The 72,089-nt window shown below is 40.1% G+C and overlaps 1 long non-coding RNA gene across 1 annotated transcript; it reads right to left on the bottom strand.

The window, feature by feature from the left end:
- Positions 1–30,207: 30,207 nt before the first annotated feature.
- LOC128833687 (uncharacterized) lies at positions 30,208–61,488 on the bottom strand. Its single transcript, XR_008444315.1, has 3 exons — positions 61,446–61,488; positions 30,473–30,607; positions 30,208–30,306 (listed from the first exon to the last, which is right to left on the bottom strand). It is a non-coding gene; the product is annotated as an uncharacterized LOC128833687 (long non-coding RNA).
- Between the last annotated feature and the right edge of the window lie 10,601 nt (positions 61,489–72,089).

The following is a 72,089-nucleotide window of genomic DNA, read 5'->3' as shown; positions in this document are numbered from 1 at the left end:
GAGATATTCTGTTCCCAGGTCTGAGTAAATCATTGCAAGACATCAAGAGTGAGAGGGTGAAGTTGCAAGGCCAAGCCATGCTACAAGGAAGCATGTTCAAGGGTATCATCCTGTAAGAAACAGGAAGAGGAGATGAAGCAATTAGGTTAAGTGTCTGGACCAAATTCTGTCCAGTCAAATCAGTACAACCCTAGCTAACTCAATGGGTTGCAAGGATAAGACTGTGGGCAGAATTCACCTTCCTGTTTTTACCTATTCATGAATTGCAGCACAAATCTCCTATCACCTTTTAGTAGTATAGTATTTTCATGAAAGGATTGTTCTGTTTTTATTATTGTTCCAGTGTTATTCTTGCCATGAGTGTGACAGGTTTGGTCACAGAGACCCCCTTGGGACTGTCATCTGATGTGCTGGAATTACCTCTGAGCTCATCTTCCCTGCCAGCTTGGGACTCCAGAACCCTGCCTTATTGAGCTAGACACATTAGCCTGCTGCAACACAGACCCAGTCTGGTCCATGCCCCTAAAGCTTCAGATTCTAACCAAAAACTGCTCAGTAGGTCACCTCTCTCCAGCACCCAGACACCCAGCTCCCAATGGGATCCAAGCCCCAAATAAATCAGTTTTACTCTGTATAAAGCTTATACAGGGTAAACTCATAAATTGTCCACCCTCTATAACACTGATAGAGAGAGATGCACAGCTCTTTGCCCCACTAGGTATTAATCACTTACTCTGGGTTTACTAATAAACAGAAATGTTTATTAAGTATAAAAAGTAAGATTTAAGTGGTTTCAAATAATAACAGACAGAACAAAGTAAGTCACCAAGCAAAATAAAACAAAAACATGCAAGTCTAAACCCATTATGAAACTGTTTACAGGTAAAATCTCACCCTCAGAGATGTTCCAATAAGCTTCTTTCACAGACTAGGCTTCTTCATAGTCTGGGCCCAATCCTTTCCCCTGGTACAGTCCTTGTTAGTTCCAGCTCAGGTGGTAACTAGAGGGTTTCTCATGACTGGCAGCCCTTTGTTCTGTTCCACCGCCTTTTATAGCTTTGACACAAGGTGGGAAACTTTTCTTTCTGGGTTCCCATCCCTCCTTCTGAATGGAAAAGCACCAGTTGAAGAGCACCAGTCTAGTATCAGGTGACATGGTCACATGTCCCATGAGACCTCATTCTTCTTTTTTCCATGGCTGGCCCACAGGTACCCAGGGAGGTTTGCAAGTAAACAGAGCCATTTACAACCAATTGTCCTAGTCAGTCTTCCAAACCACCATTAATGGCCCACACTTTGCATGATTCCAATAGGACTTCAGAGTTATACTTCATATTTCTAGCTTCAGATACATGAATACATACATACAAATAGGATGAACATGCACAGTAGATTATAAGCTTTGTAATGATACCCCACAAGAGACCTTTTGCATAAAGCATATTTCAGTTACATTATATTCACATTCATAAGCATATTTCCATAAAACATATGGAGTGCAATGTCACAATGTGTTCTCTGATCTTCTAAGGCAGAAGTCAAGGTCCACTATGTAGATCAGTTGGATTAATATACATATCAGTTTTTTATCTCGCATACAAACAGTGTCATATTCTCACTGTTCATACTTTGTGCATCACTGTTTGTCACACACTTAATCTTCACAAATTCATTTCCATTCTGATAAGCACCCAAAAGTTTAGAAACTTCTTCAACAGTTACATAACCGTTCGTCACAAAATGAGGTTGGTCTCATAAGAACCAGTGTCCTTTGAGATGTCAATACTTCCTAATTGTGGTCAGGTAAAAATACTATAATAGGTATTTTGATGATGCCTTTTGTGCTCAAGAATTGGATTATGTAAAAGTGGAAAACAAGGAGATTGAAACTATCAAAAAATTAAGGTGTTCAGTTTGAGTTTATGGCAAAGGTTTAGATTGTCCATGCCAGTTGCCATGTCTTGCATCGGTCCAAAAATTTTAAATTTCAGTTTTAATTTTCAAGATACTTTTCCACACATCAATGAATGACAGTAAAAAATCTAGATTCTTCATATTTTTTAATAACAAAAGGATAATTATGATGATTTATTCAGGATCCATGTATAACACAAGTGATACATTTTTAAATCTAGTAATTCTGGAACTTGCCTGTTAACTTGTGGCTGAACTAGAGTTTTTTTAAAAAATGGATCCAATCTTGTTTTAAAGACAAGTGAGGGATAATGGATCATATCTCTTAGTAACTTTTTATCAGCTAGTGTAAATAAGGGATTACATTGATCCTGGAATCACTTTTGTATATGAGATTAGTAATGCCTTAGACTTCAGTGAAAAAGTAGTGTCAGGGCCGGTGCAAGGAAATTTCGCGTCCTAGGCGAAACTTCCACTTTGCGCCCCCGCCCAGCCCTGCGGCAGCTCCAAGTCCCCTCCTCCACCCTGAGGCACCCCCCCCCCGGCCTGGGGAGCTGTGCGGCACCTCCCCACCCTAGCTCACCTCTGCTACGCCCTCCCCGAGCACGCCATTGCTGTTCCACTTCTCCCACCTCCCAGGCTTGCAGCCCCAATCAGCTGTTTGGTGTCGCAAGCCTGGGAGGGCAGAAGAATTAGCGCGGGGGCAGTGAGCTTGGGGAGGAGGCGGCGCAGAGGTGAGCTGGGGTGGGGAGCTGCCGCACGGCTCCCCAGGATGGGGGGGTGGGGAGCTGCCGTGGGGGGGAAATTGTGGGCACTGCTTTTTGATGCCCCCAAATCTTGGCACCCTAGGCAACTTCCTAGTTCGCCTTAATGGTAGCACCAGCCCTGAGTAGTGTACATAGAAGTACTTACATGCTTGTTCGCAAGACTGGGACTATAGTTAGTATTTAACAACCTAGGTTACTCTTTGTATTAATGTTGATTGGTCTATATTTTGGTCATTTGTTTAAAACTATTAAGTTAATGGGTGAAATATTTAACATTCTTTTCCCTGTAGTTTCAAAAGAGGGTATGTCTACACTGCAAATCCTTTTGGTGGCTTGTACAGCATGTACTCAAATAGCTCCCCCTAATTCTTCCCCACTATTAGAGCCTTTCCCTCCCCCAGGCTATTGCCATTGATAGGATGAAGCATGTTGGAGATTTAAAGGTCTGTTCACATACAGTCTGCACACAGGGTCATATGCTACTTAAGAAGATACTCGTGATTCCATGACAACTACGTCCAACAAGCAGAATAAACACCAGCTGGATGACATTCAAGTCCAAATTAAGAAAGCAAGTTCAGGGTCAAGAGAGATTAGAATGAGTTGTGGATGACTAAAAAGATACTTGCTATAGAATGGGTGAAGCTCACTTTCAGATACTGTATAGATAAAAACATAAATAATAGAAGAAATAATTGATAATACAAACATGTGAAGGAGATAAGGTTCAGATAAGCATCAAGGCTTATACAGAATAAATCTCCAAACCTTAGGAAATTCTCCTGCCACACGTCTGTCTACAATCCTTTTCTTCACAGCACCCAGAATTAAGCTGTGAAAAAAGCTGGCTAGCAATTGGTTCTCTGACCAGAATTCTAGGGGATGAACAGCTCAATCAGACTCTCCCTTAAGATAGTGAGGTGGAAGGTACTCTACAAACACAGGGTAGACAAATAGTCCCTGCCTCAGACAGCTCACTATCTAGGTTACAAATAATCAACCAAAACAATAATAGACCAAACAACCTTATTTTATCCCTAGGCTCACCACATGTCCTCCCTCTAGTTACCACAAGGCCTAGCTTCTACAGCCCTAAAGGAGAAAAAGAAAAAGGTATTCTCCCTCTGTCTGAGCAACTCTGGTATAAGCCTCCTTCTTTCCCTATTATTTCTTGTTCTCATACTGTTAGAGTTGGAAGACTCACTTTCCAGGATTGACAGCTTAGCCCATAGTCTATTTCTTTAGGCTCATGGCAGTCCATTAACCATTTCCTTCATTGCAAGCTGTTGGTTTTGTACAATCATGAGAAGAATGCTGTAGCTTTTACAAAAAATTACTAATTGTCTGATACTGTGATTTTACTCCTGGATACAGTAGTGTTTCCCAAATGAGACAGTGTGGAAAGTGACACTCTTGTACAGAAAAGCGTTGTCAGGTTAACATCTTTTGGTGGATGGTGTATATGAAGCTGGAAGCCATCCCTAAACTTTCCCCTATCCGCCCCATCTTTGGAATTCTATTATTTATAATGACTAAGAAACATGACAGTACTCGGCACCTAGACAATACCACAATGGATGTCTTATAAATATAATAGATAGCTCTTCTAACTTTAGTAATCCATCTACTACTATTTCAGGAATCTTTTACAGACACCTTAATTTAGCAGGTGTTTTTTAACCTGGTTTCAACAATAAAAATACAAACTTACAAGAGCGTAACACTCTCCTTCTCTCTCTCTGATGGTTCTATCAGATCTCTAGAGCATAGAACCCAATTTGATAAATATCAGTATCAAATAATTTAATGTTACACTTCCCACTTTTTATTGAAACTTGATATTGTTAACTTACAAGCTGTTGTGCTGACATCTGATCACATTTTTATAGGACCATGAAACTAAACATGACAGGATTTAGTTTTATTATATGCCTTGCACATCCAAGGGCATTTAAACCTGCAAAATAGATCAGACACAATGCTGTATGTTTACCAGCATGTGCTGCTAAATAAAATGTTATTGACACAGCCAATTAGGTTCCTTACTAAATGGCAAGTATCTTTGTTTTATGCTTGGGAGTGATGCATCCCTTAAATGTACTGATGGTGGTTTGTCTTTTGGATTAATACCTCAAAAATAAAGAAATGTTATGGACATAACAATAGCTGCTACTTTTTTAAAAAAATATGTTTTTCATCATACCTATGCACATAGGTTCCACAAAATCTACATGTTTAATCATTGATAATAGATGCACTTCCACTTTTCAAATTCCTGGCTTCTTTATTTAATATCCTTTCCTTCTGCCCCTCCTCCCCATTTAGGTTTTGTGACTGATTTTTTTTCCAGTGGAGAAAAGTGGTGGAGCTCCATCAGTAAACCCATACAGTGACATAAGCAGTACATCATCCTATTAGAGATGTTATAGAGATTTAATATATACTAACCACTGAACTTGCCAGCCACTTCTATTTGCAACTGGAATGAAATTACCTGCCAATCATTGGTAATTATAAGCTCATTTATTTAAGTTTGTATAATCATTTTAAAAAAGAGATGCTTAGTAGTGCTGTGTGAATAATCAAATTTTTAGTTCACCGGCAGAAACAAACAAAAATAATAAGTTTTGGATTGACCTGAAAATGAATCTTTTCTGTTTCTCAGCAAAACTAAAAGCAAAAGTCCTTTCAGGTCAAAAAAAAAATATTTAGTTTGGCCCAAAACAAGAAAGAATTTAGATTTTGTGCATTTTAACCATGCTATCTATACAAAGCAAAGGAAATTTGGAAATATCATTCACAAAACCACAGAAGGAGATGGCAGTGGTGTATAAATAGTCACCAAAGCAGGGACTGGAACCCCACCAGCTGAGTGCCCTAACCACCACGCTATAGACGCCCTGTCTAGCCCTATGAATATTTAATTCTTTATATGGATAGCTTCAACAGGAGAGACAGAGCACTTTCTACTACAACTATCTGGTAGCCTAGTGGTTAAGGCACTTGTACAGTAGGAGACCTAAGTTCAAATCTCTTCTTTGAATCTGGTATTCACGTTGAATTCACAAATAGTTTTGGTTGACCAAAACTGCATTTGTTGGTAAATAAACTATTTGTCTGAAAAAATTCTCCCAGTTCTAATGCTGAGGCAAAGCTCTATGTATCTTTACTATATATTAAAAATAAAAATATAAATATTGTAGCCTCCCTTAAAACTGGAAATTGGGTGGTGGACACCTTATCAATCACTGATCTCCTGCTGCTTAGCATGACCCACAGATCCCAGAGCCACACTAAGGCTGTAAATGTGGTGTTCAGGATAAGAATAAAAACCTCTGGCTGTGGGTGGTGATAGGTAGCTGAGTTTGAGAAGGGAACTGATGAGTGGAGTCAGAATAAGGAGTTGAGTCACTTAATGAAGATGTTTGTATGAGTAATGTATAAAATATACATAACACTCAGTGATCAACAGTAAGATATGGCATAATAGAAGCAGGATATTGGATTGATATACTGTAGCCAAGATGAATTTGATGCCAATATTAGATTCTAGGCTAGTCAGTTATTCGGCTTAGTGCTTGAATATAATTGTCGATACACAATCATTCGTTTTTTATTGTCATCATGACAAGGATTTTTGATCATTCAGAACATTCCTTAATTCTTATGCTTTTCCTTTCTTCAGTTGTCAGTCTTCAGCACTGAATTATCAACAACAGCCTGCATGACAGTTTGGATATGAAATATCCTTTCCAATTGTTTGTAAATACTTTATTTTTTTTAATACGGAGGTCACTGCCTGGAGCTACTATGCCAGTATTTGTCATGTGGATTGAATATAGGCCACATCGTTATTAAACTGGTAAAAGAATTAGAGTAGAGTAGCTGTGCTATGATTCAGGCAGGCTTCCCCAGCCCAGCTGTCTCCCTCCTTGTTCTGACTTCCATCCCAGGGAACCTCTCTCCTAACTCAATGATCTCCTACAGTGCTCCTCTCTAGGTAGGTAGATTGGTCACTCAGACTCATTCTCTTCTTTTCGCTGACTCCCGATAGCTGTGTTTTATCACGTTCAGAAGGAAGCTATCTGATTAACACCTGGCCCCCATTTCCCAGGTTGTCTGCTGCTCCCTTGAATGTCTGTTTACTTACAGAGCCATGTCATGGAACATAGTCTGGCTGGCTCTAGCCCCACTATACCTTAATAATGACAGACCACCCTTCTAAATGTGGAATACAAACCTTTAGCCACTGATTGCCAAGACTTATTTTAGGATCTGGTGTTTGACTGTTTTGCTATTTTTATTACTTCCTACTACATAAAGTCATATAAACAATGAAAAGTCTGGTGGCACCTTAAAGACTAACAGATTTATTTGGGCAGAAGCTTTCGTGGGTAAAAAACCCACTTCTTCAGATACATGGAGTGAAAATTATAGATGCAGGCACATGAAGAGAAGGGAGTTATCTTATAAGTGGAGAACCAGTGTTGACAAGGCCAATTCAGTCAAGGTGGATGTGGTCCACTCCCAATAACTGATGAGGAAGTGTCAATACCAAGATAGGGAAAATTGCTTTTGTAGGGAGCCAGCCACTCCCAGTCCCTATTCAAACCCAAATTAATGGAGTTAAGTTTTCAAATTAATTGTAGCTCTGCAGTTTCTCTTTGGAGTCTGTTTCTGAAGGGGTTTTTGTTGTTGTTGTTTGTTGTTTTGTTGTTGAACGATGGCTGGCATGCATCCGATGAAGTGGGTTTTAGCCCACAAAAGCTTATGCCCAAATAAATGTGTTAGTCTCTATGGTGCCATAAGTACTCCTCATTCTTTTTACTTTTAAATCTGTTATTGAATGTACAAGGAGATTGAAGTGCTCTCCTACTGGCTGTTGTATGTTACCATTGCTGATGTCTGATTTGTGTCTGTTTATTCTTTTATGGAGAGACTGTCCAGTTTGGCCAATGTACATGGCAGAGGGGCATTGCTGGCACATGATGGCATATATTACATTGATAGATGTGCCGGTGAATGAGCCCTTGATGTTGTGTCTGATGTGGTTGGGTTCTATGACAGTGTCGCTAGAGTAGATATGGGGACAAAGAAGGCAACAGGGTTTGTTACAGGGATTGGTTCCTCGGTGATGTTTCTGTGGTGTGGTGTGTAATTGCTGGTGAGTATTTGCTTCAGGTTGTGAGTCTGTCAGCGAGTTTTGGCCTGCCTCCCAAGGCCTGTGAGAGTGGGGGATCGTTTTCCAGGATAGGTTGTAGATCGTTGATGATGCGCTGGAGAGATTTTAGCTCGGGGCTGTACGTGATGGCCAGTGGTGTTCTTTTATTCTCCTTGTTGGGCCTGTCCTGTAGTAGGTGACTTCTGGGTACCCATTTCTGTCAATCTGTTTCCTCACTTCCCCAGGTAAGTATTGTAGTTTTAAGAATGCTTGATAAAGATCTTGTAGGTGTTTGTCTCTGTCTGAGGGATTGGAGCAAATGCGGTTGTATCTTAGGGCTTGGCTGTAGACAACGGATTATGTGATGTGGTCTGGATGAAAGCTGGAGGCATGTAGGTAAGTATTGCGGTCAGTAGGTTTCTGGTGTAGGGTGGTGTTTATGTGACCATCACTTATTTACACTCTATTGTCCAGGAAGTGGATCTCTTGCGTGGACTGGTTGAGGCTGAGGTTGATGTTGGGGTGGAAATTCTTGAAATCCAGGTGGAATTATTCAAGGGCCTCCTTGCTGTGGGTCCATATGATGAAGATGTCATCAATGTAGTGCAAGTAGAGTAGGGGTGCTAGGGACAAGAGCTGAGGAAGCATTGTTCTAAGTCAGCCATAAAAATGTTGGCATACTGTGGGTCCATGCGGGTACCCATAGCAGTGCCACTGACTTGAAGATATAAGTTGTCCCCAAATCTGAAATGGTTGTAGGTGAGGACAAAGTCACAAAGCTCAGCCACCAGGTGTGCCGTGGTCTCATCAGGGATACTGTTCCTGACAGCTTGTAGTCCATCCTCATCTGAAGTAGTGGCTTTTTTACCCACGAAAGCTTGTGCCCAAATAAATCTGTTCATCTTTAAGGTGCCACCAGACTTCTTGTTGTTTTTTGGATATAGAGTAACACGGCTACCCTCTGATATAAAGTCATATATGTACTTTTATTGGGAACAGAATCAAACAATGCTATATTAATTAAAGCTGAAATGCAATGAATGAAAATTCTGTAAAAGGAGCTGTGGTGGGGCGGCTGCCCCACGCCCGGAGAGGGTGGGCTACGGCAGGCCTAGGCACCTGCGTAGACGCGCGGCCAATCAGAGAAGGGCTTACTGGGAGCCAATCAGAGGACAGATTGGGGCCAGCCAATCAGGGCCTGGCTCAGCCATATAAAAGGTTGCTCAGAGTGAGTGCACTCAGTCTGTCCTAGGCCTTCAGAGGGGAAGGTCTGTCTCCAGAGCTGGGAGGCCAGCACCATGGACAGCGCAGTGCAGGCCAGCTTTAGAGAGTGGGAGAAGGCCCTCCTCCATAGCCTGCCAGGTGGCAGGTCTGGAAGGAGGAGGCCTAGCACAGAGAAGGGCCGTTGGGGAAGCGGTCCAGAGGAGTAGTCAGAGGAGGAAGGAGAAGGAGGACAGTGAGACTGTTGCCAGAGGGCCTCTGGACCGGGACTCAAAGTAGTGGGTGGGCCTGAGTCCCCCTCCCCTTTTTCCCCCTTTTTGTTCTATTGGGCCATACACACAGCCATAGGCCGCAGGGAGTGGCCGGCTGGAACCAGGCCAGATCCTGGACTGTAGGGATCAGGCTTGGAGGTGTGGGGCTGTTTATTTACCCCCCCCTCCGGAAGGGGGTGTGAATGGACAAAGAGACACCGTTGGAGGACAATCTGCCAGAAGAGTGCGCAGTGCGTTGGGAGCAACGCGAGTTTGCGCGCCAACCAAGGCGAGATGACAGGTGGGATGCCACCTGAAGGGGACGCTCTACTTGTTTGAACCAATTCCCCGAGATGACCAGTAGGAGGCGCTGCAGCGGTGAGTCACAACCCTGTCACAGGAGCCATGAAGTGATATATACATTAATGCAAAATGAGTTTAACAGGAGTAATTTTACTGGAATAAATAGAAAATTAATTTAATTGCTAAGTCTATTAATTGTAGGTGTTGCCTTACTGGTAAATGTATGAACATGACAAACTTTCAGCTGAATATTCCAGTCGTTAGAGCACCATAAAAGTAAGCATAATGTAGATATTCATTTTCTGGCTCATACTTCAGATAAGGTTACTAAAATAAATAAAATAAAACTCTGATTTATATATTAAGTTAGTTCACATTCAACCACTTTTTTAAAAAAGTACATATGTGACCACTACCAAATATATCTTGCTGAGCAATTCCTAGTATTTTCTGCCTCATACAACCACCTGAAGAGGTTGGCATTCATATTATCCATCTACTGCCTGAAATTGAAATCCAATATCCAGGCTGATGGCACCTATCCAATCCGGACACAAAGACTGTCTTTCACATGTCTGGATTTAAAAAAAAACAACAACAATATTTAGCTAGATTCTCAGGGGAACTCCTTATAGAAACCGAGAAGAAGGGTGGCATAAAGATAAGGGTGCTGGCATACAATTTAGAAGACCCAAGTTCAATTTCATACTACACTATGGGCTTTCTGTTTTACCTGAAAATGACTCCCTCAGTCTCTCTGGCCCAGGTCCACCAAGGTATTCAGGCACCTAAATCAGAGTTGTAGATACTATTGTGATTTACAAAACTCCCACATGACTGGTACCTAACCCTGTAGATACCCACTCGTTGCCTACATTTTCAGGGTTGAAGTTCCCTAGACACCTACGTTTCTGTCTCTGGGCATAGAATCATGGAAATGTAGGTCTGGAAGGAACCTCAAGAGGTCATTTAGTCCAGTCCCAAGCACTGAGCATGACCATCCCTTACAGGTGTTTGTCCAACCTTTTCTTAAAAAAAACTCCAGTGACAGGGATTCCAAAATGCCCCTTGAAAGCCTATTCCAGAGCTTAAATATCCTTAAAGCTAGAAAGTTTTCCTCATATCTAACCTAAATCTCCTTTGCTACAGACTAAGCCAATTACTACTTGTCCTACCTTCAGTCAATGTAGAGAAAATTGCTCACTGTCTTCTTTATAATAGCCCTTAACACATTAGAAGACTTGATCAGTTCCCCCTCCCTTTGTCTTTTTCAAGACTAAACTTGCCCAGTTTTTTTTAACCTTTCCTCATAGATTAAGTTTTCTAATCTTTTATTATTTTTGTTGCTCTCCTCTGGACTCCCTTCACCTTTTTCACATCTTTCTTAGTGTGCAGCCCAAAACTGGACACAATATTCCATCTGAGACCTCACCAGCGTTGGGTAGAATAGGACAGTTACTTGTGGTTTTTATATACCACACTCCTGCTTACATACCCCAGAATAATATCAGCCTTTTTTCACAGCTGCATCACATTGTTGATTAATATTCAATTTGTAATCCACTATAATTCCCTGATTCTTTTCAGCAGTACTATTGACTAGCCAGTTATTCCCCATTTTGTAGACATGCACAATGCTGCCTTACTCTAGATGTCTGGACACCTATCTCCCATCCTAAGCATCAATGTGATCTATAAACTATGGGAAAATAAATATTCTTCCACCTAACTCACCTGCAGGACTGATCCAGTAGGTGTGCTCAGAGATTGCTTACCATATTGAGCCCCATTCAAGATCTGGTGGGAAGAGTGCCCACCTTATAACTTTTAGCCCTGTGGTTAGAGCATTCACTGAGGATATGAGAGATCTGGGTTCAATCCACTGCTGCCTCTGTTGGGGGAGGGGGAAGAATTTGACCAGGGGTTTCCCACTTCTCAGGAGAGTTCTCTAACCATAGATTTATGGGCTATTCTCATGTGGGGCTTGCTCAGTCTCTCCAGTTGAAGCTCTTCCACTAGATATAAATAAAGAGTCACTGGAGCTGGGGGACTGGACCCTGGGTCTCACAGCTCCCAAATAAGTGCTCTAATCACCAGTATAGAGGAGCATATTGTCTCTCTCTCTGACTAAGTATTTATACACAGTAGAACAGCTTCAGATGCTGCGGTTACTTCATTCTCTCCAGAAGTGACTTAGATGCCTAAGCTGCCTGACTCCATTAGAGATGTTTCCCATTGTGGATCACAAACAGAGATAGGTGTTTCTGTGCAGCCCAGATTCAGGTGCTGAACTCTTAGGACACCCCTCCCTTGTCAGCATTGGCTTGCTTGGGTGTTGCCCCACCTACTATGCTGGTTCTTGTGGATCGCACTGTTATGCACCTATCTCTCCCCATTCATTCATAGGGATCCTAGATGCCTAACTGAGGATTGGTGGATCCCAGTGGTTTTCTAGTGATTTTTCTAGGAAACGCAATGCTTTGTGACTCTGGGCATCTGTGCCTTAGTTCTCCATCTGTAAAATGAGGATAATAGTACTTCCCTGCCTCTCAGAGGTGTTATGAGGATAAATATGTTGAAGATTGTGAGGCAATGAGATCCAAATAAGTATTTAAGATAGATGGTTTGATATCTTCCATTGGCTTAGTATCCTATAACATGGTCATAATTTAGGGCAGCCATATGGTTGCTGTAAACACTGTCAAGGCCCAAATTAGTGCAGACTGGCTCTTAGGATCAGGGAGTCAGAACCAGCTTTCTGACATCCTTCACCCTGTCCTAAATTGAGTGGAAGAGGGAATAAGGCCCTTTACAATTACAGGTAGGCCTGAATGAGACCAAAACATCCCTGAACTTTGAAAAACTTTAGATTCCTATCTGTTTCTAAAACAAAACTTTGCAACTCAGGTCCATTTCTAAACATGGTTACCCCTTTTGGCCTGAGTGGAAAGCCAATATTTGGGGTCTTACAGGTATTTTCTGTTAAGAGTAATAATTGATGATGGAGACAGGTATTTTGTGGATGTAATCCTGTTTATTTACAAAACAGTAGGAATCAAACAAGAAGAGGTAGTTTCTTGCTCACAGTTCTAAGCTTCTTTACAGCCAACTCTCTTTGACATGTTTTCAGTCCTTCTCCTGGTGTCTGCTTACTTTTGGATGCTTTTCTATGTTTGTTCTCTGGCTGCTGCTGCTCCCAGACACACATGCCTCCATCAAATAATATTCAGCAAAACTCTTCCACCACACTCCCCCATAGTCCAGTTTCTGAGCAGTCTTGGACGTGTTTTCAACAGTGTAGCCTATTGTTTCAACTATCTTACTCCAAAAAGGAATTTAATTGGTTATTTCCTTTATCCTGAATGAAAGGTGACTGTCATATTCACCAGCTTCAACAAGGTTTCACCCAACATCCATCATAACAACCAAAAACATGGAGATGTAAATGCTTGGCAAATATGGGGCATATGGCATCAGATCACGATGAGCTGTGTAGTTTAGACCTCAGGGATTCCATTCCCTAAAGCTGGAGAGATTAAGCACACTGAGGCAAATCAGGTAGGGAGTGATCCAAATTCTGAGAATCCTTCCATTTGATTTGAATCAAGCCATTAGTCTCCAAGAGGAAGCGTGGTCTGTTATCCATGCAGAAATCCAATATCCTTTGTATTGGAGGTTTATCATTGAGGTTCACTCATGGTTCTGAATTCCCCATTGTCATGATGAACTCTTATGTGGCCACGAGTGTCATTTTGAACAGTAGCCTGACCAGTGAAGAAGCTAAATTGTGAAAAGATGGGATTTTTCCTTCCTGGTGGAACACTTACTGTAGTAGATTCACCAAGGATGTTCTCTCCAAAAGAGGTCAGGCTATACAGTAAATTACAAATTATACACTATACAATTTTGTGACCGTTCCAAAAAAAAGAAACACTTGATCTGGAATTCTTCAGCCTTTCTTAAAGAAATAAAGCTAGTTCATGTGCATGCCTAAGTTTAAAATCAAATTTCTCCAAGTTTGCTCTGCTCTAATGATAACTAATTTAGATAGTTAGATAACCATGCTTAAGGCAGACTTTTTTTAGCAGGAGGAGGTCAACTTGAAATGGCAATTTTTGCTTTCATCTATCAATGCCATGTATTCTAACCAGCCCTGAATGACATTTAAGCTGAGCTCATTCATCTGTACACTGAAAGTCAAGTACACTAAGTCTATACATTTTCTATAACAAAACAAAAAAAAGGGAAGAAGAAAAATCCAATTCAACATAACAATGGATTATAAAAAATTAAAGCACAAATAATTTACACATCCTGTATTTCCTTCTTTTGGCTACATCTCATTTTTCAATACAAATTCAAATTGTTCCAATGATTTTTCTCACTTAATGATGCTTATAGAAGTGTGTGTGTGTGCATGTATATACATGAGCATGTGAGAGATCCATGGTTTGTTCTAACACTGATGTCGATTCAATCTCCCTCAGCACCAAGCAGTATATTACTCCAATGAATTATATGGATTGACTTGCATGGTATTGCATAGATCTACTACTCGCTCTCTGAATCTGTTCCATTTAGTTATTTGTACTGGCATGAAGGGTTGCTTTAATTATGGAAGGTGAGAATAATTTTGTCTTATCTTGCTATATTTTAATTCTGAACTAAGCAACAGCAAATTACTTGATGAAAATTAATGATTGTCTGTCCTTTTTAAAAATAATTGACTTAATTATAAGTTTTATAAATAATGGATTAGTAATTCATTACATAACAAGCTGTTGAAGGTAGCCCATTAGTGTACCTTCTGTTATGGTTGGAGGAGCCTGCCATACATAGCAATTCAATTTACAGAAATATACTCTGTATTATAGGAGCACTCATTAAGACCATGATGATAAAGTTAACTTCATTTAGCCCATCCATTCAAAATTTCGTTTTTCAGCTTTTAATTTTCAGCTGTTTCAAATATTATCTTATCAAACTTGGAACACAAATTTAACACTCAACTGTTCCCCCTTGCCCCCAGCAAAATATGCAGTGATTTGCTATTTCTCTCACTATATTTTTTCTTTGCTATGCTCTGAAAGAAGACATTTGGATTTTAAAATGAGAATTTTTTAGAAGACTCAGGATGGTACCTAAGGTTAACTTGCCCATTTATGTAATATTACATAAAGTAATAAACTTTGAAATGACTGCAATATTAATTTTGAAACTTTGCTACTACACTTACACAGTTGCATTTTTATAACAGTTCACTAACAACACTGATTTTCACTGAGAATTTTACTACATACCAAAATTTTACTTTTATGTTTATTATGTTCTATGGGGGTTCCTACTGGTATAATTAGAGATTATTCTATAATAGTTTTCATTATGTTAAAAAAATGATTCCCAGGAAACATATTCCTCAAAGAAACATGTTTGTACATTACTGTTAAAAAGATCCAGGGGATTAGATGCTAGAAAATAGAGCAGAAAATAAAAATATTACTACTCACAGATAAAACTGTAAGTGGAAATAAAATATCATTGAATGATACCATTATGTTGTGCCTTGGCATTTCAATATATATTGTGTTAATAAATAATGTCCCAGAAGACCTGGATTACCATTAATTACCTCAATAAACAGAAATAAGATCTTTCCGTTTTAGCCATTTTTCTTTAAATGAAGTGGACTTAATCCATGCTTGATTAAGAGATAGTCTATAACTTTGTTCTTTTAAACAGCAGATCCATTTATCTTGAAAGTTTGAGACGTTTATAAAAATCTCAGCTAATTGAAGCCGATGCTATAAACAATTATTTTTAAATAGGTATATCTGTTAGAGGGGAATAATACCATGTCATTTTCACCATGGCATAATCACCTGCCATTCTAATCCCTGGTATCAGTTGAGAGCTCTAAATCCTTGCGATACAAAAGCTGCACTCCCTCCAGTTGGAGGTCATCTTATTTCCTGTGGATAATTGATTTTAAAGCAGACAAAGACTCTGAAGTCTAGAATGCATAAACATAAGGTTATGTACTCTTCATTCATAAGAGAGGACTTATGGACTCATGATACAAACATTAAATACACTGACAAAAGATCAAGGCTAAAATTATAGATATAGTGATGGGAGATACCTCTCTTTCATACCTTTTGTAACATATCTAGCTAATAGGGGTAGAGAACCACACTGTATGTATGGGTTAAGCCTTGAAGCAGATAAAATATACCAAGCACATGTTGCCCAAAACAATCTGGAAATTTCAGGAACAAAAGAACATGCTCAGTTCAGAACAGCAATTCAGAGGTTTACTACAGAAGAGTTATCTTTCTGAAATAAGAGGGAACTTAATGCTTTTTTTTTTTTTTTTTTTTTTTTTTGGTTTATGATTCAAAACCTGGGTTCTTTGTATCTTCTGCCTATAGTGAAGAAAAGGTGGAATCTTACCTTCAACTAAACAAAACAGAGGTATCTGATACATGTGATAAAAGGGTGTGCAATAGCGACTTTTCCCCTAGAAAATAAGTGTGTGTGGGGTGAGAAGAGGAGGGCGAATAATGGGTATTCCCTTCTGTGGAAAATTAGGGAGTTGTTTGATTTTTTTTATAAATATTATAGGCATCGCATCTTATCTGGAGGCATAGAGTTAATTTCCTCCTTATCGCCTGCTTTAACAGGAAGCTAAACATAGGCAAAAATAACTGCTTTCATAAGAAATGTCAAGGGTCCTTGAAGAAACAATGGGGAAGCTGTTGATTGGGGAATACCATCTACCTGGGTTCATCAAAGCAAGAACCATTTACTCTTCCCAAGACTAAACCTAGGATCATTCATCAGCTGCTGTCACAGGCTCCTACAGGTAAAAGGCTTCCTGGCAACAAACCTAGTTGGGCCTGACATTTTAACACAGTTGTGAACTGGTGGGCTGCAGTGGTAAGAAGTATGACTCCATCTAGAGGAGGGGGAAAGTAGCTAAACCTGTCCCTAAAGGGGTGCACTTGAGAGAGACTAAAAAGGGTCTAAGGTGCATCTAGCCCTGTAACTGTGATATCCTCAAATAAACATAATTAACCCTTCTTAAAAATCAAAGTTAATATGCTGTTATCTTCCAGGAATACTACATCATTTTTGCCATTGAGATGTACCACCTTTCAAAAACCTGATGCTTCCATCTGTAATGAGGTACTTATCAACAGCTGAGTGGCTCCAGTAGAGTTTTGTGATGGTTCTGTCACCAGACCACTGGATTGTGACTAAAAGTTTAGCAATATAACATCTACTACTAACTGGCATGCCTGAAAGGCCACGGACTTTGACATGCCTATGCCTACATTTTTCTTATGTGATTTGCTCCAGGCTCTGACTGTATTGGATTTAGCTGGTTTGCAGGAATCTCCAGCTGTCACTAAGCAAGGTATATGTTAAGACAATGACTAATTGTTGGCCTATTTATTTAAATATTACGTGAATAGAGATTTAACTAACCACTGAATGGGATTTTCCTTCTATTTCGTGATGTGATTTTGCCCATTAAACAAAGGCCCTATAAAGCTCATTTCAGGATTTCCTGGTGGCAATTTCCAACCTGAAAACAAGAGTTTCAGGAGGATGTTCTGATGATTATCAGGCAAATACTAGCAAACCATTGACTGAACAGCTGTATCATCTCTCCTTGCATATGGATCTCTGTATTAAGTTTCTCCAATATTAAGATACTGTAACCCTGGTTGATACGACCAAGACAATAGTATCAGGAAAGTAGCTAGTAAATTTCGAGTCCTTGGAACTGGAAAACAGAGAGAAAGACCATGGATCTGTTCACCAGATGAAAGTGTATGCAGCTTTGTATGAACATCTTGAAAAAAAATTCAAAAGTTTGTGATTGTAAGGACACCATTATGTTCCCATGATATAGCTACTCCTTCCTGGGGATCAATAGGAATTTCCTGCAGCCTAGAAGAATGGTGCAAAAGGATTTACTCTTGTCTGTTTTTGCCAGAAAATTCTGTTTGAACATAGCAATGCTAAATGGCTAAGCAGTGGTAAGGAGAATAAAGGATTTAGATTTATCAGTGGACAATATTCCCAGTGGACAATGAACTATAAATAGAGACCAGATCCTCTAAAGCAGAGTAATTCCATGAAATCTGATGGAAACATGCTGATTTACACCAGCTGAGGTGCTGGCCTGCAGAATTTATCAAGCCCCTCAGAGTTCCTGTTTTATCCGGTATTACCCCTCAGACTGGAGATACACTATTATTAATGCTTGGCTCGGCTCTAGGTTTGCCCTTCTTTATTTCCTCCTCTAAGACCAGCAAGATATCTGTGTCTAGAATTAGATGTCTTCACACTCAGGAAGTGGGTCTTTATCCCACAAGTGTATGATTCAGAGGTCTCTAAGAGGAAAACTTAGCTGTAGACTCAGGCAGGAAGGTCTGAGGTGTTGGAGCAGTGCACATCAGGATGAGATTGCCAAAAAGGCTGCTAGGGAGAAGGGATGTGTATTGTTTTGGTCCCATACTCTCTTCTTTAACATAATGATCGATATATTAGGTAAGGAAATCCTCCCTGAAAGAGCATGGGGCACTTCAAGGAATCCCTTTTTTCCCTGCCCCCTCTGAGGTAAGCTTTCATTAGTGGTCTGGGCCCCCAGGCATGGAAGTAATTTAGTCAGACATATGTCTCATAGGGCAGAGGCAGGTTCAGCTTGAGGAAGTTCTGAATGGTTGTCCATTGTGGTGCCTGTCTCATTCTCTTGGGGGAACTGAGTCTAGATCAAAGCAATTCTCCATGTCAGGCCTCTGCTGCAATTAAGTTGATAAAGCACGTTGAATCAGTGTGAGTAGCTGCCACACAGGAAGTCTCGGGTGAGGGGAGGAATGTCTCATTCCTCTGTATGCAGTATCAGCAAGTGTCAATTAAAACAAAACAAAAAATATTTCACACAGGAGTTAAGCTTTATTTATAGTGGAAGAGACTGCAAGCTTGTTGAGCACAAGGGACTGAATGCCATCTTCTGATGGCAGGATATAAAGTGACACTGATTACCCAGTGGTAAGAGAAATATGGTATTACTCCCTGAGGTATAAAGGATCATTTTAATTATTCAACTTCTTGAAGATTGGGTAGCTGTACTTTAAATACTTCTCATGTTCCAACTGATTTTCTATGCATTATTCAATTTTAGCTAATTTTTAAAAAATTCATTTTCCATCTCTTCAGTATCTGAATTAATGTGCTGGGGAAGTTGCTGAGTGCAACAAAAATGAGAGCGATACTATACAATTTTACAAGCAGCAATGTTGTCTGCTATTATATCCTTTTCCTTCACAATAGCCTTTGAAATGAAAGATTCACCCTTGTCAAGACCCTTTTCTTTGGAGACGGTGTTTACACAACACCACTGTGAAATTCAGCTTCAAAGAAGACAGCAAAATCGATTCAGACTTCACACTTCAGTTAACAATTTAGAGCTTTGCCTCTGTTGGAATGGGAAGGAATAAAAATTAAATTTCAGGTAATAAAATAAATGTAGAAAGATTATATTAATATCCCATGACAGTAAGTAAGTTTTATATATTTAATTCTGGACTTAGTCACTGAGGTACCTATGTAACAATGTGTATGTAGGAAGAGCAAATGACAAACCTTGTGGAGGGCTAATGAGTTAAGGAGACTCATTTTATTAGTGTTTCTGCTGCAGACATGTTAACTAAGAAGTTTTGCTATTTCTTTAGCTATGTTGAACAAATAGTTTTAATTTGAGATGTAATAGCCACTTCATTTCATGGCTTAAAGTTAAGCATGTGCTTAAGTGGTTTCCTGAATGAGGATGCTTTCCTGAATTGGGGACCTAGGATTTAATCCTGCACAGTGCTAAACACTCTAGTGGGACTAGAGTTACTGGTCGAGAGTCCCTGATCCCAAGCTAGAGTTTCAGGGGAGCAGCTGTAATTTACACCACTGGTGTAAGGTCAAATATCCCTAAGGGTCCTATATCACTGGAGGATGTAGTGCAGCTCTATAATACCTCTGCCTCCAGAATGCCCTCAACACCAAGAGCAAAGGGAGCAGTTGGCATGGATGGTTTCAGAGCTCTGCAAACTTTATGCCAGTGGAGAGTTCTCCTGCATAGGGGGAATTCCCCACTGGTCTTCTCTGGCTGCTTCAAATCCACTTTGTACACATTATGCAGCACAAAGTGGACTTAGTATCCTTTCCTAATATCTGAGATGTTTTAAATCTTTGAATTCACACACACAAAAAAAAAAAATAGGATAGGCCCTGAAATATAACCAAGCATTGGTGAGATGTAAACATAAGAGAGAGTTCAACCAGTTTCATTACTGGATTTGTATTGTTTATGCTGTGACAAATGTTATAATATGACAGATTTATGATAATTTCTATTTATTATAATTTTACATTAATACCTGCATGGTTTATATAGCTCACATGAATGTTTTTATGGCATTTCATTTTCTTGGGAAGGAGTTATATCATGTAAATGTCTTCTAATCCAGATTAATAGGGCCCTCCATGAGTAATTTGGAAGGTAATTACATAAAATAATATGAAACTTTAACAAAATCACATATCAATTTCTTAGCATCCATCAGTATATACCCCAAATTAGAACACCATATTGTTTGCAGGATGAGGTGGAAAGGGATGTTGTAGTTTATAAGCAATTTTAAGGAATGGTTAATATCAGGTTGCTATTGAATAAAACCACAAGATTCTCATCTTCCACAGTATAATACTGTGCTGCAGTAAATCCATCACTAAAAGCCTGAGTAATAGAATTCCCACGAAAAGTGTATAGAAATCTGAAATATTCTCGGAATGTGTAGGACCTTTAATTCATCCATAAGGCATACTTCAGAATCACCTTTGTATATATTGTAAGATGTTAATATGCTCCTCTGGTTTGTCCTATCTAACTATACTTCACTGCTTCTAAATTAGACTATTGTAAACTTAGTCATTGTGCTGAAGTCTGAATACAAGACCACTTCTGAAGAATCTTTCTTTTCTTTACATTTTAACAGATAATATGTATTGTGAAGGTAATGTATCTTCGGATCCTTTGGAGGTGTTCCTTTGGGAAGAATTTAAATCTGTTGTAAGGGGGCAGGTGATATAGTATTCTAGAAGGAGAGAGAGAAAAAGAATAGCAGAGGTTGAGGAGCCCAGCACAGGCACTCTCCCAAGCTTTACACAAGAATAGATCATGTGCATTCTACTTAACTTGGGCATTAATAGATTTAATTATTTTTTTTCTGTTTACAGAATATCTGCTGCACAGATAACTTGAACTAAGATCTTAAATTGTCGCCCTGAAACAACATGGTCCAGCTTCTGCATTCAGTTATGCCCCTGCAACTCACTGAAGTCACAATGGGTCAAGTTCAACCATGCTGTTACTACTTTGATTTCAATGAAATTATGCCCTGTTGCAGTAGAACTAAATTGGCCCAAAAGATTGGCAGGGATGCAAAAGATTGCAGAACTTGGCCCGGAGTAGCTATAATTTAGACTCTTAAATTAATATTAATATAATACAATGACAACAACAGCCTAGAGGCAAACTTTCAGTTTTAGAGCCATTTCCTCATCCCTGGAGGTGTTTCAAACGAAAGTAATTACTTTGGTAGCTGCTTCTAATCCAGAAAAGGCATACCTTAAACGTCAAGCCTAACCTTTCAAAATCAAATTACCTAACCTTCAACTGATTTCTAAATCAATTCAATTCTGTTTCAATTCAAAGAACGATTTTTCAGTACACAAAATGCTATTAAACAGGATAACCTAACCAATGGGCCTTACTTATTGTGCTATACATTAACATTCCAGGGTTGAAATAGTACTAATAACTAATAATGGGACAACATAAAACAAACTTTTTAAAAGTGTACAACAATGGTGCAAAAAAAAGAGCTAATAGCAAAGCCATCTTGGATCTATTTTCTGTTATCTTGCACCTCATTAAAATATTTACACCTGTATGAAGTGAAAGCAAAGAAGATATAAAATGCACCAAATCAGAATGAGTGTTTTACACCCGCTTTTCATCTGCTTTGCATGGGTGCAGGGCACAAGGTGCAGGGCAATGGAGAGTGTCAGACAGCTTGATTTGAATGAGCCATTCCAAATTATCTAAAAGATTTCTCCCCCCCCATTACTGTATTTCTCCCAAACCTCAAAACTACTAAATTAGTATGTTCAGAAGGAAGAGGGATGTAGGTGTGATATGGCAATTTCCTGCATATCCTTGGGAAACCTTATTGAATTAAATTTAAGTATCTTTGGAGTCCATTTCTATTAATTGCAAATATGAGTAGTATTGTGGGGCACGATTGTATGCAGCCTCTCTAGGAAGGAGATATGATGTGAGTCCTGGGAGTACAATGTTGAACAATGTGCCAGTCAGGAGGACTTTTTGGGACAATAAGTGTGAAGGGGTGTCTCTGGAGAATACCTCAGGAGAGATTAATGCAAATTCCACACCTCTGGTTATGCAAAGACCTGGCCTTTTGAAGCTACAGCCTGAGAAGTCTACTGATTACCTGTTCCCAGAGACTGGAGATCAAAGGCTTGAGTTGTATAAGTAAACAGCAGAACTGCCCAGCCTGGTTTCTGGTTCTGACTCTGACAGTTATGAACTTGTAACCACAGGGAAAACCCAGTTGTAGGTTTTGAAGGACTGACCCCTTACTGGAGCTCAAGGCTGGAGTTGGGGTGACATGTGATAAGCTTTTTAGCATGTGTGAAGATTCTTTTATTGTTTAAATGTTTTCCCAGTAATGCTTTTACCTTAAGAATAAATGTGGTTGCTTAGAAAGAGTGGCGTGGTAACTTGTAACTGCAGGCAATTTTATACTGGTAATAGCCTCTGGTGATAAAGCAAAGTGCAGATGCTGACCTTTTAGATAATATGGCTTGCTGGAGATAACACACTGTAGGCAGAAAACTGCACAGCCCAGTCAGGAGGGAGTGAGACTTGTCTCTTTGCCAAAAAGAGGTGATAGCTAGGATCCAGAATCTAAAGTGGGTGGACCACAGAGAGGGAAATATAGGTCCAGTTGCTCAGAACTGTGACAATGGGTGCAGATCTCAAGGTAAAATCTATCCTGGGTAGTGGCCTATAGTAATAGATAATTGATGTGACTATTTTGCTGAAAAATATAGAATGCAGCTCTGCCAACTATGACTGAGACAGAAAATAACCCTCCCTAAAAACTTAGCATTTAAATTAACCAGATATGTGACAATTATTTAGAATTTAGCATTTGTACATTCCAGATGCATATCAACTAAATATGTATGATATTGGAATTAAATGTGGGTTCAAAACTTTGATTTGTAGATTTCACAGATTTTAATGTCAAGGAGCGATTATCATTATTTAGTCTGGCCTCCTGAATAATAAAGGCCATAGAATTTCATTCAGCAAAATCAAGTTCCTGGATGAGCTAGAACATGTATTTTAGAAACATATCCAAACTTGATTTAAAGTCAGAATCTGGGCTATAGAATTCATGTCATCCTCAAGTCGAGGAATCTGACCCTAAGAGGGTAGCTGAAAACTCCCTTGGTGTGGATAATGTCTCAGCTGGTGTCAATTGGCATAACCTGCTCCTTCACCAACCTTCTCCCCTCCCACACACCAGACATTGGCATAATGGGTGTGAGGGGATATATTGGTGGTGGGAGGGTGCAGGCCTGCACATTACTCATTCACAACTGTTCTATGATCTCATAGAAACCATAACCAATCAGTGTAAGTTAGAGCAGATCTTAAACTCAACTGAGGCATAAAAAATTGGGAAGTCTAACTTGTTCTCTCATGCTCACCTTGATACAGAATCTGGGCATATATTTCATCTGTAGAATGCACATGCTTTATATTAGACTGTCCTGTTCTAATTGAAATGGTTGGCTAGTACTTGTATGGCATTTTCACTTATGATTTGGAGATACGCAAATTATAAAATAAACTGGGAGATTTTCAAGTGGAAAGATCCTTTTTTGTATATAGTTGAGTGTATCATCTGTCAGATTAAGAGCTAATAAGAGATTAGATTATCTCTTCCAAAAAACATATTATTAAAAAATAAATAAGGAATATTAGTATCCTATGCATGTGCCTTTAATTTTAGGTATCAATAAGTGAAGTTTAAACAACAGACATGTTCTTCATATGCTTCCTTGGATGTACACACATCTTAGTTTCCAGTTTAGACAAATGACACTACAGGACATTTTGCTGATTAATGGGCACATGATTGTCTAGAAACACATCTATAATTATATCTTTGTCTGATGCTGATGCTTAGTAAAAGTGTGTTCATCACAAATGTCATGGTTTAATTATTTAATTTACACTAAGATGAAACTTGGCATTCAGGTTCTTCAATTTACAATTCTTTCAGAACCCTGTCATTAGTTCAGATCAGCCATTTTTAGGTTGAGCATAGAAAAAAGTTGGCAATCTCCAAGATGCAGGCTCTGTTCATTTGTTAATACATTAAAAACAGTGAGTAAAGTAATAACTGCTCTTTTTCAGCTATACTTGCTAGTGCTGGGTAGTTTTTGTGTAAATAGTAGGGCTGTTTAATTTTTTTAGTAATCGTGTGAGTTAATTGATTAATTTTTGTAATCGTGATTAATCATGATCAATCAGTTTTAATTGCACTGTTAAGTAATAGAATACCAATCGAAATTTATTAAATATTTTTGGTTTTGCTACATTTTCATATATTGTATTCTTTGTAATTGAAATTAGTGTATATTTTTGTTTACAAATATTTGCTCTGTAAATATAATAAAAGAAATAGTATTTTTCAATTCACCTCATACAAGTACCACAGTTCAATCTTTGTCGTGAAAGTGCAATTTATAGATGTAGATATTTTTCGTTACAACTGCACTCAAAACCAAAACAATGTAAACCTTTAGGGCTTGTCTATACTTACCGCGCTGGTTCGGCGGCAGGCAATCGAACTTCTGGGTTCGATTTATCGCGTCTAGTCTGGACGCGATAAATCGAACTCAGAAGTGCTCCCCGTCGACTCCGGTAATCCTACTCACCGCGAGGAGTACGCGGAGTCGACGGGGGAGCCTGCCTGCCGGGTCTGGACGGGGGTAAGTTCGAACTAAGGTATGTCGACTTCAGCTACGTTATTCATGTAGCTGAAGTTGCGTACCTTAGTTCGATTTGGGGGTTTAGTGTAGACCAAGCCTCAGAGACTACGTGTCCACTCAGTCCTACTTCTTGTTCAACCAATCGCTAAGACATACAAGTTTGTTTACATTTAAGGGAGATCATGCTTCCCTCTTATTATTTACAATGTCACCAGAAACTAAGAACAGGCATTTGCATGGCAGTTTTGCAGCCGGCTTTGCAAGGTATTTGTGTCAGATATGCTAAATATTCATATGCCCTTTCATGCTTCAGCCACCATTCCAGAGGACATGCTTCCATGACTATAACGCTCATTTAAAAAAATAAGTGTTAATTAAATTTCTGAATGAACTCCTTGGGGCAGAATTGTATGTCCCCTGCTCTGTTTTATCTGCATTCTGACATATATTTCCTGTTATAGCAGTCTCAGATGACCCAGCACATGTTCATTTTAAGAATATCTTCACTGCAGATTTGACAAAATGCAAAGAAGGTACCAATGTGAGATTTCTAAAGATAGCTACAGCACTTGACCCAAGGTTTACGAATCTGAAGTGTCTTCCAAAATCTGAGAGGGATGAGGTGTGGAGCATGCTTTCAGAAGTCTTAAAAGAGCAACACTCCAATGCAGAAATTACAGAACCTGAACCACCAAAAAAGAAAATCAACCTTCTGCTAGTGGCATGTGAGTCAGATAATGAAAATGAACATGGATAGGTCTGCACTGCTTTGGATAGTTATTGAGCAGAACCCATCATCAGCATGGACACATGTCTTCTAGAATGGTGGTTGAAGCATGAAGGGACATGTGAATCTTTAGCGCAGGGATCGGCAACCTTTGGCACGCGGCCCACCAGGGTAAGCGACAGCCAGCACATCCCTCTGCCCGTGCAGTTTCCTGCAGCCCCCATTGGCCTGGAGCAACAAACCACAGCCAGTGGGAGCCATGATCGGCCGAACCTGTGTACGTGGCAGGTAAACAAACCAACCCAGCCCAGCAGGGTGCTTACCTTGGCGGGTCGCACGCCAAAGGTTGCCGATCCCTGCTTTAGCGCATCTGGCACATAAATATCTTGTGACGCTAGCTACAACAGTGCCACAAGAATGTGTGCTCTCACTTTCAGGTTACATTGTAAACAAGAAGTGGACAGTATTATCTCCTGCAAATGTAAACAAACATTTGTCTGAGCAATTGGCTGAACAAGAAGTAGGACTGAGTGGACTTGCAGACTCTAAAATTGTACATGGTTTTATTTTTGAATACAAGTTTTTTGTACATAATTCTATATTTGTAAGTTCAACTTTCATGATAAAGAGATTGCATTACAGTATTTGTATTAGGTGAAATGAAAAATACTATTTCTTTTGTTTGTTTTACTGTGCAAATACTTGAAATCAAAAATAAAGTGAGCACTGTACACTTTGTATTCTGTTTTGTAATTGAAATCAATATATTTGAAAACGTAGAAAACATCCAAAAATATTTAAATAAATGGTATTCTATTATTGTTTAACAGTGCAATTAATCACGATTAATTTTTTTAATTGCTTGACAGCCCTACTAAATAGAGATTAGTGTATTAGAAAACAATTCAGGTTGCCAATTTGGTTTGTGTGACCTGGTGGTGAGAGGCTTGACCACCTATGAACTTCAATGGGAACAAGACCTGGTCAATAATGGGGCATTGGCCCCAGGGGGCCTCACATGGATATCCTAATTCTGGTAATACTATTATAATTCTATAGGACATTACCACATTGCTGATTTGCATTTGAATGCCCTTGGAAATCAATATTGCATTTATATTAATATAATCATTATTGCTGAACTTATTTCAATACCAAATATGTCAATAATAATCAGCCAATAATTAACCAACAACAGAAACAAATTAAAGGACAATTGGAAATAAGAAATAGTAATTAAAGGTATTTTAATGCCCTGCTTTCATTTGCAGGCCTACAGTTTGTATTTTTTTGTGCTTGTATGCACAAAGACTGCATTATGCTTGTCAGAAGATGTTACTTCTATTCTGCTAAATAGAGAAAACTATAGAAGAAAGTAGTCCAAACATTTGTGTGTGTGTGTGAGTGCACACGCGGACAGCTCCGCTGCACTTGTTTCCCTTAGGCGACTTAATTCTATCTTGAACAGAATTATGATTTGTATGTTAGAGCCTGAAATTCAGCCAAGATGTAAATGAGAGCACACATTTCATTTCAAGCTTCAGACTACTACTTGGTAGTGCAGTTTATATATAGTGCTGATTATAAACTAAATGGTACAAGAAGAAAAAATTGAAATGAACTGCAGAAATGTATCTTTGTTACATATATTCTTAAACATTTTGCAGTTTGAAAGTCCTTTGTGTCCCAGCACTGTACCCTTCCCAAAGGTGTAGAATCGTAGCAATCTATCCATGGCAGATAAAATTTTGGAATAACTCTTTCTAGAGCCTAGGAGGACCATCCTTAATATTACTCAGATAGGGTTACATGGTGCCTATGAGGACTAAACATACACACTTTGCAGCACTCCCAGTTTCTTCTGGATCAACCATGAAGAAGCAAGCTAGTTTAGCTTCCTATAGAGTACAGTTTGAATACTTCTGATATCAGATTGAAAGATTTTGTCTAGTTCTGCTGAGACCAGAAGACATTTTCTACAAATTCTGAGATTATTAATATGCTTCATTCTTGTTAACTTATCAACCTTAACTAGTGGAAGTTTTACAGGGATGTGAACAAGAGTGTTTTTTCACTGCCAAAATTTTACAGGCAATAATTTATTTCTTTTGAGGGTTTTCACACTGAAACCAAAATTGAAAGCAAAATCTCCCAATGGAAGGGAGAAACTAAAAGGAGAAAAGATACATAATACACTGGAACCCCGCTATAAGGCGGCTCGCGATAACGTAAATTCGTTTATAACATGGGGCGAGTCTGGCCCCGGTGGCTGCAGCAGGCACGGGGCGAGTCTGGCAGGCACGGGGCGTTTGGGATCCATGCCCCAGCGGCTGCAGCAGGAGCGACTCTCCCTGCAGCCCCAGCGCGTCTCTGTCCCCAGCAGGGCTGGCTCCAGCCCACGTCCTTCCCTCCCCGCCGACCGATGTAGGGGGCAGAAGCGCAGAGCTGCAGAGTGGCACTGAGCCATCCCGGCAGTTGGTGTGGCAGGCCGGCAGCAGTCGTCTTCGGGGACCCAGCTCCCCTGGCCAAAGCGCCGCCCGGAGCGCAGCAAGCCCCGCGGCCCCGCTCTCCCAGCTGGAGCGCGGCCAGCCCTGCAACCCCGGCGGGACCTCCAGCCTGAGCGAGGCAGCCCCACACTCCCGGCGGGATCTCCGGCCATAGCGCGGCAAGCCCCATGGCTCCCCCTCCCCCAGCCAGCATCCCAAGTGCCGCCACAGGAATCGGGCCCCGCTGGCAGGAGGGGCCGAGTGGCCAGCGCCCCAGCTGAAGGAAGCCCTGGCCACCCCCCTTCTCTCTCTCCCCCTGCTCCCTTCCTCCCCCTAGCCAGGGCGTGGAAGCTGAACACAAATACAGTGGAACTCTGCTATAACGTGACCCCGCATTTACCGCGATTGAATTTTTTGAACCCCAACGATCGTGTTATAGTGGGGTTCCACTGTATAGCATATAATAACTAAGAATAAGCCATCTATAGTGTCTATGCAACAAACAAAGCCTACTGGGAGCACTGAATAGCTTTTATATTTATGAACAAGATGCTAGAGCAAACAAAGTACTAGATACGCCAGATTATTAACCAATAAACAGAATGCCTTGCTGCATAATAGACACAGGTAACCACAGTCATTTGTATCACGACGTTGGCAACTTGCACATACACTTTCATCTATACAAGAAAGCAATGTCTAATAGATTAAGTTACTGGAGCAAAGGGACTGGATGAGTGCATTCTCTCTCTCTCTCTCTCTCTCTTTGGCTCAATGATTCTTTCATTATTTATTCACAGTGCCACAGCTTTAATGCTAGGCAACTAGCATGAGAATGACTCCAGAGCCTGGTGCTTAAAGCATTCAGCTGGGAGACCTAGAATCCAGTTCCTCTGCTCCAATAACTTTTTAATTATTTATCCAGAGTGGAAAAACTTTAATAGAAGAAACTGAGGGCATTTCATGTCAAAATATCCTATAGCCCAGTGGTTAGGATGCTTGCTTGAGAGGTAGCAAATGTCTGTTCACATCCCTTCTTCCGCTTAGGTGGAAGGTGGACTTGAACCAGGGGTGAGCAAAATGTTATAAGGAAGGGCCACTTCCCCACAGGCCATTTTGAGTAAACTTGCCTATAGTGGCCTGATCAGTAGATGAGGTCTGAGCAGCGCTGGCTCCAGGCACCAGCTTCTCAAGCAGGTGCTTGGGGCGGCCGCTCTGGAGAAGGGCGGCACGTCCAGGTATTCGGCGGCAATTCGGCGGACGGTCCCTCACTCCACCTGGGAGTGAAGGACCTCCCGCCAAATTGCCGCTGCAGATCACGATCGTGGCTTTTTTGTTTTTGTTTTTTGTTTTGGCTGCTTGGGGCGGCCAAAACCCTGGAGCTGGCCCTGGGTCTGAGCATGCTTACTGGATTGGGCCCTAGAGACGATTTAGGCAGAGTGACACCTATCTTCTTGTTTCATGAACCCCAGTGGGGTAGGGTGACCATATTTTCCCAAAGGGAAAACAGGACACCCCCAGGCTGGCCCAAGCCCTCTCTGAGGTCCCCAAGCCTCCCCGTGCTTGGAATGGCCTGAGCACTCCCTGCCTCCCGCCCATGTGGGGCCAGTCTGAGGTCCTCCTCCCCACTGGCACCTGGAGCTGGCCTGAGTCACCCCGCCACCACCCGTGAAACCCCCCACACACACCTGTCCAAGCCCTCCCCACCTGCACGTGGGGGGGCTAGTCCTCCGACTCCTCCCTACCCCCCACTGACTGCATTCCCCTGGTGTTATCCAGGCCAGTGATCTGCTAGGTCACTCCAATCCTTGATTCTGGGAGCCAGCCTTAGCGTGCTTTGCTGTGAGAACCCCCACTCTTGGGCTGTTCACGCACAGCCTCTGGCATGTAAGCTGCTCCTTGGATTGTGCAACTGAATGACTTTAGCCAATGTCTCTGGTCCCAGACACAACCCTAGGAACCTCTGTCTTACAGTGTCTAGTCATGCCCACTGGACACTGCAAGCTTATATGAATTAATCAATTTAACAAAGAAATTGATATGTACCAGCCTTGTTATCCCAAGGGGAGTCTCTGGCATGCTTCAAAACAGGTAGAATAAATAAACAAATGTATTAACTATGAAAGATATATTTTAAGTGATTATAAGTCAAAGCATAACAAGTCAGATTTAGTCAAATGAAATAAAAGCAAAACGCATTCTAAGCTGATCTTAACACTTTCAATGCCCTTACAAACTCAGATGCTTCTCACCACAGGCTGGCTGGTTGCCCTTCAGCCAGGCTCTTCCCTTTGATCAGCGCTTCAGTCGCTCGTGGTGATGTCTATAGATGGAGATGGAAGAGAGAGGATGAGCATGGCAAACGTCTCTCCCTTTTATTATGTTCTTTCTTTCTTCCCTCTTGGCTTTGCCCTCCCCTCCCACGCAGACTCAGGTGAGCATTACCTCATCACAGTCCCAAATTGACCAAAGGAAGGGGGGTGACTCACTCGAGAGTCCAACAGATCCTTTGTTGTTGCCTAGGCCAGCGTCCTTTGTTCCTGTAAGGCTGGGCTGGGTTTGTCCCATACATGCCCTGATGAGGTGTGAACTGTCCCTCTGTTTTTGGAGAGTTTTTCCTGAGCCTGTTTTAAGCCATGAGAACATATTTTCAGCCTCATAACTATATACATGAAATTACAACCTATAACATTACTGTAACAACAATTGCTATAACATCACTATAACAACAATGCTCAGTGCATCATGAGCCTTCTGAAGACACCCGACATGACACACTTTGCATTGTGTAGCCTGACTTAGGGTGTGTTAATAATAATAATTTAATGTATCACTTTAATTTTATTACACTCGGGGCCAGCACATCCCTCGACCCACGCCACTTCCCGCAGCTCCCATTGGCCTGGAGCGGCGAACCGTAGCCAGTGGGAGCCGCGATCGGCCGAACCTGCAGATGCAGCAGGTAAACAAACCGGCTCAGCCTGCCAGGGTGCTTACCCTGGCGGCCTGTGTGCCAAAGGTTGCCGATCCCAGGTCTAGGTAAAAGGTCTTAGACATAGGCATGAGTACTTATCTATTTAGGTAACAAGATGTAGGTCAACTTTACTTTCTGGGTAAAAGGTCTTAATATAGATATGCTAACTTTGCCTTAGCTTAACATACAGGTTTTTGGCCTGTAGGTCTCTTGCATTACAGCTAAACTTACTTTTAATATAAATCTATAAACCTATTACAACATATCAAATACTTAAACTTATAAGAAAAGATATACCTATGCAAGCAAGCAGGTTAATCCTTTAGGCTACAATTGGATACCACACAACCATATTATAAGGATGAATATGGGGGTGCAGAGCATTCTCCCGAGGTACAGGATGTCACACCTATGATCTCTCCACTGCTCTCCCCCCACCCTGCCGAAGCAGGGCTGTTCTGAGCCCCCCCCTTCTATCCCCCTTGAGTGGAGCTGGTCCTCCAAGTCACTCTGCTGCTCACAGGGCTGGTGATCCAAGATCCCCAATGCACGCCCACCAGTGGGGCTGAGGATCTGAGCCTCCACTCCCGGCTGCATAGCCTGGCCTCCCTCCAGCGCAGGGATGGTGTTGCCACTCCCCCGCCCCCATACACACATTCCTCCATGCCCCACTAGGGTTCCCATGTGTGGGGGGTTCGGCAGTGAGGTGAAAAGCTGCTTGCACCCTGCTGCCCCCGCTAGGGGGCTAACGAAGCCCCTCCACCTGGGGAAGCAGGGATCCTGCCGCCAGGGCTGCCCCAAGTGCCGGGCAGGGGACACAGCAGGTGCATGGAGGAAAGGGGGGAAACGCCCTGCCCTGGCTACTAACCCGAGCAAGTCGGGAGCTGACAGCAGCGCAGTGAGGGTGCTTCCCCGGTGGCGGGGCAGGAACGGTGAAGCCAGGGCTGTTCCTGTACATTCTCTTGCTGCCCATCCCCAGTGCTGCTTCTGCCACCGATGCTACTGCCATTAGAGGAGGCAGCAAAGGAGATACCAGTACAGGTGTGCGGTGGGGCAAGCAAAGGGTGGGGCAGGCCACTTGCTGCCCCCCGCTGCTGGCTCTGTGCTGTGATCCCAGAAAATATGGGACAATTTGCCCATATTTAACAAAAAGTCGGGACACCTGGAAGAAGGCTTAAATATGGGACTGTCTCATTAAAAACAGGACATCTGGGCACTCTACACTGTAGCTTAGGTATCCAGACACCTGCCGTGAGGCTGCAGTGCTCATGCTCACAGGCAGAAACATAGGCACCTAGGAAGTTTTTACTGCAAAAAGTGAAACACAGAGTGATTTTAAGCACCTGCATAGTTCAGGGAACCCTGAACAGGGATTCTGTGATCCTCAGTAGGGCTTGATTCTGGGATTAAGGTGCCTAAAGTGGCAGTAAGGCATCTAAGTCCTTTTGTGAACCTAGCCCATGGGTGCTTTTGAAAATTCCACCTCATGTCTGTTTCTCCATCTGAGACAGGAGACACCACACAGAGGTGTTGGAAAAATCATTACTGTTTGAATACTGCCATGAAAATATAAAGTGCTATAAGCATGATGTCCTGTCCCTTTAAGTATTCAGGATCTCTGTACTCCCCCCTTCTCCCCCCCCCCCTGCAGTGCAAAGCCTCACTTTCATGTTAGGTTCAGTTTTGCAGCCAGAACAATAAAGGGAGCACAGCAGACAGATGTGTTTCTGTCAGCTCCCTCTGTGTCTATCTCCTTTGCTGGGTCCAGAAATATAACAATAAGTTCTAAAATATTTACTCAAATTCAAACACGATTTTAAAGCAATTAATTGAGAGAGAAGTGTTATTTAGTGGCCTGAGCTGCAGGACAGGAGTACAAGAATTCTCAAATTCTGTTAAAAAATCTTAACATTTCTTCATCACCTACCCCATCTGTAAACTAGTAATAAATATATTTTGGCCCAAAATCTGCACTCTGATGCATGCAGGTAGAACCCTACATCTGCACAGTCAACTCTAGGTCTTGGGATTTAGTTTAACATAGCATTTTGAGGATTAATGTTTGTAAGGGAAGATGGAAAATGTACTCTAAAAATATTGGAGTACTTGTGGCACCTTAGAGACTAACAAATTTATTTGAGCATAAGCTTTCGCGGGCTACAGACAACCCCCCAACCTGAAACAAACACTCGCCAGCAACCACACATCACTGAACAAAAACACTGGAACCTATCCTTGCAACAAAGCCTGATGCCAACTCTGCCCACATATCTATTCAAGTGATATCATCATAGGACCTAATCACATCGGCCATGCCATCAGGGGCTTGTTCACCTGCACATCTACCAATGTGATATATGCCATCATGTGCCAGCAATGCCCCATCTGCCATGTATATTGGCCAAACCAGACAGTCCCTACGCAAAAGAATTAATGGACACAAATCTGGCATCAGGAATCATAACATTCAAAAACGAGTAGGAGAACACTTTAACCTGTCTGGTCATTCAATGACAGACCTGCGGGTGGCAATTTTCCAACAAAAAAGCTTCAAAAACAGACTCCAATCAGAAACTGTTGAGCTTGAATTGATATGCAAATTAGATACAATCAATTTAGGCTTAAATAGAGACTGGGAATGGCTGAGCCATTACAAACATTGAATCTATCTCCCCATTTAAGTACTCTCACACTTCTTATCAAACTGTCTGTACTGGGCTATCTTGATTATCACTTCAAAAGTTTTTTTTCCTCCTACTTAATTGGCCTCTCAGAGTTGGTAAGACAACTCCCACTTTTTCATGCTCTCTGTATGTGTGTATATATATCTCCTCAATATATGTTCCATTCTATGCATCCGAAGAAGTGGGCTATAGCCCACGAAAGCTTATGCTCAAATAAATGTGTTAGTCTCTAAGGTGCCACAAGTACTCCTGTTCTTTTTGCGGATACAGACTAACACGGCTGCTACTCTGAAATCTAAAAATATTCATTACTATATTGGTGTGGCAGGTGGCGCTATACGTAGTCTTCTGCAATCTTTTTCTTAGAGTGTGAGCAAGTTTTTAGCCTCAGAAGAAATTGTAGTGTTGTTAGTTTCTGGTTATGCAAGATTCTGTGTACTTAAGGAAGTTACAATTAGAAGATACCCAGACTCTGCCTCAGTGATTTCTCCTTCAGTGGGAAGCCAGCCTGCAAGGCCCTGACATTTGCTACCATTTAGCAGAGGGGTGATGCTGGTGTCAGAACAGGACACCGATGTCAGAAGAAAAGGCAACAATGCTCTTATGAGCTTCAAAAGTGTTATTTGGATTTTAGAATCACTGCCCCACCAATACAAGTTATAAGGTCAATTGCTGCTCTTAATTCAGTGTTTGAGGCACAACAACTATTTTATGCTCTGAAACACCATTTTATTTGATTTTTTTAACAGGCTACTTTAAAAAAAATCTATTGGATTCATATCTTGTCCGATAAAGAATTTATTTAAAAAAACAGATCTCTGAATAAGAAGCAGTTATTTGTGTTTTAAAAGACATGGCCTGGGCCTTGAAAAACTCCCTTAAGAAGAAATATCCACTTTGCTTTATACTGGCGTTTTTTGGTTTTGGTTCTATAATAGCAACTGCAACTGCTTTGCTTGGATTCTCTCAGCAATCACCATATTCCTGCTGAGGAAAGCTACTATGTCCTCCTAGTTAATCTATTTGGAAATGGAGTCCTCAACCTTTGCTTGCGGATGCTGAGAGATTTGAGGGTGAGATTTCTGTTGTCCTGAAAAATATGGTTGGTTTTATGCTCTATTGGTCACATGACTGGTCATTAAATAATGCTGGAATGGTGGGAGGAAGGCAAAGTGTTCCTATTTTGGAATATTTATCTTTTGCAGCTTCAACATTGTGTTTTTAAATGTTAGTCAAGGGCATGCAGGACTTTAAATGGGCACACATCGGTGTGGAGGATATTTTTAAAGTGAAATCTGAACAAACAAACACTGGACCAAATGGAGGTCACAACTAGCATTCAGCTGAATGAAATCTTCACTTATAGCTCAGTTGGAATGAAGAGTGATTTTTTTTTTTTAAACCCTCACACTCTGATTGAATGAAAATTCACGTACGAAAGCATTCACTTAAGGCCAGATTCTGATCTCATTACTCATAGTGAATAGCATCTTGACTTCAGTGGGACTACTTATAGAGGAAGGTGTTATTCAATCTGAAAAGGGGGACCAAAATCTGGCCTTAAGGCCTCAGAGTTTGCTTTAAAATCACTCATTTGCTCTCCTCTTATACTGAAAGCTACATGAATATTAGTTGAATGCTTAATTTTGAAAGATCTCAACAAGGAATATTCAACATTTGATGCATTTTAGTTTCATGCTGAAGTTTATTCTTACTGACTTAGCGGCTTTGCTTTGACTATCACCATTCCATCTCCAAATTTGACCTATGCTCACATGTTTACACTACCGCTCAAATTATAATCCTTCCTCCCCCCTAAAACATTGCTAATAATCACACAGGAATACCTTCACATGAGTGTATCATAGACACAACCACCATCACAGCCCTTGATATATTTTATAGTATCTCAGGCAGTTTAGCTGAATGTACAGTAATAGTAAATATACTCAAAATGTGTTAGCTATGCATTTATTTATACTGACGGAGTTTCTCCAATTGAAATGTAGTAATGGAGAATACCTTTAGCTAGCGAATAGGAGTGGCTAACAGGAGTTTTGCGAGGGAGTTTAAAGAGGGGGAGCGTGAAGGGGGGCGGCGGTAGATACAAATACCATTCCTGAAACTTCTTTAAACTTAAGGCAAAAAACACTCCCAGATAAAAACTAAATCTCAAAAAAGGAACTAACTGCAGGAGTAAAAAGAGAATGCAGGCAGAAGTCCAGCCACAAAGTGGGGGCTATCCAGTTTATTGCACCCAATGCAGCATGTATCATTACCTGCCCTATGGGCAGGTGGCGTATGTGTGCATTCGGTGCAAGGAGCACCTGGCCCTCTGAGACCATGTATGAGCTTTGGAGACCAGGGTGGCTGAGCTGGAGGAGCTAAGGGAGACAGAGAGGTACATAGATGAGACTTCCCGGGATATAGTAGAACAGTCACACCCTCGGTCTGACAGCCTCTGTGCTGTTGAGGAGGATGAAAGTCTCAAGGAAGGAGACCATCCAATTGGAGCAAAGGGAAACGATCCCATAGTTGTAACCCTCTTTCCAGATGATGTCCTGGTATCCTCTCGCACTGACAATGCCTCTCTGGGGAAGGGAACTCCAGTTATTAGGAAGATAAAGGGCTAGGGGAAAGCCGACAGGTATGGGGCAAGGGGAAAGCCGACAGGTGCGGAGGAGCACGTGGTTCGGACAGAGTCGTCCCTTAGGGGAGGATCTACAAATGGAGATTCTCTATGTCCTAGTAAGGGGGAGAAGGAAGATGATAAAATACAGGTAGGATCTGATGAGAAACAGTCAAATGAAAAAAAGGCTCATTCAATTACATCATGTAATGGGAGAAAGCTAAAAAGTAACAAGTTTTTAAAGTGCTTATATATCAATGCTAGAAGTCTAAATAATAAGATGGAACTACAGTGCCTTGTATTAAATGAGGATATTGATATAATAGACATCAAAGAAACTTGGTGGAATGAGGATAATTAATGGGACACTGTAATACCAAGGTACAAAATATATCAGAAGGAAAGAACAGGTCAAGCAGTAGGGGGAGTGGCACTATATGTGAAAGAAAGCGTAGAATCAAATGAAGTAAAAATCTTAAATGAACCAAACAGTACCATGGAATCTTTATGGATAGTAATTCCATGCTCGAATAATAAGAATATAGCAGTAGGGACATATTACTGAGCATCTGATGAAGATGGTGATAGTGACTGTGAAAGCTCAGGGAGATTAGAGTGGCTATTAAAATAAAAAACAATAATAATGGGGGATTTCAACTATCCCCATATTGACTGGATACATATCACCTCAGGACAAGATGCAGATATAAAGTTTCTTGACACCTTAAATGACTGCTTCTTGGAGCAGCTAGTCCTGGAACCCACAAGAGAAGAGGCAATTCTTTATTTAGTCCTAAGCGGAGCACAAGTTCAGTTTCAAGAGTTGAATATAGCTGGACCGCCTGGTAATAATAATAGAATCATAGAATATCAGGGTTGGAAGGGACCACAGGAGGTCATCTAGTCCAACCCCCTGCTCAAAGCAGGACCAATCCCCAGACAGATTTTTGCCCCAGATCCCTAAATGGCCCCTTCAAAGATTGAACTCACAACCCTGTTAAATTTAACATCCCTGTGGCGAGGAAAACACCCACAGTGGTCCAACACTGTAGCATTTAATTTCAGAAAGGTGAACTACATAAAAATGAGGAGGTTAGTTAAACAGAAATTAAAAGGTACAGTACCAAAAGTAAAATCCCTGCAAACAGCATGGAAACTTTCTAAAGACACCATAATAGAGGCTCAACTTAAATGTATACCTCAAGTTAAAAAGCATAGTAAGAGAACCAAAAAGTGCCACTTTCGCTAAACAACAAAGTAAAAGAAGCAGTGAGAGGCAAACAAGCATACTGTAAAAAGTGGAAGTTAAATCCTAGCGAGGAAAATAGAAAGGAGCATAAACTTTGGCAAATGAAGTGGAAAAAATATAATTAAGAAGGCCAAAAAAAAAAGAATTTGAAGAACAGCTAGCCAAAGACTCAAAAAGTAATAGCAATTTTTTAAGTACATCAGAAGCAGGAAGCCTGCTAAACAACTGGTGGGGCAACAGGATGATTGAGATGCTAAAGCAGCACTCAAGGACGATAAGGCTATTGCAGAGAAACTAAATGAATTCTTTGCATTGGTCTTCACAGTTGAGGATGAGAGGGAGATTCCCAACCCAGAGCCATTCTTTTTAGGTGACAAATCTGAGGAACTATCACAGATTGAGGTGTCATTAGAGGAGGTTTTGGAACAAATTGATAAACTAAACAGTAATTAGTCACCAGGACCAGACAGTCACCCAAGAGTTCTGAAGGAACTCAAATGTGAAATTGCAGAACTACTAACTGTAGTCTATAATCTATCATTTAGAGGATAGCTAATGTGACACAAATTTTGAAAAGGGCTCCAGAGGTGATGCTGGCAATTACAGGCAGGTAAGCCTAAATTCAGTACCGGGCAAACTGGTTGAAATTATAGTAAAGAACAAAATTGTCAGACACATAGATTAACATAATTTCTTGGGGAAGAGTGAACATGTTTTTTGTAAATGGAAATCATGCCTCACCAATCTACTATAATTCTTTGAGGGGGTCAAAAAGCATGTGGACATGGGGGATACAGTGAATATAGTGTATTTAAATTTTCAGAAAGCCTTTGACAAAGTCCCTCACCACAGGCTATTAAGCAAAATAAGCAGTCATGGGATAAGAGGGAAGGTCTTCTTATGGATTGGTAACTGGTTAAAAGATAGGAAACAAAGGGTAGGTATAAATGGTCAGTTTTCAGAATGGAGAGAGGTAAATAGTGGTATCCCCCAGGGGTCTGTAATGGAACCAGTCCTATTCAACATATTCATAAATGATCTGGAAAAAGGGGTAAACAGTGAGGAGGCAAAATTTGCAGATAATATAAAACTACTCAAAATAGTTAAGTCCCAGACAGACTACGAAGAGCTACAAAAAGAATTCTCAAAACTGGGTAACTGGGCAACAAATTGGCAGATGAAATTCAATGTTGATAAATGCAAAGTAATGAATTAGAAAACATAATCCCAAGTACACATATAAAATGATGGGGTCTAAATTAGCTGTTACCACTCAAGAAAGAGATCTTGGAGTTATTGTGGATAGTTCTCTGAAAACATCCACTCAATGTACAGCGGCAGTAAAAAAAGAGAACAGAATCATAGATAATAAGACAGAAAATATCATATTGCCTCTATATAAATCCATGGTATGCCCACATCTTGAATACTGAGTGCAGATGTGGTCGCCCCAACTCAAAAAAGATATATTGGAATTGGAAAAGGTTCAGGAAAAGGGAACAAAAATTATTAGGGGCATGGAGCGTCTGCCATATGAGGAGAGATTAATAAGACTGGGACTTTTCTGCTTTGAAAAAAGACAACTAAGGGGGGATAAGATAGAGGTCTATAAAATCATGACTGGTGAGGAGAAAGTAAATAAGGAAGTGCTATTTACTGCTTCTCATAACACAAGAACTAGGAGTCACCAAATGAAATTAATAGGTAGCAGGTTTAAAACAAACAAAAGGAAGTATTTTTTGACACAACACACAGTCAACCTGTGGTACTCCTTGCCAGAGGATGTTGTGAAGGCCAAGACTATAACAAGGTTCAAAAAAGAACTAGATAAGTTCATGGAGGATAGGTCCATCAATGGCTATTAGCCAGGATGGACAGGGATGGTGTCCCTAATCTCTGTTTGCCAGAAGCTGAGAATGGACGACAGGGGATGGATCACTTGATGATTACCTGTTCTGTTCTTTCCCACTGGGGCACCTGGGATTGGCCACAGTTGGAAGATACGATACTGGGCTAGATGGATCTTCGGTCTGATCCACTATGGTCGTTCTTATGTTCTTTATTCCACATCAGGTTTTTTTGGGGGGGTGAAGTGGGGGGAAATGGTCAGCAGCCTTGCCACATATTTTCATGGTCATTAGTATGTGATATCAGAAGATACCTAAGCGATCTTGTCCTTACAATTGTCTCAATAATATTGATTTTTTTAAGTATATATATTTTTTAAAGTACAGATAATCTAAAATAAAAAAGGCTAGTTTTACGTAGAGTTTCTGTTTCATATCTCTGCACAACACATTAATATTAGCCCTAAACACTACTCTATGGAAGTGAGAGTTTGAAGACCATTGAACAATGTGAGTTCTCCCAATATATCATAATTGCAGAAACACCTGCACTCAATAGCTTTGTTCTCATCCACTGTGAAAATTTGTAGTGTTCAATAGGCCTGAAAATTTCTCATTTCTTACCTGTGGTGAGGTGGTTTAGTGATTGCACATAGGCACTCAGATTAAAGACCTCTGCAAAGACTGTTACACTGCCAGCAAACTATATCTTTTTCCCCCACTTCTAATTTTTTTTTAAAATGTGGCAATTTAGTTTGGATTGTATTTAACACTCATGTCTGGAAACTGGGTGGGACTTGACAAATTTTAATGAAAAATTGAAATGTGGCTAGAAGAAATCCCCCATAGGGCCAGATATGAACAGAAAGTAAGATGTTATGTGGGATTTAATATATATATTTTTTGATTTTAATAAAAAACTCACTACAGGCTCCTAGGCATCCATCCTAAGACAAAATTAGAAAATAAAATCAAAGTAGCAAATAATATTTCAAAGAGGAACTCAGCAAGCCAGAAATCTACAAAAGACTCCTTTCCTCTCCCCCAATTTCATCACTCAGAATGATCTTGACACACTGGAGAAATGGTCTGAATAGCATCAAATTCAATAAGGACAAATGTAAAATACTTCAGTTAGGCAGATATAATCAATTGCACAAATACAAAATGAGAAATGACTGCCTAGGAAGGAGTACTGCAGAAAAGTATCTGGTGGTTATAGTGGATCACAAACTAAATATGAGTCAACAATGTAATACTATTGCAAAAAAAGGAGGGGGGGAGACAGGGGGACATCATTCTGGGATGTATTAGCAAGAGTGTCGTAAGCAAGACACAAGAAGTGTCTTCCACTCTACTCAGCACTGATAAGGCCTCAACTGGAGTATTGTGTCCAGTTCCAGGCACAACAATTTGGGAAAGCTGTGGACAAATTGGAGAAAGTCCAGAGAAGAGCAACAAGAATGGTAAAAGGTCTAGAAAATATGACCTACAAGGAAAGATTAAAAAAAAAAAACTGGGTTTGTTTAGCTTGGAGAAGAAAATACTGAGTTAGGACATAACAGTCTGACTCCCACTCGGGCGACTCTCATTCATCAGGTCTCTCACTGGGACCTGCTCCTCAGCTCCCTCATTCTTTATAGATGCCAGCTGTCACTCCATCCTTTTAACTGGCCACATGGGTGCACCTGTTCTCGCCTACTTCATTTACTGGGGCCAGTTACCATGCAACACAGAACCCCCCCCCCAACATAAAAAATATGCAAAAATATGCACTTGTTGACCAAATTATATTTTCAGTCTAGGTGGCTACATCCACAGATGGTGTACTGTGCAATATAAAGAGTGGTATAATATGATTTTTTTCCGCATGGACTGCTATCACCCTAGTTCAGTGCTTGAATTTGGGAGGGTGGAAAGATGGAAATGATGGGGAGTATGTTGCAATTTTCTCAGTTGCCTCCTCCCTTCCATTTTTTTTTCAGTCAAAAGCAGTGAGAAGTGGAGTTATAACAACTTTATGAGAGGAGTGCCTTGAAATTCATATTACATAATAAAGCATGTATAATCACTAGATTGGGAATTCAAATATAACAATTATAGCTGAGGAGTGTATACAAAATGTAATGTCTAGGAAAGGAGTCAATATTTGGTGAAATTAGTGTACTATATCCTCCTACAATGCTATACCAAGCACTGAAACAAGTATGACTCTGTCAAATACAGTAAACAAATTAATGTAAGAGAGTCATTCATTCTTAAATTGAGGTTGCCCCATAACAGAAAAAGAGCTAAAATGCATACATATGGATATGTAAGCTCAAGTAAAATAGCAGTGTGTCATTGGTAGTACAATTCATTTGTAAATAGTAGGTGTAAGAAAAGCCACTTTAGGCTGTAAAGGAGACACTTAATACAAAACCCATGGAAATCAATGACAAGACTCACAAACTTTTTCAATGTGTTTGTTTCAGTCCCTTATACAGAATGAGAAAAACAAACATATCAGAAGGATTAATACCAACAGTGCAATAAGTAGAGATGATCCAAGACAAAAAGTGAGATCTAAACACTCCTGAACTTTGGAGAAGTTCATATCAAAGTTAGAACTTTACAGGTTATGTTTCTAATATTGGCCAAAGCAAAACTACAGATCTGAACAATGAGGAAATCTGTATCCAAACTTTGCAGCTCAGACCAATTTCTAGTAGTGCAGAACCAGATTCTGTCACTCTACTTCAGGTTTGAGTAGTTCCATTGATTTCAATGGGACATTTTGTGGAGTTAGGTATGACTCAACATTAGTAATGGTGGCACAGTCAGGATCACTGAAACAAATAAAACTTAATTAAAATCAGTATGGGCCTGATCCAAAGGCCACTGAAGTCAATGGAAAAAACTCTCATTGATTTTGATGGGCTGTAAAATACATCATAGTAGAATTAAAAAGAAAAAGGAATAACAGCTGACAGTATATTTTAATTGATTAAATATTCATAATTCATAAATTATAAAGCCAGAAGAGAAGCCACCGTGATCATCTAGTCTATCCTATCTAGTTGTTTTGCATTGGGGTAGTAATATGGGTGTGGTTTGCTATTGATTGTGAGGACATATTATTTATTTGTTTGCAAGTAGTCAGTAAACGGCTTGTGAATTTAAAAAAAAAATTACCAGTTTTAACAATTATCATTTGTCTGAAAATTCTTACTGGTAATTTATTAACTATTTTTATCTTCTTTTCATCATACTTTATCTCTAATTTTAAATGCAGAGCAGAAACATATTACTTGTGTGATCAATTACACACCACAAACAACAGTTACTAATCAAAGTCAGTAATTTCCAAATAACTCATAATTAGAAGCTTCTGCACCCAAAGTATTCATTAAATACAAAATGAATGCCTTCATTTGATACAAGACCGGCTTACATATTTCAAAATTTTAAGACAGTATGGGGGGCTCTACTTTTGTAACAAATATTATTTGCAATGAATAATTCAATAAATTCTGCCAAATGTCAGGTATTGCCCTTGATTCATGTATTCTGCTCAGTGAGAATTCTCCCTTATATAAACGGCTATATTGCCCTATATGTATAAATAAGGAAGATTTCAGAATTGGTCACAAATTTGACTACTTAACTCAGCAGTTCTCTGCACCAATTTGTGAAATGACAGAGTCCCACTCCCATACATAAATTATTTCCAGATTAAGGAAATTCTGGACTGCCATGATATAAGGAATTACAGCCCTTCTTGATGTGTATATTACAGTAAACAGCTAAAACTACAGACACAAACAAAAAGACTTCCACAGAGCTTGAGTTCCAGCTTTGTCTCCTTTGTTCACAACCTATCAAACTCTACAGCATAGAGACATCTTATGGCTGAATAGTATACTGCAAGTAAACATAGCATTACAATGTCCTGCGTTTTTATGTATGACAAAACTGGCAAACCAAGTATATGTGTCACTGTATTCTACATTATTCACCTTGTAAAGGGCTTGATTCTCTTGCCAATCCACTCACATTACTCCCATTGAAGTTCAATTCCATTCAATAGGAGTTTCATATATAGAGAAGCTGTGGAATAAGTCCAAAAGCTAATAAGCCTAAAACAAATGTAATCAGTTATATGATTACCGTACACTGTGGTGTACTCTGGTAGTAAAAACAGAAGCACTCCTTCTGTACCTCTCCTGAGAGGAGATTAAACTTCTGTAAATGGAAGTGGTTCCACTGGGTATGGTTGCTAAATTCCAATTTCAGGGGTAGGTTTATTTTCTGTTGTTTATGAGAAGAGAGAGAATTATATCATGATGATCTAAAATATGAATAATCATTTAATTACCATTTTCTCTGCATCCACTTGGAACATCAGGCAACACTGGACATCAATTTAAAGATCCTGAGATGATCTTTAAGTGGTAAGGAACTTGATACACCAAAAAAAAGCAAGCATGATCAAATCAAACAATTTGTCTTACTTTTTGCCTCAGAGATAAATGGAAATGTCAGTGAAAGCCTCTGCTCAGATTTGTAACTTACTAACCCATCATTTCATGTAAAGTCTGACAACGTAAAAGCTGCAATAATAGACCAGAGAATCCTCTCTCCTTTCACAAGGACAACACAAGATGGATTCTAAACAAAATCACTGCTGTACATTATCTTTAAAATTATGCTACTGCTCATGTGCACCGCTGCACATGGAGCTATGTAAAATGCAGCAGTTTCATCTCAATATTTATTTAGCTTCTCTTTGCACGAGTTCACATCCCATAAGTTTCACTGTGACTTTCATGTTCAAACAAAGCAAAACAGTACAAGCTTCAGCCAAAAACTGATACAACTTCCTCTGGTGTTTGTGCCAAAACCACAGAGTTTCTGATGCTACTCAGATACATAAAACAGCCTAAGTTTGCTCAAGCCTCAGACTAAGTTTACAGAATGGCCATTCATGGCAGCCCTCACCAAACATACATCCTCTTGTAATGCTAGATTTCATAATGTGTTACAGAAATGTGATACAACTCTATTTCTACTATAGCAACTGTTTATCACTCTTGTCAGTGATGTTCACAGTATTTTATCTGTTATAAATAATGTCCTAATAATTGTGCAAACTAGTCCCACTGATTATTTGTATTATTTATTTGTATTGTGAAACAACCTAAGAATCCCAGTCATGGACCAGAACCCTATTTTGCTAGGTGCTGTACAAACAGAGCAAATAGATGGGTCCATATTTCAGTCAAACAGTGGATTTCCGCTATTAAGTAAATGTCTCATTACTTAATAACACTTGTATGCTTATTAAAATCTTTCCTTATTCATTTTAAATTCAACGTACATATAATTCATTCTGATATTGTCTATGATTATTTCCATAATTAAATAGAAAAATACAAACAATGAAAATGTTTTAAAACATTAATGCTATAATTCACTCTAGTGTTGCAGATAATGGAGAGATTTAGCAGTTAAAATCACAATTCCATCTGCATAGTACAGTAGTATAGTTACAGTCAGATGACTGAATCTCAGTCATTGTTGGATTTCCCATCAACGGCTTAAAATGAGATATAGAGCTGTTGTTCTTTTTACCAGCTGTAAAGATACTGAATAGACTCTAAGTCTTTACAGATGTGGCTTCCCTTTCCCCAATGGCTACCCAGTAATGGTACAAAGAGACAATAATGGGGTGCCTCAATTTATCCCAGCTAAATTTCTGGTTTTAAGAGGTCCGTTTACCAGTCAGTGGACCACATTCTTAAAATCAGGGGATCCAGGAAGTTCTATTTGTGCAGTAGTTCACCCGACCTGTGATTATACTCTTTAGCACTGGCTCGGCTGTGTATATAATACATTTAATACTCATCCCATTGTTTTTTAAAACCAAGAATTACTGACATCGTATTTTAAGTTCTCTCAGTAGATGATTAGTACTTTTTGTGCCTATTGTGCAGCTCAGCTTCATGGAAGCCACTTTAATATTCCCAAATTCCTGTAGAGATGATTGCTTTGGTCTGATATAATAATGAGTGTGACAGCCTTATTGATGAAACTCAGTTAGTGCTCAAGCCACAAGTCAGACAGCCGAAGAGTAGGCAAAGGACATATGATGAATAAAAAGATCCTTGGGAGAAAAGGCGGAAAAGGCATGTGTAACTTCGGATAAATGGGGAAATATCAAGACAAAGCATCTGAAGGATAAAAGGCACCACATGTAACTGAAATCTGTGGCACTTTTGCACATTGAGTGCTAGGGTACAGGAAAAGTTGGGAAAAAATAAAAGCTGAAAAGACTGAACATCTGGGAAACTGGGAATGTTGGCTGAGTGCTCTCTGTAACCGGAACAGTAAGGGTCATTGAAAACAGAATTTAAAACAAAACAAAACAAAAACAAAAACAGGGCAGTGATTTCTTTGCCAGGAACAAAGATTAAGGATTTTGAGGGAAAAAAGGGGTTTGTAGTCCAGGTAATTCAGAAGGGAGGGAAAGCAGCTGTGCAAGTGAGTCGCATCTAATTGATCGGTTGAGGACAAGGTTCAGAGATTGAAGACTGAAAAAGTAGTACCTTATTTTTTTTCTAACACAAGTTAAGCTCTGGTGTGAAGAAACACAGGACATTGTTCTTATTGTGATTACAGTGTCTACCGTGTGTAGATATTTCTGATATGTTCCCCCTCCCCACCACTCCCCGACTGTGTTTCTTGTATTTGAACTTTGAAATAGATTCATACTAAAATCTTTGATCTTGTACTCAGGAACAAAATGGGCAATTCAATTCAGATATTCATGCTGTGACTGAGCCCTATATTTATAATGGGCTGTACCCAATCCCAAAACTTAAATGCTTCGCAACTATGGAGTTTTCAATGTGACCTTCTAGAATGTCTTCAGATATAAAAATAATTACACTGGCCACATTTTTAGCACATACAGTATGAGCAGTCCCCAAAGGCGTTATATACACTATGATGATGGTTTAAACACTGGGTTTGTTAATCAGAATAGAAAAAAAAGGAAATAAAGAACATTTACATGCTAAACTGGATCAAGCTAGATGTCTCTAATACAAATGGACGCCCTTGGCCACCTACACCCCCCCACACACACACTTACTAACAATTGCTAAAAAAACAACAGTGGCTGAATGTTTTGACATCCTTCCCAGGGCTGGTGCAACCCATTAGGTGACCTAGGCGGTCGCCTAGGGCGCTAACATTTGGGGGGCAGCGACCGCGGTGACAGGATCTTTGGCCGCCCTGGTCGTCGGTGGTATTTTTGGGGCGGGACCTTCCGCCGCCTCTGTTGGGGGTGGCATTTCGGGGGCAGGAACTTCCGCTGCCTAGGGTGGCAAAAAAGCTGGCGGCGCTCCTGATCCTTCCCCCTCAAAAAAAGATATGTACTATTATTTACTTTTATTGATTTTTTAAAATAGCTGTATGGCACTTCAGTAGTTGATGCGAGAGTGGAAAAATACTAAAATAAACTCTGCATTCATCATTCATGTTTTCTTCAAATCAGACATATATTGAGATTGGAAGAAAAAGCTTCCTCATTGCAAACAATGTTTCTTTTCACTAGAACAGAAGATTTATTACTGTACAGGTAAAAATACTTTACTGGATTTCACAGAGGTCTAATGACACTTAATGCATTAAATTACATCTTATTTGCATCACCAGTTTACAGTGAAAGCTATGCTAGATTTTCCATAATAATGCCACAGTGACAAAGATTAATATAAATAAAGGGTCAAACACTTCCCTCCACTTCCATGGTGGTAGCAGGTCCAAATACAGGAAGGGTGCCAAAGCGTGAGTGTATGGGGGGAAGTGCTAGCTCAGCAGCATGCTTCCCACACACCCTTATTCTGGGAAAACTTCGCTTTGGATTAGGAGGGAGCGAGGCTAGAAGTATGGCTATTTTCCACTGCATCATTCCACACTCCAGCCCTGGGTATGGTCCTATGAGCATTAATTTACACCAGTTCCACACTACAACACTGGGCCTGGGGATCAGTGACAGTTGGGGACACCATGAGAGAATAACGCCCACAAGAGCCATTTTGCCATGGTGCTAGAAAGAGCCAACTCCTGTGAAGATCAATGGCCTTGAAATCAAAGTTCCGTCCCCACAAAGAAACAATCAGTTGCAAACCAATCTTGTGGAATTAGCTGTCCCAGCACGAGGTCAACTTGTGCAGGGTATGGTAAAGCCCTTATTTGTTAAGGTTGATTCCTATCTGAGTTGGCCTGAGAATGGACGTTTGTTTTTGGCAGCACTGAGAAGAAAATCTGATTAGTTATTACAGAATTACAAGATGCTAAAAAAAGTTTGCATTTAAAGGAATTATTTGGGTTGATACAACTTGGATGGGTCTGATAATTAGCTCTCATTACCAATCTCTATGATGAGATAACTGGGTCTGTGGATGAGGGGAAAGCAGTGGATGTGTTATTCCTTGACTTTAGCAAAGCTTTTGATACGGTCTCCCACAGTATTCTTGCCACCAAGTTAAAGAAGTATGGGCTGGATGAATGGACTGTAAGATGGATAGAAAGCTGGCTAAATCGTTGGGCTCAACGGGTAGTGATCAATGGCTCCATGTCTAGTTGGCAGCCGGTTTCAAGCAGAGTGCCCCAAGGGTCGGTCCTGGGGCCTGTTTTATTTAATATCTTTATTAATGATCTGGAGGATGGTGTGGACTGCACTCTCAGCAAGTTTGCAGATGACACTAAACTAGGAGGCGTGGTAGATACACTAGAGGGTAGGGATCGGATACAGAGGGACCTAGACAAATTAGAGGATTGGGCCAAAAAAAAACCTGATGAGGTTCAACAAGGACAAGTGCAGAGTCCTGCACTTAGGACGGAAGAATCCCATGCACTGCTACAGACTAGGGACTGAATGGCTAGGTAGCAGTTCTGCAGAAAAGGACCTAGGGGTCACAGTGGATGAGAAGCTGGATATGAGTCAACAGTGTGCTCTTGTTGCCAAGAAGGCTAACGGCATTTTGGGATGTATAAGTAGGGGCATTGCCAGCAGATCAAGGAATGTGATTGTTCCCCTTTATTCAACATTGGTGAGGCCTCATCTGGAATACTATGTCCAGTTTTGGGCCCCACACTACAAGAAGGATGTGGAAAAATTGGAAAGAGTCCAACGGAGGGCAACAAAAATGATTAGGGGTCTGGAGCACATGACTTATGAGGAGAGACTGAGGGAACTGGGATTGTTTAGTCTCCAGAAGAGAAGAATGAGGGGGGATTTGATAGCAGCCTTCAACTACCTGAAGGGGGGTTCCAAAGAGGATGGAGCTCGGCTGTTATCAGTGGTGGCAGATGACAGAACAAGGAGCAAAGGTCTCAAGTTGCAGTGGGGGAGGTCCAGGTTGGATATTAGGAAACACTATTTCACTAGAAGGGTGGTGAAACACTGGAATGCGTTACCTAGGGAGGTGGTGGAGTCTCCTTCCTTGGAGGTTTTTAAGGCCCGGCTTGACAAAGCCCTGGCTGGGATGATTTAGTTGGGAATTGGTCCTGCTTTGAGCAGGGGGTTGGACTAGATGACCTCTTGAGGGCCCTTCCAACCCTGATATTCTATGATTCTATGATAATCAGATTGTTGTGATTAAGTTATCTAATGAATTTAGTCCTTTGTGTGTGTGTGTGTGTGTTGAATTATTTGTGAACTGATCCAGTTCCTGTGAATGCATTTGCTATTTGCAAGTATGTGAACCAATTTTACCATATGATCATTTGGAAACTGTTAATTCTGACTATCTGCAACAGCTGGGAAACCTAACATAGCAGCACAAGCACTTGTTTCCTGCCTATTCCCATCTGATCATTGATCACTGAAACCAGTGGAAAAATCCCATGGTTTTGTTTCTACTGACTTGTTAGATAGCTGACACTTTTTAAATGGTAGAATTAGGAATAGTGAATGACAAATTGCAAATACTCTTCCTCCCCACCCCCAACAAATATTCTTGGGGCTTGCCTACAAGGTGTGGCAATGGACACTGGAGGGATGTGAATTCTAAAGTGTACCAGTGTGCTTGTGGACCCTGGCCCATGAAGTCCTTGCTGGAGCACATAAAAGTTCCCCAAGTATGTGTTAATTTAGTACACAGTTAACATTCACCAGAGAACTATTAGTGTCCATCAGCAGGGTCTACATGGGCTAGTTAGGGTGCAACACATTAGTGTGCTTTAGAATTCACACCCTTCTAGTGCACATCACTGTACCATGTGGACAAGCCCTTAGTCACGTGACTATAGTATACGAAAAACAGCCATTCTCCCTAGCAGCCATGGTAGAATCCAAATGAGAACGCCGTAGCCATCTGATCAAATGCAAATCTAAAAGCTCTCTTGGGCGTGCTAGGGTATTCAGAATCATCTCAGGAACCAACAAGACCCAAGTTGAAAATTTTAGTAACAAAATTTGGGCAAAGCCTGCAGTATAAGTAGCTGGTATAATGAGGGCCGCTGAGAGTGGGTTCGGGCCCCAGTGAAAAAAATTTTTCGGGTCCCCTAACAAGGGCGGACTGGCTAAACTGGGCCAACGAGAGGGGGGGAAGCCGGGGAAGCCAGGCCCCAGGTCTCCTTCTGGACCGCCGGGCCCCGATAAGGCAACGAGTGGTGGGGAAGCCGGGCCCCGGGCCCCCTTCCGGACTGCTGGGCCCCGGTAATTTGTACCGGCTTTCCTTCCCCCCTCCCCCCGGTCAGCCCTGGGTATAATCTCTGCCATTTCCTCTAACTGGTTCCTTCAGCCTATCAAAATAACATCTCTGGGCTGAGCAGCAGCCAAAACCTACATCCAAAACCCAGTGGGTAAACTGATCACTTCCACCATCCCAATTTGATGAACTAGACAGAGAGATGAGTATAATCCACAAACTGGAGACATCACAGCAGGTATTGCCTCATGATCTCTGAGTGATCTCATACATCTACAGAAGGGAGATAAGATAATATCCTGAAATACCCAGGCCACATGAGACCCACCTCCAAGAGAATGAGCAACCACTCCCTTTCAGTCCTCTCAACAAGAAAGGAATGGAGCTTGTAACAAGGCAGCAGACTCAATGACCCTGCATAGCGATGTGGCCCTCTTCTGTTGAAAGGAACTATTATAAATTAGAGCCCTGCATAAAGTTTCTGAATACATTCCACAGACTCCTTGTGAAGCTGCCAGATATGAGAGATGGGCAGCACCCTCTGGTCATAGAGGAGAGACAGGGAGGTCCTGTAGGAAATCCTAGGAACAACTAGACTTGTGGAAAATGTATACATTGAGGTTTAATTCCTGTTCTTATTATGTGAGTTACCAGTATTGCCAAACCCCAGAAAAGGAGAGGTGTGACTTTACATGGTGTATGCAGACTTTACTTAGACCAGAGTGAGAATATTACCTGTTCACAGATCCACTCAGGAATGGCCGTGTGCATTTCTGACTGGGTGCACAGCAATACACATCATAGTAAATTGCACCAGAGGCATCGGGAAACCTAACACATCAGCACAAACACTTGTTTCCCATCTAGTCCCAGTAGATCATTGATCACTGAAACCAGTGCAAAAATGTAAATAAATAAAAATAGTGTCATCTTGTAATTAACAGACTTCAATTTACTCTTGCAAAGTCCTATGTGCTAAGCTACATTGTAAGCAAACTAAGATATAAGTGACAAATGCTTGATTTATGTAGTTTATAAACTCAGGTCTTAATGTACTTTTGTATGATTTACTGAAGTAGTTTGAGTCTGATCCATAATGTCATTGGCTATGCAATACTTAATGAAAAATGTACAAAGAAAAAGTTAAATGCAAATTTCATGATACAGATCCCACGTTCATGCAAAAAATTATAGACTATGTAGAAAACATTTTTAGAGAAGAGATATTCCCAGAAATTAAGTTGTTTCAGTAGAAAACAGTTTAACACCTTGCTGATTTTTTGTCCATTTGAAGTGGGATCATTTTAATAAAATACAACTTAGATGCTCCTCAGTTTTGAAAATCCCATTTGTTAAGCATGGTCATTGATAAAGTAGCCTGTGGGCTCCAATGTGTCTATGTTTTAGTCACTTTTGTGTACGTAAAGCAGTAAAAATACAATCAAACCACGATGCAGAAGTGGCTGTCATTGTTATAGGTATGATGTGCATTGCAGTGCAGCAGCCACTGGGAGCTGATTTATTAAATGGCATTTGTTGTAAGCATCCCTTTTGAACAGCATACTGTTAGTCAGAGAAGCTATGTTAGAGTGTGAATCTACAGAAATGAATAAAATGTCATACACAGAACACTTCATTATGGTGCTGTTGCAGCTATTTTCATCTGTCTTCTACACAGTGTAATAAACAAAAAAAGCCTTGTGATTTAGAGGCACTGTTGTCTAGTAGTTACAGCACTGGACTGGACTCAGTTCTGCTAACTGTGGATTACTCACTTCCCTTTATCTCTGTTTCTTCTCATACTTTCTCATCTATTTAAATTGTAAACTTTTCTGGGCAGGGCTTGTCACTCTGTGTTTGTACAACACCTAGCAAATATAGGATCTTGATGTTAGTGGGACTCTAGGAGCAATGATAACAAGAGGTGCTGCTCCCAACTTCCCCTGAAATCAGAAGGAGATACTCATGACCTCTTGGGATTGGCCACTTAACTGGAATGACAAAACAATTATTCTAGTCACTAGGTGTAAAGGATTTTTAATCAATTATTTCATATTATAATGCTAATTATTACTAAGGCCATGTCTATACTTACAGGAATCAATACTGCTGTGATCGATGCAGTGAGGGTCGATTTAGTGGGTCTAATGAAAACCCGCTAAATCAACTGCAGAGCACTCTCTGATCAACTCTGGTACTCCACCAGAATGAGAGGAGTAAGGTAGGTTGATGACAGAGTGTCTTCTGGCGACGCAGTGCAGTGTAGACACCACAGTAAGTCGACCTAAGCTACATCGACTTCAGCTAAATTATTCACTTACCTGGAGTAGCGTAACTTAAGTCAACTTAACCTGGTAGTGTAGACAAGGCCTAACAAACAGCGACAGACAATTTATGGGAACCCAAGCATTAAAGAAAAGTGTGGAAAATGGAAAGCTAATATAAATGGGGGGGAATTCCTGAAAAATTAACCATTTTTGCCAAAGAAAGTTTTTTCTTTTCCTGTTTTGAAACAACAGTCCATAGATTCAGCTTGGCCACTTGCTCCTCCCCAAACATGTTCTGAGTCCAAGTCCAAGGAACAGATATAGTCAGCAGCATTATTGTTGGCATGTTTAATATGCTGTCACCAGCTCTTTGACTTTCACTCAGGAAAGTCCTTCCCTTGTTTTGTACACCAGGCCCCATTCCTGTTCACATGAACAGAAATTTGTCCCTTTGCAGAAGTCCTGTAGACCACTTAAGTCCCATGTAAACTATCAGAGTAGGATGCAAGTGGAACTTAAATAGTTCACAGGGCTAGTGCATGCCTGCATGGGGGAGACTTTTATCACAGGAGAAAAAATAATCTTTTAAATATTTCAGAATTGGGTTCAGCTAGAGAGCTTCAAGTACACTCACACAATTACACTTTGTCTGAATTGAAATGTACTAGGAGCAAATTGAAATTGTTCTGAGAACAAACAATAACTTGTGAGTACTAGATACTCTTGGAGCCAAAATGTAAATTTGAATGCATTATCACAAGCCTACACCTGCTTTTTTAGTTTGTTTCTTTAGTTGTGTTTCAGAATGATAGATAGCCCTGCAGAAAGAAGTCTGCTTTTTTCTCCTCAGACCAAGTACTGTCCTGCCAATGTGTCTACAACCCTGACATCAGGGGACCACTTTTAGAGGTGAACAATTTGCTCATTCTCCATTCCTATTCAATCCCTCCCCTTTCTGCTGAAATTGCCACCTAGTACCAGCTCTGGTAGCTTTGGGGTTCAATAAGACTAGAGAGAACATAGGACAACAAACAGCCATTAGATGGTAACATTCTCTATACTAAAGTGTTAATCAGAACTGGAGAGCAGGAGGCCAATCTATAGCTATTAATGTTAGTGACGAGTTTGGCTCAATTTGGATAAGCACCTGCAGGCTGGATCCTTATCTGAATCAGATAGAAGCTATCCATACCTCTTATGTATTGTTTAACTGGGCTGGAAATCCTTTAAGAACAGAATTCCTTAACAGATTTTCAGTAGTCTACTTCCCTCTTGAAGCTGGTTCAGTGAAGACTAAGTTCAAATTTTGAGACAAATACTGTATGTTCACTCATCTCTCATTGATAACCAGACATTTCTTTTAGCAGCTGAGGGTGTGCATACTGTTTTTTGTTTTTTGGGGGGGTCATTAGCTCTGTTGCACATTTATACATTTCTATTCTTAGTGCACATTTCTAACGCCCAGAATCAATCACATATATTTTTATTATATACAAACAAGGTTTTTTGGAACAGTATTCTTAGTATTTTTTCTCCAGAGGGTTTTTTTTATTTCAGATGTGGCTTTAATTTTTTTTTATTCATATATTTCATTTAATAAGAGGTAACATGCAAGCAATAAGACATATTAGAAAGGCAACAACAACAAAATATCATGGCCAAGCAAATGCATGATAAGATCAACACTAATCAAAATGTGTGCTGTACATTGGTAAAGGATATTGCATTATCATGCAAACCATATATCATAGTAGTTTATAGATCAATATATGGAGCATCCATACATAGTGTATTGATTTTCCTTTCCTAAGCAGCTATCTCAATATGTTGTGACTTGTCTATACTGTACTAATAAAATATTTAATAGCTTCTTCACTTTATTAAGATTCCCCAACCCCCCACTTATTTCACTCTAATATTTTTGTACCTAGCTGCTTAAATTACATTTAGTAAAGCTGCAGATTAAATTTAAGTGATTCACAGCTCTCCCAATTATTGAGAAGCAGTTTGACCCCCAGCATCTTTTGACTTAGTCATTTGGTTAGTTGAGTGTCTTTCATAAGAATTCCATAGAGTAATATAAGGAGAGAATGCAAATAATAAATAAGGAACCTCTTTTTGATTAATTCCCCCATCTGTAACAGAAATGATCTAAGTATAAGGCAACCAAACAGTATGGGGATACGTGCTGCTTTATATGACTAACCAGACCAGCATACATCTGCATCTTTGAAGCCCTCTGTTCAGTGTAACTGGAGACCAAAGTGCTATGTGACATATGTAATAAGGAAAGTGGGTAATAGTGGCAGATTTTAGTTTAATATGTGCCTTCCTACACTCCTCCCTAGTTACCTGGGTCTAATTCAATTGATATGTTCTTTTCCTGCTCTTTGCTAGATCTTCCAACCTAATACTCCCCATCATTTTAATGCCTTGTAAATTAGAGAAGCTTTTTGCTCCCCATTCATATGTCTCATAGAATTTTTTTGCCTCTATGAAAAGTTTCATGAAATTGGACCTCTTACAAAGAGGATTTTTAATTCAATCTTTTTAACTATAGCTATTAATGATAAAACAGCTAATAGGCAGAGGTTTCAAATGTAGCCAATTGCTCACTTATGCTTAGATATCTTAGAATATGGCTGCCATACTCTTGGGGTGCACCTGTACTTTTGAACATCAGAGGAAGCTTTTACTTACAGGAAGGGAGAATGAAAAGATAGCATATTTTCATTTATAGTAAATACATTAAATGTTTGAAATTTGGGGAAATTACCACCCAGAGAGATTCTAATTCTTAACAAAGGGGTCTTCCCTCCCCCGAGGAAAAAAGTGTCACTGATTAGATTCAAAGCCACTTTGCCTCTTTCCCCCTTACCTCAGCTGTATTGAGTCCATTGGTCCAGCTGAGATATTGGGTGTCAGCTCAATTCAAGATGCTATTATAGCCATTGGGCAAGATTTAACTCCAATGGTATGCGGGGACCTGCAGAAGCAGCTGATCTCAGTGGAGGCTTCAGTGCTGGTATCATCTTTTTATGGGTTTGGCATTGAAGAGGTAACTATAAATTCCCCACTGGAGTTCTGCCAGCAGAGGCTCCCAGTGACAGGAACTGAAAAGCTCTTGGCTACCTTCATCCCATTGCCCTCTATTAGGTCTTACATCTAGCATATTTTAATTCTCATTCCAAGTAGTGGGAGACTATTTAACTGGCTCTCCCTGTCTTTAATGGTATTAACTATTATATATGGAATAATTATTCTGTGTATAAACTGCAGTATATTGAGCTACAACTCATGAACAGGTTTATAGAACAATTTAGTTAGCAGCATTTCCAGTGGTAGAATGGCTCTATGAAGTATCAGTGCTTATAAGTGTGTGTGTGTGTGTGTGTGTGTGTGTGTGTGTGTGTGTGTGTGTGGCCGGCCACTGGAACTGTTCTGACATCCAGGACTGAAGCTGATTAGCACTATCTAATGTTGAGTGCGGTATGGGCTAAACTTGCACTTAAACTCGCATCAAAGTCACATACTTTTGCCTGAGGAAAAGAGGTGTCGTCTTCAACTATGATAATGCCCACATTGCAGCTTCTGTTGAGGTCTTTTTCTGCTCTTCTACTGCCACATATAGCTCATGTCCTTAAAGTCAACATTTACAACACAACAGATTTTGACATTCCTGCAGATTTTCCTATATTAAAAAAAAAATAGTGGAAGCATTGTCTAGTAACGAGTGCACTAATTGGGACTCAGGAGATCTGGGTTCATTTCCCTGCTCAGATCTTTCTGTATGATGTAAGGAAAGTCACTTAGGACCAGATCCTCAAAAGTACTTAGGTGGTACAATGTTCAGTGGAGCAAATGTCTGACTCCTAGGACCCCTGCTGCATAGTAGAATCCTCAGCCCTGAATTTGATGTCCAAGCTCCCCATGCAATACAGTGGGAGACTTACGTGCCTAAGGAGGGGATCCTCAGAAGCCATCAAGATGAGCAGGGAACTGACTAACCTAGCCAGGGGTGAAATACAGAGGGAAAGGATATGGCTTAGGGCCCAGATTCACAAAGTATTTAGGTGCCTAGCTGACAGGCCAGACGGAGGTGTCAATCTCGGCTCAAGATTCTTAGCGGTGAACCCTTTCTTGTAATTAGATGCCTAAACCAGATCAGCTGCATAAGTAGCCCATTCTGTAGCAGGAAAAACCCATTTGGACAACACTGAAACGTTTTGACTTTTGAGGGGGACAGGGGGAAGGAGCAGGGAGAGGCTGGCCAAAGGCCTGGTGATTAAAAGCAAGGAGTCCAACCTATGTCTCTCAACTCGCAGGTGGGTGGCCTAACCACTGGGCTATAGAGTTACTTTCACTGTCCCTGAGAATATTTAATTATTTATACAAAGTGGAACGGCTCTAATGGGAGAGATTGAGAGAACCAATGCCAGAATCACCAATAGCCTAGGAGTTAGGGCACTTACTAGGAATATGGGACATCGGGTGTGAGTCCCTGGTAGCTTGATCTATAGTTTATGTATTAATTATATTGATTACTTAAGAATTCCCAGTTATCACTTTGAGGGTTGACAGGGCCTTGTCCCAAGATCAGGCCCGGTATTATTAACCTTACTGTATAGTTCGGAACCACAATGTGCACAGTTGCAACACTCAGACTATAGGGACCCTTCAATGTTTACAATAGTTTATTAATACATTTAGCAAAGTTACAAACACTATAACTCAGTAAGGTTGACAGAGAATGTACATCTGAACATCCATACTCACACCATCCCCTGCAGAACAACCTGAAATGTTAGCCAGTATCTTCTCCATTGTCATCACCTTTCTCCTCATATTCAGTGGCCATCATTCTGGCACCTCCCAAGAGCTACATCTCTCTCTCTCCCCCGCACACTGGCTGGGATAAAACTTTTAGAATATGTTACACTGACGTCACTATGTCTAATGCATATTCAGTAACCCTTCTTTATTTGTATTTCCTTGCCCTACTAATGCTGGGGTGCCTTTCTCCTATATGAGCTCAGCTTATTATCATATACATCAATTTGTTGCCATGGCACTCTTGTGATCAGATATCTGTGGATGTTAGCTCATGTTCCTGTGGTTGGCTGGTGTCTTCATGGTAAAGTCAGACAAAATCCCCCCTTACACACACTATTCTCAGTTCCCCAAAACGTGGGGGTTATTGTTGGGCCATTTATCTGTGCTGAAGTTCACAGGCCTCACGCCTTATGCTAACTGCTGAAGCTAATGTCTTACAGGGTACAGGCCTGTAGGTTCCTTATATTACTGTTGAATATAATAAAGGCAGAATATAATGAAGGCAAGGCAGTGAATATAATAAAGGTTAGCAGGCTTTTGAACTTGGGATCAACTGAGTGCCCAGGCCACCCTCTCCCCCAAATAAAAAAGTTTAGTCAAAAAAAATTCCAACCTGTTCGCCCCTGGCTCTCTTTTGTATGGGAGCTGTGCTGCTTCCCTAGCTATCTGCTGCCTTCATCTGGCACTCCTGCTATGGGCTCTGACAAGTATCAGGTCTTAGGTGTGCTCAGACCATGCCTACAGGATTGGATCACACTGGCAAAACAAATGTTCCCCTATCATTTGAGAATCCTGCTCCTGGAAACATCTATCCAAGGAGCTCATTAGCTGTGGGTGGCATCCCTACTTACATTTCTGGAAGTCAGTATTCACAAAACTACATAGGTGGCTTAGTGGGGGATAGAAACATTTCTTTTTTAAATGTATATATTTGTGACCAGAAAAAAAAAAGTGTCAAAAAATCCCCATACTCAGTGACTCCTTATTGGAGATAAGTTTATTCATCCTATTGGTCTCAATTTTATTTAGATAGAAATAGAAGCTGTTCTAAAGAGCCTGTACACTCGACTTAATAAAGCTTTCACTTTACAAGTTCCCATAGGATTTTAATGCCCTTGTGTAAACTGGAATGCAGAGGTGCCACCTAAGAATGGAAAAATAAAGGCCAAGCTACATGTCTATTCACATCCCTTTCTTCAGAACTTTATTTCTAAAAGCACAACCTCAAAACTGGAATGAATCATTTCATACTACCTGATAATAACTACCCAAGGCCTCTCCAACTTCAGATAGCTAGAAAGGAAGAGGAAATATGCTTCCCATATGGTAGCTTCCTTTGCACCAGCTTCCCCTTTCTTTTTTAATAACCCCGCCCACATCATCCATGTTTTAGGAAGGAAAACAATAACCCCTTACGTGTCAGAGTGCTCATCATAGCTCAGTTCATCTGGAACCAGAATTAGCAAAATATCAGAGAAAGACTATTCTCCAGGTATTTATGGTCTAGCTTATGCCCATAAATACAGTACTAAATGTCTACTTTGAAAACCCAGTTTTCATGAGATTTCTAACTCAAAAACATTCAGTTATGTTTAGATAAGCTTTGGAAAAGAATTTGAAAACTTGGATGCTTATCTGCTCTGCACTTCTCACTCATGAGAGAGTTTAGTCCATCACTCCATACTACCTCTTATCTTCCTAACCATTTTCTGTGTCTTCCAAATTATTTGTATCTATTATGTTCTTATAATAAAGACCTGGCTTCATCTGGATCTTCTAATATCACAACAATTTTATCAAAGGAAGGGATCCTAAATTTTGCAGGGAACAGAATTGTTGTTTCCAAACCAATCTATGAAAAGTGAAATAACTTTCTCAGCTAAATACACTATTTTTTACAATTTTTTCTTGGTCATCACAGATCTGGAAACATAAAGGTGTATGTCCTTTTGTTTTGAACACATATTTCTCTTTTCTACTTAGAGAATATGTATGTTGTGCTTTTCAAATATATTGCAAGTCCACCAACAGAATCTTCATAACTTTTGTTTCTGGTTAGAGGAGTTGACTTTATTTTGGTTATTTGTTGAGATACAATATGCTTTATCAATTGCAGAGACATTCTGCCTTCAACTTTTGAGTACAATCTGTAGGAAAGTCTGAAACAAATCAAAAAAGGTTATCATCCTCAAACTCCAGTAGGGAACCTTAGGCAATTGGCTTTTCCTTCTGAATGTTCAACTAGTAATTATGTTTTAAATTGTGAACCTGCTCTCTCTCTCATTGACGTTGATGGTAAAAGTCCAACAAGAGTGACATCAAATTATCTCTTCTCTCTTTTATCTTCTAATTGCTTTACAGAACATAATAAATTAGGAACAATATTGTGAAGTATTATCCATAATCTTCCAATTCATGTAACTGAATTTTCATGTATCGAAGCACCATGTGCTTTCTCTAGGTTCACAAGATTATCTCCCCTCAGCTCACTTTAGCATTTTCCACCACTTGAAATCTAGAATCAGTAAGCCCAATTATATTTATCGCTTATGTACCATTTACCTCTTATGTGCTACACAAACTTTAACCTATGAATAAGCCCCTTTGTTTCCAGTTAAAACCAACTTTTACCAGAAAATTCCCAGGTTTCACAAAGTAGTATTCATTTTTTTAGGATTTTCACCCTACTTTTGTATCATTCAAATATATGAAAAATAACTTGTTTTATTAGGAAAATACAATACATTACATGAGGAATATGTATTACATTCTGTTTTAGTTCTGCAGCAAACCACACTGATGAATGGAATTCAAAGCATTTTTCCCCATCTTTCCATCCACCAAAATAAACCCTGATATTTACTCAAAAAAGTTATTTATAGTTTTTTGCACTGATTTTCACCTGTTATTGTTGTTCTGATGATAAACACTGATAAATTCCTGGGAAAAATTAAATAAAAAAAAACAAAAAAAAACCTGAAAATGAAGAGCCCTACCTATGAATCAATCACAATGTCTCTGAGAATGGAATACAGTTTTCTATAAAAATCATAAAGGATCTTTTTTTATTCTTCAATTTATGTGAATAATTTCTGGTCTGTAGATTTTTCACAAATAGAATAGTGAATTCTCACGAGAAATGAAGAATGAAGAGAAATTCATACTCTTTTTGACTAGACATATAAGTCATATGGTATGTTTCACTTCTGTGATTGGAAGTCTGTAACGCTCATATTCAGATTTCTGAGAGTAAATACTTTCACTTTGAATTTTGAATTCACTTACTGTCAATAATCTACAATATTTGCTTAAAATTTGCTCAATAATTCCTTAAAATCTTGCCTTTCCTACCACTAATAGGAATTAGTGGGACTAAACTGCAACTTTGGCTCAATGAGTTTCATGAAAACCTTGTAGTCATCACTGTCTCCTTCCCCCACCCCGCCCCATTTTTGGGGGGTGGATTAACAGGCTTGTTTTGAGTTTTTAAAGTCAAGTGAACCCATGTTAAAACATAGAAACCACAAACTTTTAAAGTTTTTTGCTTGGCTCCAGATTAAGTTTTATATATTCAAAAAGGGCACGAGCGATAACCCGGGTAATTATAGGACAACATTCCCAGGGAAAAATAATGGAAAAACTGATAGATTATTGAATAAATAAAGAATTAAAGGTTGAAAATGAACTACCACCAGTCAATGTGGTTTTATGGAAAATGGGTCTTGTCATACAACCCTGATTTCATTCTTTGATGAGATCATAAGTTTGGTTGAAAGAGGTAAATATGTAGATAAAATATAGTTTGACTTTTGTAAAGCATTTGGCTTAGTACTGCATATGCTATTCTGAAATAAACATTAGCACTATACAATATCAATAAAGAGCATATTAAATGGATTAAAAAATGCTAACTTACAGGACTCAAAATAATTATCTATGGGGAATTATTTTTTTTAAGTGGGGTCCCACATGGATTGGTATTGTTACATAATACAGTACACACTGATGCCCTTATACATATGAATGAAACCTTAATACAATGCTATAACATCTTTTACAATGTAACACTTATACCTATGTATAAAGCAACATTACCATATTACACTTTAATGAACATTAAGTACTAACAATAATATCCTATGAATGGTAGCCAATCAATCATAGGATGGGTGAGGTAGAATCCATTCAAATTCAGGCATCCAAATTTATTTACAGTCATGCACAGGCATTCCTTATAATTTGGAAGGAATCATATACTTTTCTTTTTTTCAAATACCTTTGTATCATCTCAGGCTCCTTTGCTCTCTGTGATATTCAGCTCAGTCTGTTGCTTCTTCTTCTTCTTTGCTCTACTCTCTATCTTCTCCTCTACTCTGTGTTATGCCTACATACCCAAAGCCTGCCAGTTCCTTGCTTACATACAATTTTTGGCCTTCCCTGATTGGTTGCTTCTTCAATTCCAGCAATTAACATGGAGTCTCCCCATGGGGTGATACTTGCTCAGCCAATCAACTTTACCTCCTACCTCCTCCCTTCAGGCCTTTTGGAGTGAGTGTAGTCATACCTAGCTGAACTTTATTTAACCCCAATCTCCTGTTTGCTATTGGTCAATTCAGTCTGAGTCCTCCATTTTGATGTCTCTAACATAAAATAATTGTGGTTGCCATTTTGGATTTCTAGCTCTAAACTATCATTATTTATTACTTATCAAAAGCCTTAAATCTTAAACTAACTACATTTTTATGCAAGTTAAAGTGTTATGATATGGTCACCATCTTTATGATGTTAATTGGGAGAGATGATTTCTAAAAAAAAAATTATTATTATTATTATTTTGCTCCTCTTTATCTGTTTATATATATAGCGCCACTAGGCCAGTAAACCTGTCAAAGAAGGAAGTTAGGTTGGTTTGGCATGACTTGTGCTTGACAAATCAATGCTACATGTTCTTTATATACCTATTACCCTCTAGGATCATACAAATTGATTGTTTAATCATTTGTTCCCCTATCTTTCCAGATATCCAAGTAAGTATGACTGGTGTATAATTCCCTGTGTCCCTTTTGTTCCCCTTTTAAAAAGATAAGTACTATGTTAGCCCTTGCCCAGTCCTCTGGGCCCTCACCCATCCTCCATGAGCTCTTGAAGATAATTGCTAATGCTTCCAAGATTTCTGTAGCTAGTTCATTAAGTACCCTAGGATGAATTTAACCAAGCCCTGCTGACTTATCCTTCAAAACAATGACTCTGAAAAAGATTTTAGGGGTCATGGTGGAGAAACAACTCTACATGAGCTCTCAGTCTACTGCTGTGATAAACAGGGCCAATGTGATCCTTGGATGTTTAATGAGGGAGTAGAAAGTAGGAGTAAGGAGGTGATTTTACTCTGTGAACAGCATTGTTGAGTTCAATACTAGAATACAGCATCCAGTTCTGGAGTCCATATTTTGAAAAGTGTGTTGAAAAATTAGAGAAGATGCAGAAAAGAGCCACAAAATTATTTGAGGGCAGGATAAGATGCCTTACAGTGAGACTTAAAGAGCTCAGTCTGCTTAGCTTTTCAAAAAGATTAAGAGGTGACTTGATTACAATGTGCAAGCATCTTCATGGGGAGACAATACTGGGTACTAAAGGGCTGTTTAATCTGGCAAAGAAAGCAAAACAAGGACCAATGGCTGGCAGCTGAAGCCAGATGAATTCAAATTAGAAATATGGCACAATTTTATAACAGTAGGATGATTAATGATTGAAATAACTACTAAGGAAAGTGGCAGATTCTCCATCTCTTCAAATAAGGCCTTTCTGGAAGATATATTTTTTGTCAGATATATATTATTGGGTTCTTTACCAGAGTAACTGGGTGAAATATGCTGCTGTGTCATATAGCAGGTCACACTAGATGATCTTCTGGCCTTAAAGTCTATGAAAACCAGTTGTAATTAAAGAGTTCTGAATTTTTTTTTTCCATTCTAATTTTTTTTTCCATTCTGGGTTGTTTTTGAAGCACAGCCTGGGTTTGCAAACCACAGAAAATCTGGTCAAAGTTTTGGGTTTGTAACTGTGTGTAGGTCTGCTGTGCAGTGCCCCCTAGTGCGCTCTACATCAGCAGCACTTGTCCTCTATTTCCTTTCCCCCCCAATCTCTTCAATATACAACCAGGACCAGAGTAATCAACTACTTCTAAAGGCTAGTTTATTAGCACATAATAACTAAAACACAGTCTCTTTTCCCAACCCATCAGTGGGAGAAACACCATCTCTCCCAGTCTCTCTCCAGGCAAACAGTTCCTCTTCACTGAGGTATCTTAAATCATCTACAGACTACAACCTAACATAAACTTCAGCCTCCCCAGTTACTTCCCTAGCTCTCTTCCCAGGACCATTTTCCTAGCCAACAGTCTCTCTTAGGGTACATCTATATTATACACCAGTTTCAGTAGAGTGGGGTGTATGTATAGGTACAACCCATAGTGAAAAGCATGCCATGTCCACACTGCGGTGTATAGCTACACATCTCCATGAAAGACTAGCAGCAGGGAAAGGCTTTAGCAACTCCCTGCTGCCGGAGCCATTCATTAAGGTGACCAAAGGCTCTGACGGGGGCGGGGGACAGCAGAAAAGCCTTTCCCTGCTGCCAGAGTCTTTCCTCACTGGGGAAGACATTACTTGAGACAGGGAAAGACTCCAGCAGCAGGGATCTGCTGGAATCTTTCCCCGTGACCTCCCCACTGTGGGAGTCCTTACCTGAAGCAGCAGGGAAAGGCTTGAGCAGTGAGAAGCTGCCACAGCCTTTTCCCCCTGCCACAGTCTTTACCTGCAGTGAAAGAAGGCTCCAGCAGCATTGAGGAAAGGTACCAGCAGTAGGAAGTTGCAAAGCCTTCTTTCCCCGCCCACCCTTCTCAGCCAGAGTCTTTTGCTACTAGGGGAGTCTTTTCAAGCAACAGGGAAAGTCTCCAGCAGCAGGGAGGAGCAGGACACTAACTGGTTAAAAATAGCTGTGTAGACAGGGGGCATGGATGGAGCTAGTAGAAATCCATGAAGGCTACCTACTCCTGTATATACTCACACCCTTCAGATGGGTCTCTACTGTAGTTGCCTAAGTCGTGCCTCAGCAGCTACACTGCTATTTATGTCCATGCTAGTGGGGCTACACGGGTATGCACACTACAAAGCATGCATTATAGACTCACCTTAAATTTCAGGCCACTTCTTGAAGGCTTAACAGACTGTTTCTTTTAGGAGCTCAGTTCAGCCTCAACAACTTTTTCCTATTACTGACTCCTGATTGTCTTTGAGTTTCTTCCTAATTCCCTTCCCACAGTTATCGTTAGTTATTATAATTAAACTTCCCTTTCTAGGAGGTGCTCGGCCTCTTATAAAGCCTAGGTGCCCTCTTTCAATCAATCAGATAATTAGTCCAGGTGTACTGCCTCAGCTCCCACTTAGGGGCCAGTCACTCTGTGACAGTAATGGAGCATTTAACAAAACAAATTTTATTTTATTTTGGTTTTCAATTTTACAATAGAATTTTCCACGCATTTAGTGCACTACTCAAAACTGTAGCAATCTATAATTTTAAAGCCCACGTTATCATTAGACACAATAGGCTAAATTCAATCCATGTGTAAGCAAGTATTTGCATCTACTTCCTTCAGGACTGAATTTGTTCCAGCATTAATACTAAATTAACATATTAAGACTTGCAGTCTGCTTTTGGGCGACATTGGCCATAATATCATGGGGTACAGGCAATAAAAAGATGGGATTTTTTTTTACATATCCCTGATTTTTGTTGAAAAAAATCAAAGTTATTTACCCAGCTCTAGTCATAGGTTAAAAAACCCACTTGCTGACTTTTCAGACCTCATAGTACACCATGGGTTTGTACCAAAGGCATATACAAAAGTCGCCAGTCTTGTCCAGCCCTTGTCTGCAATCAAATTGTCTGAAGAGCTTTTGTATGCTATGGTATAACTGGGAGTGTTAAATCTAGTTTATCTTTATGATGGTGCTGTCAACTTAGATTTACCTCAGTGTGAGCACCCTCTGTTTGTGTACAGTATATTTATCACAGGGAGATAAATAGGGTTCGCTGTGTGTGTGACATTAATTACTAGGTTTCCAGCACAACATCACTAAATTATATTTTACTAGTTCAAATCCAAACAGACAGGAACTTTACCATCAGCAATTTATAAAAAGACCTGGCTCCACTAAAAGTTAAGAAACAACTCTTTTCACGTGAAAACAACATGGTAATTTTTGACCATCGTAAACTATCAAGCAGCAAACATATTATGCAGTGCTTGCTGTTCCAACTTAGCACCTCCCGATTCTGTGCTTGACTAGAAAATGGAGTGTGGCATGTTGAGCCTCAGACAGTGGGTGATGGAACATCAGCACCATAGGAATGCAGTATCTGCAGTTGTGGACTATCAACTGTCCCTTGCCCGTAATAGTTTCTCATTCTTTCATGCCGTTTTTCTGCCACTTGTTGAATTTGATAGCATTTATGTTTAAGTTGAAAATCATCTGTAATAATTGGGGCTCCTGGAGGTAGATCCATTCAATTTAAATGACTTTTGGTGATGCAGTGGCATTTCTTGCTTTGATAGCTTTCTGTATTAACATTTCAAGGCATTTAGCACTATCTTTCTTAAAGAAGGAGACTATGTAATTTACTTTTGCATTTCAAGCCTACCAATTTTTTAATTGTGAGCCCCCTGCTGGTAAATGAGTTAAACTGATTACAGTGGATTCTGGAGTAATTACAAGAAGCTCATTATCAGAAAATTATGTTATTGATCTTGTTATGCATTATATTCATTAACAGTGTCTCAAAATGACCATTCCCCTGAAGACAATTTGCAAAACTCAGGCATGCTTAATTAATTCTAACACAAGGACAAACTCAGTCAATTGTTTAAAACACAAATCAGAAACAGACAGAGAAATGAGTTGAGATCCTTTTGTTTTGATGATGCAAACCAAGAACTGAGCATTAAAACAAATGTGAAATATCAAACCTACTTTATAAAGAGGGAGCTTCCACATTTCATAATTCAAATAAATTAATCCACTGAGAGAAGTGAGTTCTCCTCATATCAGGAAGTTGATGAATTCCAGTCAGTGTTTTGCAGCTGTTATCCTGTCTGATAGTTATAGGCTGCCAACCAAAAAAGCCTGAAAGTAAATCTACTCTACATCTGGCAAATAGCAAAATGTTTCTTTTATTATATTTTTAAGTAACAAAAAGACCATGTGTAATTCACGAAGTTAGAAGCTCTATTTTGAGCTTTTTTTGCACTGAGATGTAATAGGGCTATTCTCATTAGTTTCTAATCCTTCCATTTGCAATAACCAAGGTCTGGAAGGTCTTTTCCATCTCTAGTTTCTAAGATTATGTAATTAATACTAAAGGCAACTGATGCCTAAATCCTGATGCAGGAGACTGACATTCTATCTCTCAAGGATTGAAAACAAATGGCATAAGGAAAACTTGGGTCAAGATTTACACAGCTGCCCTGATTTGACTTAATTTTCAAAAGGATTGGACATCCAGATCCCTTAGGCATCTTTGAAAAAAACAGCCTTAATTTTGTGAGACAGCTATACATTTAAAGATGGGAAGGATCAAGTGGCAACATCAGTAACATGGACTTTTTAATTATGAACTTCAACATGGCAACCTCTGACCACCACAAGCAGGGCCGGCTTTAAGCTGATTCACCCGATTCCCTGGAATCAGGCCCCGTGCCAAAGAGGGCCCCGTGCCTGCGCCTAAGGGGGCCCGTCTCCGGGGGGTCTTCGGCGGCATTTCGGCAGCGGGGGGTCCTTCAGTGCCGCGGAAAACCCAGAGCGGACCCCCTGCCGCCCAGTTTTCCAATTGGGCCCCGTGGGTCATAAAGCCAGCCCTGACCACAAGCAATGGGTAATGCAATTCTTGCATCTACCTCACCCTACCATATGATTCCTGCTAAATCTAGGGCCTAATCCAAAACCCTCATTGACATTTGGGAGAGTCTTTCCACTGATCAGGCTACTAATCTTTAGTAGAGATTGTGACAGACTGACAATTTCCTGCAATATCCTGAAGGATCCTTACTGAATTAAATTAAACTTCATAGAATTAGGTTAAGGTCCATTGTATTAAAATGCTATTGTGTATGTGCTATTGTGGAATTATATATATTTCCAGGGGAAGAGTAACAAGGAAAACTGAAGGGGGCGATTAGGTAAAATCACTCAGGATATAACATCTACATTGAAACCACACTCCTGGAAAAGTAAACCAGAAGTCTTGTTCATTTTCTGGATCAGTAAGAAGGCCCTGAGCCAGTTTAAAATCTGCCTATTTATCCAAAACTCCATGCTTTGTCGATTGGTCCATTGGGAATGATTGACAGACAAAGCAAGTTCTTTTGGATAAATCTGATTTTAAATAGATGAAGGGCCTTCTTACTGATCCCATAAACAGACAGGACCCCTGGTTTATGGAAGGCCCCAATGCTTAGGGTAGGACTAGAAGGACTGGGCATGCCAGAATCCATGTTAGAGTTCAGGTTAATTCTGGGAAGTTTATTAGCATGATTGTAGGTTCTTTTGTTGTTCTTAATATATTTTCTCTATATTGCTTTTTTACCTTAAGAATAGAATAGGCGTGTATAGTCAGAACTGTGTGGTATTTATAACTGTTGACAATCACTCCATCAGTCTCTGAAGGGAAAGCTAGCAGGTGTCCCTGGGCAACCTGTTTGTGTTGGGAAATACACAGTGAAGGCAGGGAGTTGTGCAGTCAAGGAATACTCTGGTCAGAAGAGAGAGAGATGCAGATCTCCACCCAGAAAGGCAATGGCTGGGGAGCTGGAGGCTGAGCGTGGGTGCCTTTGCAGGACCACTGAGGGAAATACAGGTAAAGTTGCCCTGAACTGTGACAAAGATATTTACTAATATGTGCTTGAGATGATCTCATATTTACTCTACTCGTGGCCAAGTAAATATTTATCTTTTAAAAATCAGATTTCTGGAAGTCAAAAAAATGGAGACAATCATAGAATATCAGGGTTGGAAGAGACCTCAGGAGGTCATCTAGTCCAACCCCTTGCTCAAAGCAGGACCCAATCCCCAGACAGATTTTTACCCCAGTTCCCTAAATGGCCCCCTCAAGGATTGAACTCACAACCCTGGGTTTAGCAGGCCAATGCTCAAACCACTGAGCTAGCATCTAGGAGCAGGTTTGTTTGAACTCATATTAAACCTGAGTCCCTTTGTTTTTGAGTATCCTCAAACCGAATTAATTCAATATGATTTCAGGGTGTTCAACACCTTGCATAATGAGAAGCTTTGTTGTTGCTGTTGAATAATGCCGTGTCCACTGGGATGCCCTGGGGAAGAGGCAAATGCCTCTTGGTCATCAGCTGAGCTCTCACTTATTACTGGTTGTGCAATGTTTACTTATCAAAATTTGTATACATGTTTAATCAGTGTCATTATAATTAGTCTGTTGAGTTTCCTTAATGGAGCCTGTACACCTTTGAGCATTATTTGTCGGTAGTGTGGATATTAGCTGTATAACCCCCTCTTTTAAACCATTCAGATATAAATTAAGCTTGCACTCCAGGGGGTTTTGCATGCTGCAATGACAACAATATTTTTAAAAACTCACACTTTTTCAATTGTGACAAAACTAAATGCAGTTGGCTGGATTATGTCTTCAGACACAATCCTGTGTACGAGGTGGTGCATAAAATGCATTGCCATTAAGGAGCCACCGGGCAGAATTTTGACTTGGTCACATTTAATCACCTGTCCCGTCTTGCTCTGGGCCCCACTTCCTCCATCCCATGCAATAACCAGAAGAGCTGCCTGGCCACACAAGGGGAAGTAAGCTGCAGCTGTCTTCTGAATCATGCGTCCACCCATTCCCAGCCCCGTCCCACCCACTTTCAGGTGGCCTTCTTCTGAAATAGTTATGCAGCAGAGCAAGTGACAAAGCTATTTACAAACTGGCCTAATGTTAGTAAGTGCTACAGCTGAGGATTATGCAGTAAATGATTCTAAAAAAATGACAGCTGAAAATGGGATGAAATTTGCTACTATTATAAATTCATAGTTATGCTAATTTATGTCCTAAAACCTTGAGAACATTCCTTCAAAATGAAACAATATTTTTTCAAGCTCAGAGTACAGTCATGGACACATCACATTTTGGTGGCTTAATCATTCAACAATTTATTATAGATAATTTACGAGATGGAATACTTTGAAACAAGAACAAGTACAACTTTGAGAATGTTCAAAGAACAAGCAGCAAAAACTTCACTGAAGTAATTCATTCTCTCTCTCTCTCTCTCTCTCTCACTCACTCACACACACACACACACACACACACACACATTTACATTTTACTTATGTAACCATTCTGCCAGGTGGAGTCAGCAGCAAAAAGAGCCTGGTTCAATATCTAGGTCAGGGGGATCTCTACATTTCCAAACTACTGTACCTCTTTCAGGAGTCTGATTTGTCTTGCAGACTCCAAGTTTCACCTCAGTTAAAAACTACTTGTTTACAAAATCAGACATAAAAATACAAAAGTGTCACAGCACAATATTACTGAAAAATGGCTTACTTTTGAATTTTTACCATATAATTATGAAATAAATCAATTGGAATATAAATATTGTACTTATATTTCAGTGTATTGCACATAGAGCAGTATAAACAAGTCATTGTCTGTATGAAATTTTAGTTTGTACTGACTTCACTAATGCTTTTTATGTAGCATGTTGTAAAACTAGGCAAATATCTAGATGAGTTGATGTATCTCCGGAAGACCTCTGCATACCTCCAGGGGTACACGTACCCCTCGTTGAGAACTACTGATCTAGGGGTTCCTTTTGACAATACAACACAGAACTGGCTTGAGCCCCCACCCGGTAACCTGGAAAAATTACACCACCCTGGGTGCTTCCAAGAGGAAATACTTCCTCTCTTGCAAGCACTGAGTCTGTGTAGAGAAAAGAAAACTTTTAATAAAAGGGGAAAGGAACCCAACATTAATTTGGGAAAATACCACAAGCACGAGTCAAAAACATATTGACCATGAACTACCCAGAGTGGCTGGGCAGTGTCCTTTTGCTCAGTCTCTCATCTTGATGTATGAAAGTCCGACAAACAAACGTCCTTTTAACATACCACTCCCCTCTCTCTTCTCCGCACCCCACTTACAGTTGTTGTCCTTGGTGAGCAAAGACCCAGAGATCAGAGGTGCATTTGCATGAATTCACCTCCCACCTGGGGGAGGCACTGAGCAATGCCTAAGCTGCCGCTCCGCCATCAGCCCTTCAGTCAACCACTCGCTCCACCATCACTTACTCAACTACTTCCCTCTATACTGCAATCTCTGGAATGTCTTGAAGTCCTATCACTTAACACAGCTCTCAGTGATTTCAGTAGTTAGTGGGGGAACCTCATTGCTAGTACTGCCTGGGTACTCCTTCACCAGTGACACTGTCCCATAGCAGGTCTAATGCTTAGACCTGGTTATCAGTGATTTCAGCTCTAGTGATTTGCAACTAAAGACTCTCAATTGGGTCTTATTAGCTTGGTCATTGAACAGTGGAGAAGGGAGGGGTCTAATGGCGCTTAGGACTCTTTGGGCAGAGCCCACATCACCAGGCACAAAAGCCTAAGTCTAAACCTAAGCCTGCCTCTGCCCCCGCCCCTGCCTCTGCTCTGCCCTGCCTCTCTCTCTTTCTCTTTCTCATCTCCACTGGCCTTTGGCACCCCAAACCCCTGCTTGTGAGTGCAGATCAGTTAGGGTTTCCTTATCTTCCAAGACCATAACTTAGAGGGAAGCAGGTAGCTCATTATTCCTTCCATTTTAAAAGCTTTCTCTCTCACATCTTCTCTGCCAGGGCCTGTTGATGCTGAATTTAAACTTTGTATGTTCTTTGGCTGTAAGTATTCATTTATTTTCATGTATATCGTGCCTGTGCCTCTTATTCATGTGAGCATCCAGTTCAGTGGTGGTTATGGCCCAATAGAGAAACTGCTTGTCAATCTGGGCTTCAAAAAGAATTGGAAAAAATGTAAACATGAAGTTGAAGACATTCATCTATTTAAGGGATGAAGTTAGGGCTGCTCTGCTGAGGTGTGTTGGAGCATTAGGGTAGGTTGGGAATAAGTAGCAGCCTTATCAGACCTTCTTAGCTTCCTTCTCAACATCATGCTGGGTTTTTATTTAGAGAGTCTTAAAAGAGGTTTGATTTCAGTTTGATGTGTAGGTCTAAGTTTGGTCAGCTCACCTATCCTTACTAAAAATGGTTTGCAAAACTTCAATATCTGCACTTTCTCCTTCTCTTGAATATTGCAAACTCTGGCTACAAACAAGGATGATCATTGTTTCCTCTAAAGACTCCAAACAATTGTTAGTATAAAAAGGTAAGATAGCTTTGGTTGTCAGCTTATCTCACAAGGGAAATTATTAACAACTTGTCACCACTAAATTATCATTCCTGACAGCCAGAGACAATTCCATGAAGACACAGTATATATCTTTAAAGTTTATTACATTATTTTTCCATACTATTTTTGCCCTGCCACCAAAGTACTAAACATGACATCAATCAAAAAATCAGCATCCCGAGACCTCTGGAAATATACAGTAAAGAGGTGTCCAGTGATTTCACAGATTTATTAACATCAGCAACTATTCTCAACATGATTTAATTTGTGGAGTGCATACAATTTATCAATATGATGTTTTACAAAATGTAGGTATTTTTGATTGTTGTCATTTTTTTATTAAACTGTACCCAAATTTTGGATTGTTTTAAGAAGCAAATTTTATTGAAGCTACTTAGCTGGTAGTCAATTGAAGACGTTCAATTTTATATCAAATTATTTAGTGACACAAATTG

Source organism: Malaclemys terrapin, chromosome 3 (assembly GCF_027887155.1).
Source record: "Malaclemys terrapin pileata isolate rMalTer1 chromosome 3, rMalTer1.hap1, whole genome shotgun sequence".
In the NCBI taxonomy this organism is placed as follows: domain Eukaryota; kingdom Metazoa; phylum Chordata; order Testudines; family Emydidae; genus Malaclemys; species Malaclemys terrapin.
This window is presented reverse-complemented; position numbering and strand designations above follow the sequence as displayed.